This window comes from Salvia miltiorrhiza, chromosome 2 (genome assembly GCF_028751815.1).
Source record: "Salvia miltiorrhiza cultivar Shanhuang (shh) chromosome 2, IMPLAD_Smil_shh, whole genome shotgun sequence".
Taxonomy (NCBI): Eukaryota; Viridiplantae; Streptophyta; class Magnoliopsida; order Lamiales; family Lamiaceae; genus Salvia; species Salvia miltiorrhiza.
In genome coordinates, this window is record NC_080388.1 from 65,068,635 (window position 1) to 65,140,723 (window position 72,089).

Genomic DNA, 72,089 nt, shown 5'->3' on the forward strand with positions numbered 1-72,089 from the left:
ATATATATATATATATATATAGGGGAGAGTTTAATGGAGACCACTCCCCTATATAGAGAATGAAGACCAAATCTGGTTCCTTGATCTAACTTAATCTAATGGTGGTAATTTAATTGATTAATTTTATTAATTTTCATTTATTTTATAATCAAAAGGTTAAGCATGTCATTTTCTATTTAACCCTAATCTCACTCTCTCTCTCTCTCATTCACGCTCTCTCTCTATCTCTCTCTCTCAATCTCTGCTGCTCCGCCGCCTCCCCATCTCTGCTGCTCCGCCGCCTCCCCTGCTCCGCCGCCTCCCCATCTCTACTGCTCCGCCGCCTCCATCTCTGCTGATCCGCCGCCTCCCCATCTCTGCTGCTCCGCCGCCTCCCCATCTCTCCTACTGCTCAGCGGCGGCAGCAACGACCGCAAATCCGCCCAGCCGCCGCCTCCCTTTTTCAGATCTTACATCGTCGTCGCCGCCCTTGCTCCTCCGGTGAGGACGCCGCCTATCGCCCTTGTTCATCGATTTTTTCCATGTGTTCATCGATATTTTTGTACTGTGTTCGTAGAAAAATATAATGAACATGATAATGTTCATTGTCATGTTTGTAGTGTGTTTGTAGAAAAAAATAAATGTTCATCGATTTTTTTGTATTGTGTTCGTTGAAAAATAAATGAACATGATAATGTTCGTAGAAAAACAAATGAACATACTAATGTTCATCAATATGTTCATAGGAAAACAAATGAACATACTAATGTTCACCTATTATGTTCGTTGACGGATCAGGTCCCAGAATTGGAAGAGAGTAATTTTCGGGATTTGTTCAACCAGATGCCATAATTCGTGGATTTGAGTGGACGTTTTTGCCCTTTTTGGATTAAATAAATGTAATTAACCATTATTTAATTACATGAAAAATCAAATCAGGAAATAATCTGGATCATTGATTGGATTGAGATGAATGGCCTTGATTTGGTCTTCATTCTCTATATAAGAAATGATCTCCATTGAATGCGACCCTATATATATATATATATATATTAAAAGAAAAAACGAAATTAAAACTCTTCTAATTGAAAAAAACTCCTAATTGGGTCGTCTGGAGATGTAGAAACGTGAGCAAATTCAAAGACAAAGGATGGGACATACACAAAGTGGTTATGGAGATTAAGGTGAGGATGTGGAGCTGGCGTAAGATTTTCGGGTTTCTTGACTTAGATTCGAACTTAGAGGGATGGTTAGCAGGTGCTTCATCTTTTGTGACTCTGTAATGAACTCTTGGTACTGCTGGTACCCATGGTTTTGTTTATAAATTCCTTTTTTCTGATAAAAAAAAAATTGAAAAAAACTCCTGGTCGAAACCTTTGGGTGCACTGCTGTCCTTTGAATTAGTGTCGCCTCGCGCCACCACACTGGTCCACCAGTTGTCGCTCGCACCACCACAGCCGGGCTGCCGGCCGCTGCTCCCGTCTCGCGCCATCACTGGTTAGTTTCTTTGAAAGTGTGAATTTGTGATGGGTATTGCAAATTTGGCAGACTGATATTGCAAATTGTAAAATGAAATGGGTGGAGAATTGGGCATTGTGAAATGGGTATTATGAATGGGTGAAATTGGTTGCGAATGGCAAATGTGATTCTTGGTGGAGAATTGAGTTTTTTAATTCAAAATTGGGATGTGTTTCTTGCCTTTTTATTTTGTCAAAAATGATTTGTAAAATCGTATGCAGGACGAGTGGATGAATGACAGTTTGATGAGTTCAAAATTTTTGTAGGCCACTAACTTAGAGTGTTTTGCAAAATTAGGCCACAAATTTTTCGGGTTTGCAAATTTGAGACATTTATTATTAATTTCGGCGTAAGTAAGCCACATTTGGGCCCGATCGGGCTATTTATTCTTAAGTTATTACTATTATATTTGTATTTTAGTAAAAAAAATATCTAAAATGTATTGAATAGCCTAAAAGAAAATTCTACCGCCTCGAACCCTTATAGAAGTTCAGCCCACTCCTAAAAAAAATTCCTGGCTCCGCCACTGATAGAGCGGAACATCAAAGTTGGGACGGAATAAAGAATTCCAAGTGCATTTTTAAAGGGTTAATTATAGTTTTTCAGTTTGAACTTTCAACATCTTTTAGTTTATAGTTGTAATTATGCCTTAATTTTTTTATTTAATATAAACTTTGAGATATCGTTTAATTATAACTTGATTAAATGTTTTTTATTCCAAAATTTTGATGAGGACCATAAACAAAAAGCGAATTTTAAAAATATTCAAATTCAAATAATAAAAATAAAAAATTTCAAATAACAACATTTCCTATTTTATATCGCAATTTACAGCTCGCAATTACTCTTGAATGTGAATACACATTTTTATGCAATAATTTACAACTCAAAATCCTCTTGATTGTGATTTAACTTTTTATTTAAATTGAAATTTTTTATATTATATTTAAGATTCGAAATAATTTTAATGTTATTAGAAAAGAACAATTGTGCACTACTACGGTACACTCTAGTCTAGTAGGCTTATTTACAGTAACAAATAGTATATGTGTATGTAGATCCAATTAATACCTTGGTTAACTAAATTTTTTTCAAAGTATGACACACCTGACACACCAAAGATTCCATGCAAGTGAGGTATATCCCATGTTTGAATTACTATAATAAATAAGTGAAAAAGTTGAACCTACAAAGAGTGTAATCAATCTGTTTGCTTAGTGGTGGAGCTCTTGCTCCACAGCACCTGAGCATCGATGACACTAAGCTTCTTATCGTCGAGACGTTTCCAAGTCTTGATAGCCTTAAGTGTTCCCCACGATCCTTTCTGTGTTTTCTCAAGGGAAGCTAACACTACTCTCGCCCTGCGAGACCATCCAGCCTTCCCATACGCATGATATCCGAACCCCCCCGCGTAGCACAGATGTATGCCCCTCAACTCGCCGCAGAAGTCGTTGAGGTGATCGTGCCCTGTAAAAACTGCCTTCACGTCCCCTGCTGCCACCATCGTCGTGAAAAATCCAGAGTTCACCGTCGCAGAGCTGATGCCTTCCTGCTTCACACCGCTCGAGTTTGTCGAGTCGAAGCTTGCATACTCGGGCAACGGAATATGGAAGTAGGCAAGCCCAGGGGCAGCACCCTTTTGTGCCTCTGGCTTGCTGCTGTATATTTTCTGTATCGGAACCAAATTTTCAAATTACGTCTACTTTGAATAGATGATATAGGATTTGAAGAATCAGATAACTCATAATTAATCTATGCATCAAATTAAATCGTAAATCAACTTATAGTATCATCTATCTATTCGCGCGCTCAAAATAAATGTTATCTTATAGGAAGGGTTTACTAGGTGTGATAGCATATATAGCCTATAGGATTCGAAGTATTAAATGATAATAGAAAAACTTGTGTGCAGTGAATCCACCCATAAATTCTATCACTTCAATCCTATCACAAACCAGAGCTTTGGTACCTGCAGTCTCGAAGAAGTGTGCTGAAACCAAAGCTGCTGAGAGGGCTTGATCCAGCCATAGCCAGGAATGGAGGGGACGGTAGAGTAATCGCCGCTGTCGAGGAAGTAGAGATTCAGAAGCGATTTGTTCTCTATTCTAGAACCTTCTACTCCACGAACCTCCAGATTGTAGTTCCCGAATCCATCCACGACGTGAGGTCCGGCGGGGTTCAGCTGCGACAGCGTGTTTTTCATCCCCACAATATGCGTCATCACGCCTTCCCTCGACAGAGTCGACTCCTGGTCATGATTCCCCAGCACCGCCGCCCACGGGATGCCGGCCGACACCGCAGGCCCAAACGCACTGTTCATCGACTTCACCGCGTCGCTCGCGTCGAATCCGTATATATTATCCCCTGCAACCAACACCTAATTTTACTTCAATTTCAGCAAATTTCGCGGGAAAATAAAAAAGCAGCAAGAGTTAACTGACCGGTGAAGACGATGAAATTCGGCCTCTCGGCGAGGATCATGCGGCGGATGAAGGCGGTGGTGTTGAGATCGGAGCAGCTGGCGACCTGGCGGGGGAGCACGTCCTCGCAGGGGGTACTCTTGCCGTCGCCGAAGTGCATATCCGCCACCTGGAGAATCTTGAACTCGCCTCGCTTGCCGCCGAACCTCAGCTGCCGCCCGACTGCTGCGGCGCCGCTGCTCATAAAAGCCACCACCACCAGTAACAACAGCGCTAGGGCTCTCATTCTATTCGGCTGCGCCACTACAATGAAGGAGGGAAGGGAATAAGAGCGAGAATTTGTGGAAGAAGTTGTAATTTGTGGAAGAAGTAGTGAGTATATATACGAGGGTAGGCACGCAATTGATGTTTCCCAACTGCCCAGTTGCCCGTGACATTATTGTGCATGACTTTGTGAAATTGTAGTAGTTTTCACAGAATTTGTCGCCTTTTTATTTATTTCTGAATATTTACCCCATGATAAGGAAGGGATGATTGGTGGGGTCCATTTATCTTATCAACCTTTATCGAAGGCTACGTCATAAATATAGACTTATATTATTTTATTTAAATAATTATGCTAAAAATATAGATCAGGCAAAGTGAGGGAAAATATATAGATTGAATGAAAATTTAAAAGGATCAAAATTTAAAATACCCACCTTCATAACTTATCTATCAAAAATACCCACTTTCACAAAACACATATCAACCATACCCAACTCATTATTAATGCCAAAACTACCCCTCAACAAATCCTCTACCAATCCATCATTAAACCATTTCATGTTCAAATTATCATAATTAAAACATAATCAGGCCCAACATGCTTCCGTACAACTTCGAAATAATTCAAATCATAAATCAACAGTATACCTTTTGTCGACGGGTCACCTTCCGGAGCTTTAATCGCGTTTTACGGACTTCTTGCCTCCTCGGCCTTCGTCCAACCACACACTCGCAAGTGATGGTTGCAACCTTCTCCCTTCACTGTGTTCCGGCTTTCGCCGAATGGTCACCTTCAGGAATCAGTTTCCCTCCTTCACTGTGTCTCGACACCAAATATATTTGTTGAAAAATGAAAAGAAAATATTTTTACTAAACCGGAATAGTTGGACAAAACTAAGTGTTTATAGAGGAATTATATAATAATTAATTTTATTTCATAAAAACTCCCCAAGGGAGGAGACTAACTTGTTTTAGCTACTCATAGTAGCCAATACTTGTGTACATAAAAATAAAAAGGAACTAAAACTAAAACGAAAAAACTTTGAAAACTAAAATTTTAAAAATACAAAGATAATTCTAGAGAGAGGAAGTGGTGTGTGAAAATGTTGTGATTTTCGAATGATCTTCTTCTCTCCAGCACTTGGGTTTATATAGAGGTTTGATCCCCTCTATAATTGCTTGGTTGTTGGCCTCGGATTCCATCCTCGTGGCCAGCTTGCTTGAATATGACATCCACCTTCTTTTGTCGGCCTTGATTGCCGACACTTGTTAGTGGCATCACATGGTGCTGGACCCTTGCTTTATCGTCTTGTGATAATGCTGGTAGGGGCCGGCTGCTTTTCTCTCCACTTACTTTTGTCCTGGAACGTTTGGTGAGTGGTCCTCCTGTTCTTCGACCCACTTTTGTCGTTTCTTTTGTGGGTGCGATCCTTGCTGTGAATCACATGATTCACTTAGCTTTGTCGGCCACCTTCCTTTTTTGGTGCCCGAGGTGTCCTTCCCTTTGGAGTCTGATGCTTATCATGTTCATCAGACCGGAACCTCCTTTTATCCGGCTTTGGAAAGAATCCTTTGCCGAATTCTGGCTCCTTCTGCGATGAGCATTGATCGCAGACTTTCTCGATCCAATGGCCCAGATGAGCCATATTGCAAAACTTGCGACGAGTCTCCTGGCTCCCCGCAATCTTGTTCTCCCACAACATTAGCCGTTTCTTCTCGAAAGATTGTTCGGCAAAAGGAGTTGTTGTTCCTGTCATGGTATTGACTAGGAACGTTCCCAGATCCGAGCTTTGGTAGAACTTGAATCTGGACTTCATTTTGTCCATCTCTGTGAGACAGACCCATAGACCCCATGCTCGTCTAGTGGAGATTTGATCCTCTGTGAATGTTGAGACGATTGCGGCCTGGAAGTCGGGAACTTTGATCCGGTTAAGGGCTCCCGTATCAGGTCTCCGAAGCTTGATGAAGTGAAAAGCTTCACGGATTCCTTTTCCGACTGGCTCTGGCGCTGCACTGAAACAGTACAATTCCAGAACATCTCCCCTTTTGAGGGACTCGTTGTTCTCCCATGTGTCGAACACCGTTTTCTGGATCCATTTTGGTAGACCCTTGATTTCGGTGAAGGCTGGGGCGGTGGTATAAACTGAGGCCAAAGCCCCAAACTCATACCATTCCTTGACATTGTTTGGATTGGCTCCTGGAGTCGTCCAAACCCTTGGATATTTTCCGGCAACATCAACCCGGCAATTTCCCGGATTAATACCCTTCCTTGTGAGAAGCTTCTCCCACCTGTCCTGGTACATCTGCCAAGAAGGAGAAATTTCAATAAAGTCAGTGTCAATCTTAACTTGGCCTGTCATGGGCCTAAGATTGATCTCTTCCTCTTTTACCCCAGAGGTGGAGGGTTGACATGTTGATTCAGGGTGTGACCCCTTAACAACATCTTTTCCTCGAGAGTCTGGCTGTGAAACCATTGTCTCAGGACTTGTGCTAGGGGTACTTGAATCCCCTGCTACAGGTAGTCCGCCCTATACGGAAAGCATTGCTTTAGCCCGATTTTCACGGACAGCGCGCAAGAGCGGCTTGTTGGTTGCTTCCTGAAGATTGAACATCTTCATGAAGCAGACATCGATTTGGCTAGATACTTTGGCTTCGTCAGCCGCTTGTATCTTTCCTGCCTGTTTGGTATGCAGCACACACTTGTGCCACTCTTGTTGTAGCAGCTCTAAACTTTCAAAGAGCTGCCCCTGTATTGCCTCGATGGCCTCCACTTCAGGGAGCTCCATCCCTTGTAAGGAAATCTGCAAGAACATTCTGATCAGATTTCAAAACGACAATATCATAATCATAATATTGGCATTCTGCTTGCCATCTAATCAATCTAGCCTTTTCAGGTTTAGATTCAATCTTTTTAGTTAAGAAAGCTTTAACGTTAGTGTTATCTACTTTCAAAACAAATTTTTTAGCAAGTAAGAATAGCGGCCATTTTTTGAACGCCTTCCTGACTGCAAAAAACTCTTTCTCGTTTATGTGCCATCGTACAGCCTCGTCGTTGGAGAAAAGACCGCTACAGTATCTGCAAGGTTCTTCTCCATAAGGGGTGATCTTTGTGAGCACAGCTGCCCACCATGAATCACTCGCGTCGGTGTAGAGGACCAAGTCATCCTCGTCTTGTGGTATTGAAAGTTTTGGGAGATTTTTGCAAATCTCTTTCAACTTCTTCATACCCTCTCGATGTTCCTCCTTCCATATGAATGGAACATCTTTCTTCAGTAAAGGACTGAAGATTTTCCGGTGCTCTGCAAGATTTTTGATAAACATTCCTGCAAAGTTAACAACTCCGAGAAAGCTTTGGAGCTGCTTCTTTTCTTTAAGATCCTCTGGGAATCCCTGGACTTTTTCCACAATATGATCTTGCAGAATTATCCCAGATTCATCGATCTCGATCCCCAGAAACTCCATCTTCTGGGTAGCTATGACTGCCTTCTTTTCTGACAGCACTAGTCCTTCTTGTTGACAAACATCCGCAAAGATCTCCAGATGCTTGACATGTTCATGAATGTTTTTTGATGCAATAAGGATGTCATCAATGTAAACAAACATAAACGAAGAATAATCTTTGAAGAGATTATCCATCTTCCTTTGGAATATCTGAGGCGCGTTGGCTAACCCCATTGGCATGACATTCCAGACATAATGTCCCTGTGGAGTTGAGAAGGCTGTGAACTTCTTACTCCCTTCCTCCATGCGAATCTGGTAGAATCCTGATTTGCAATCAAATTTTGAGAATACCCTTGCACTTCTGATGCAGTTGATAAGGTGTTCTCTGCTTGGGATGAAATATCCGTCAAACTCAAGAATATCATTAATTCCTTTGTAATTAATGACCAATCTTGGTTTTCCTCGCTTGATCTCCCCATGATTTCTCACCAGAAATCCAGGACTGCTGTAGGGTGATCTTCCTTCTTCGATCAACTTTAAATCAAGGTGTTCCTTGATTATACTCATCATATCCTGTTGATCTTGAGGGTTCATCAGGATAGGTCTGAACCTTACGAACTCATGCTCCTTTCCAGTTTTAACTTTCAAGGTTGCTCTAAGCTGGTTCTTGTCCCACCATGCCAAAGGATCCTCGTGGTAATACTTCTGGATTCTCCTTTTGACGTCAGCAATGGACACCTGTTCTTCTTCCTTGATATCTTTGTGTGATATCAATGATACTTTGAGGATTTGAGTTTCTTCCTCAGAGAGATCTGGGAATCCCTCAGTTATGCATTTAAGCAAAACCTCACCGAATCTCCTTTGATCCTTCATTTGGGGTCTCCGGAGTCTGCCATCATCACCACGCTTGCTGCGAAATTTGATTGGCATCAAACAATGAAAGGCTCCATTGAGCCTTTGCACAATGATTTTGTGATCACAATTGGTTGTGAACACTAGCCTCCTGGCTTCATTGTCTTGTATGTACCGCTTGAAGCTTTGCAGAAAATTATTTCCGAATAATATATCTGCTCCGGTATCATGGAAATAAATTGGTGGAGTCTTGACCTTGTACCAAGGTGTCTGTCCTGCTCCGCCGATCAATATTTCCGTTTGTTTCACTCCCTTTGATAGAAGCAAAATCGTTTTGGAGAAATCCCTTCCTGCAATTCGAGGTAGATCTTCTTCCACTTCTACTGGAAAGACTCCTCGTTTAGCTGTACATATTCCTGCTCCTGAATCCACATAAGCAGCAAAATATTCTGCTTTGAATTCTTCATATAACATCCCTACAGAGATGTATATCGAGAATGGACTGGTCATTGGATCAATACTCTTTGGCGTCCAATGGTGATCTCCATTCCTCCTGATTTCCATGACCATGGTTTATATTTGTCAAGGAAATCTCGTCCTAGGATCAGGACATCTGCTTCTTGTCCGGCTTGGCCTTCGGTTTGGATTTCAAAACCTCCAACCTCCAGAGTTCCGATGTATCGGTTGTCTCCTGTATTTGCCAAATAATACAACGAACTACAAGGAAACTTGTTTTCCCTGCTTGTTGTATCAAATCTTGTGGAAACTTGCCTCCATCCTTCGGGACATTTGAGCTTGATTCTCATGTCCTGGACTGGTGTTTCCTAGATCGTTCTTCTCTCATAGGATTGAGAGAAACTCCTTGTTATAGGCCCTGAAGTTAGCCTATTTCCTTGGAATGATAGCCTTGGTGCTCCTATTCTGAGACTCTGAGTATGGCTAAGCACCGGCTTGTCTCCAATGTCGATGTCGATTTCTCTGATCTGAGGAATCTCCACTTGGTTTTGATTGACCGCCTTGGCAACCTCCTTGAATATTTCTGGAATTTCAATATATTCCTTTCCCAGAAATAATTCCGTATGATGGGAATTTGATAGGGCATACGAGACTTGATAAGTCAGTGAGTATGGCCTATTTCCATCCGTCATATATTCCTTCTTCTTGTAGTCCTGATAAAGAGTCAGGGCTCGGCTGAAGGATGAATCTTGCAGATTATAGGCGATTTGTGGATAGAATTCGGCTATAATCTTTTTGGCATAGAGATTGCCTGAAAAAGCTCCAAGAATTGAATTTCGGGCATCTCTGACCCTTTTGTCGCAAAGTGCAACGTCAATCGGTTGGTCTGTCCCTGGGAAGAGGGAGGATTTGATTACCAACTGAATTGCTCCAATATGAATCCATTTCATCGTACTTGCGACTTCTGGCTTCATTTTCTTAAGATCCTGCTTAATATCTTCGGCAGGAACCAGCTGGATTTCCACCTGATTACTTGTGATCTCAATTGGAAGCGCCATTTCTTGGCTTGTGACGCCAAAATAGACATGATGCTTCCTTTTGGTTGGAATCAAGCTATGAAGAACTCGATTCAATCTTCCATTGGAAAACCCTTGGTACGCTTGCACCTCTTCGGTTTCCTTCTTGAGCTTTTTCACGAGCTTCTTTACCACTTCTTCCTGTGGAATCAGAAAATGGCTAGTGAATCCCTTCTGATCCTCCTTCTGGATGTGGTGGACCTCGTGTTCTTCTTTAGTCTGACTCGTCTCCGGTTGATCCATCTGTTATCTCCGAATCTTCAGAACTAAAGACTTCTTCTTGCTCATATATGCTCTCATCAGAGGATATATCTTCAAACTGATACACGGGTATCAGATTCTGAAAAAAGATAGCATCTTCGATATCCTGTGTGGACTCGAATCTTTTTATCCCTTTCTTCTCGTTGTCGGGGCAATTGGTAGAGATATGCCCTCTTGCACCGCATGACCAGCAGTTGCAGTCCTTAAAACTTTCATTTGCTTTGGCCTGAGTACGCCTGAAAGTTTTTCTCGCGGGGATTCTCTTTTGATTCGAGAATCGGTTTCTCGATGGTCCGCTCCGTTGGCCTGATTTGTAGGAGCGTGCCTTCTGTCTGGTCCACATAGTTCTTGGCTTCCAAGAACTCCTTCTGGACTTTCTTTCATAGGGTTGATACCTATGTTTCTTTCGGCTCCTCCTCTGATATAGCAGCTCAGCACCAATCTCTGTTGGAAGATCAATGTTGTCGCACATCAATGGGGATTTCTTGTTGAGTCTTCTCAATCTCTTGAGATTCCTCTGGTCCGCCGCCTTCTGGCACCATTCAGACAGCTTCTTGTGAACATAAGACATCCTTCTTGAAGCACTGTCAAGTGGATATCCTCCTGGTGAAACATACTCCTTGATGAGCATTTCCCTCCATGGACTTGGAAACTTTGGAAAGAAGAGGTCCATGGCCTTCTGATCTTCCACCTCCCCCATATGGACATATAGGGTGTACAGACGCAGAAATTCATCGAGAGCTTTTGGCTCTAGCACCATCAACCTTAGATTGTAAAGTGCCTGTTGATATTTCTTGCGTTTCTCCTCTGCGGATCCTTCGAAAAAACCCATTCCCAAGAAATGGATTTTAATCTGTTTAGTAGTTTCTTTAATAGCGTCATATAAAGACGTGCTACTAAACATTTCTTCCCTTGCTGGAATCTCAATTTTGTCCCAGTACTGTTTTGCCATGCCTGCCAAACTGGCTTCGAAGACTCTGGCAAATTCCTTTTTGTCGTAATCAATTGTGGCAATCACGACTTTTAATGATGAAGCCCATTCGTCGATGAGACCCTCCCATTCTTTGAAACTGGCTTCGTCGAGGTTGAGAATCAATCCATATGGATGGACTGGTTCCAGTGTGACCTTTCCTACAGGAGTATCCTGCATCTGAGGCCTCCGTCGTCGGGTTCGTTGGAACTGGCTCGCATCGTCTTGAGCTGACCCCTTTTTCGACGGTTCTTCTTCTTGAGGCTCAGTTTTGGGAACCTCATCTCCTTGGTTCATCTTTAGATCAACCATGTTGAGGTTAGCAAAAGATTCTGCTAACTCTTGTAGATCCTCTAATCCGATTCTGTCAAGGCTATTCATGATATTTGCCTCTCATGATTCGGATTATGTCCTTCGGCTGCAACTCTTTAGGTGTTGCATCAAATAGAGATGTAGACGTCGGGTCTTTGGACCATTGATTCCGAATTTTTCCGGAACATGGTTTTCGCCTTTCAATCTCCTCCATTCTTTTCTGGATATCACGCAAGAGGGTTAATATTTCCTCTTGTTTGAGTGATATTCTGCTTAGCTCCAATGGTAGATCGTATAGCTTGACGCCATAATATTCCACCGTCTTTTGGATCTCCCGCAAGTTGACGTTGTCGGAAGAGCTTGGCTCGATCTTTTGGTAGCTTGGATAAGCTACTCCCGCCTTGTTTTTTGGTTCCATCAATCGTGGGACTGATGGGCCTCCTCCATGGTTCGTTCTATCGCCGTTCTGGTTGCGGCGAGTCCCATGAGGTTCTCATGGTAGAATTGTATACTCGTGATAATATCACGAATAATCTCAACATCTTCTCCTCGTCGTAGGTTGGTAGAGGGCTCGATTGTTCCATTTGACATCGCCTATCAGGCGACTGGTTTCTATCTCCAGATTTTGGAGAGAGTTCCTGTAGTGTACACATCTCGGACACTCGTCCGGATCCATAAACTTAAATGGAGTCTCCTCCCACATGGGTTAATCATAAAATAAATTAAAAATAATATAATTCCTCTATAAAAACCCGCTCTGATACCATTTTGAGAAGCGCGGGATCAATTTGAACAATTACCAATTTTAATCATTTTTTGCTTAACAGTACGTGGCGTTGTCTCACAGTCCAGACCCAGATTACAAAGTAACCTATCGGGCACGAGGAAAGTTTCCAGCCGATATACTCGTCAAGCTTAATTAGGCAAAAGATGGGAGATAAAGAGAAATTAAGTATAAGGGTAGAAATGGTATTTCACTATGAAGTGGGTATTTTTCATAGATGTTTTATATAGGTGGGTAGATTTGATAGATGTATTATAAAAGTGGGTATTAAAAACCATTTGCCCAATTTAAAATGCCCCTATTATTATTAAGTCTATATAAATTATGAAACACACTCACTTTTATAAATATAAATATTTTATGTGCAGATTAATTAAGTTATTTTTATTTCTTAATGTCTCAATCGTAATTGTATTTGAGAAACAACACGTTAATTACATATTAATATTATGATATGTTTAAAAAGACGACGATTTAATAGTTATCAGTCAAAACTCAAAAGTCCATTTAATTGTTGGCCATATCATTTGGCATATTTATGATCCTACTTATGTAAGAAATGTAAGATTGTTTTACAGTAAATCAAGCAAAGTCACCAATATTTAAGAGTATTTAAGTTCCTTCTTGAATATAGAATATTTATATGTATAAAAAAAATATTTTTCATATACAGTTCAAAAATCATGGCATTTTTGCGTGTTGACACATATATTTATTTGATGAAATAAACTATGAGATGGGTGGGATATTGATTGTGTTGTATTTATTGTTGATTTGGAAGGGGTACATTTGATGAAATAAACAATGTGATGGGTGGGATATTCAGTGTGTTGTATTTATCGTTGATTAGCAAAAACATGCAATTAATTATCTGGATTTTCCGACTATCAAAGTGAAGATTATCTTATGGCACGTACGTCGTTTTTTAACTGGTGTGATGTGCCAGCGTACTTACCTTAAATACTTTATTAACTTATCGCCGTTTGAGAATTTAGCACACTATCCGGTATATTCCGAATGATCGACTATCGTCGTATGTTTTGCCAGCACTAATAAAATATGCGAGTTTCAAAATAAATTGCTCCATAATTTATAATACCTTACATTGAATTTATAAAGTAAATATATTAAACTAGATTTGTCCATTGTGCGATGGACGATAATAGTTATAATAGTGGGTTAATGCCAATAGATGTTTTAATTAAATATTGTTGGCAATTTTTTAAATACCAATTTTACCCTCGTTAATTAAATTTATTTACAAAATCGTCATTAAAATCAATTTGAAATTAATTTAAAATTGAAAGTTACTTTTTTAATATAGTATAAATTACTTTAAAGGTTAAGTGCAATAATTTATAAATTGTGTCAAATAGTTTTTACCGTTATCAAAAAAGGGAGTTTTTATTTGAATAATTCAAATGAGTCCCGAGAAAATACACTATGAATTTCAAAATTTACTATAAAATATATTATAAATTCACTGTTAAAATTATGAATTAAAAAAAATTAATTTTTGCTACCTATAGGATTCGATGATTGAACTATAAATTTATTCATCAAAAGTTTAATTTTTGCACTTTTGCGTTTATCTACACTTTAATATTACATTATGTATTTTTGTCGCGGTGAACTCCGGCACAAGGAAGGCGTCCGACGAGATCGATCAAGGCCGCACGCCTTCACGCACAGATCGGTCTCGAGATTTCCGGACATCACCACCACCTCAGTCGTCGTTCCTGTAGTTCTCCAACACACACCTTCGCGAACGAGCAAAGCTGCGCACAGATCCGCACCGGTCGTTGTCACCCCTCGACCAAGGTTCCGACCTCCTCCGTGAGCAGCGTGACCAGCGGAGCAGTTGCAGCAGCCGGCGTGAGCAGATCCGTTGCAGCAGAACAGCAGCAGCAGTCGGCGTCCTCCGTCCAGATCTGCTCCGGTCGTTGACCTTCATCGACGCCTGCATCTGCGCCGGAGGAGCAGCGACAGCCGCTGAGACGCGCTGCCGCCTGTCTCGGAGCTCGCTGCGCGACTTCCGTCTCTCGCCGACACACACCTGCGCGACTGCACCGCGGCTCCCAGGTCGACTCTCTCACGGCCACCGCACCCAGCAACGGCGAAGCCGTCACCTGCCCACCGCAAAGGAAAACCGCCGTCCGTTTCGCACAGCGCCGCCCCACCCTTCCGGCTCACCCTTCCGGTGGATGGCCACCAGTTCGCCGATCAGCGGTCGAGATAAGGGGGGTCTTAACCTTCCCCCGGTTTCTTCCAACTTTGATGTTCGAACTAAACCTGATCTCTCCCATGGTATGCGTCTGCCTCCCAGGGGGTCGGGTACTGATTCCGACGCGGTTGCCGTCGGAATGCGATCTACTGGTAATTCATCAAATCTTACAGATAAGCAACCCACCCAGATTCTCACTTATTCCGACATCGTTAGCATCTCCCCTAAGAATGACGATAGAGTTTCTTATGCGAAGGCTACTGGCAAGAAGCCGGTGAAAATACAGGATTTGGCTGCTCACATTTTTCATGATCTGCGGCCTACTAAGGAGGGCGATCAGTTCTCCCTCAAAATACCGAAGGATCTATATCTTAACGAGATTAAGGCCTTTGAATTTGCTTTGACAGGACGTTTGTTTCTTCAGAAAGGAGACAAACCGAGATCAACTATGGAACTAAAGTGGGAACTCCAGAGATTATGGAGTTTAGCCTCTGATTGGCAACTAATTCCTTTGGGAAAAGGTTATTTCACTCTCCGATTTACTACGGCTGAAGATAAGGCTACAGCAAAGGGAAAGGCAGTTTGGGAGCTCTCAAAAGGGCTCCTCCGACTCCGTGAATGGACTCGAAATTTTGATCCTTTCAAAGAGAATTCCCCTTTGGCGGACGTTTGGGTTCGCATACACTATCTGCCGATAGAATACTGGAACCCACAGGTTATTTCTGGAATTGGCAGATATTTGGGTCACCCCTTAAAGATCGATGGAGCGTCGGCACGACGTGACTTCGGACAATTCGCTAGAATCCTTGTGGAAATCGATATGTCGCAAAATCTACCTTCTACTCTTTTAATTGATGGTGAGGATACATCATTCCATGTTGAATTTGTCTTTGAAAATTTGCCTCTTTACTGTCGTCGTTGCAAAATAACTGGGTATTCTCAAGAAACATGTCGAAAAAAACGACGTGTGGAGCCGGTTGCTATTCAGGAAAATCTGACGGCTGCTCCTAACAATCAGTCTGGTGTGGTGACTTATAAACAATGGCACATTGTGGAGCAGGGCAAGAAGGTTGTTGTCCCAATCACGGGGGAACAGCAGAACACTTCTATTTTTGGCCATTTGGCGACGGGGGTGCAGCAGCATGATTTCCAGAATAAAGGCCATGAGATGGCTGGCAGTAATACAGTTCTGGATTCCAAGAGGGTTGACGATCATGACTCTGAGGAGAGAGCGTTAGACGAGCCGGAGGCAGCGGTGTTGGTTTCGGTTGATCAGGAGCTTCATAAGACGACTGGTAGTGAGGACGAGGTGGACGAGGAAATTGAGATGGAGACGCCGGCTGGGGATCCGACTGAGATTGTTACGGCTGCTGCTGATTTGGATGAAGCTCGCAATTCTGAGCAAGCTGGAGAGTTGGTTGGTCAGCAGGCTAAAAAACTGGATGGTGATTTGGATGGGCAAAGCAAAGACTCGCACACTACTGCTCCAGAAGATATTGATAGTCGTATCAGTCGGTTAGAGGCGCAGGTTAGCCAAGGAATGCAAATGCTTGTTGAGCAAGCACCGCCTAAGCGACGGGGACGTCCTCCAAAAGGTATGGAACGTCCGCGCGTTCCACAGAATCAGGAAGATAGCATAAAAAGCCGCCTCAGAAATGCGGAGGAAATGGGTCAGAAGCCGAGGGACTTCGTCATTGATCATAGCGGAAATGCTAGTTTGCGTGTTATGAATAATATCGCCACGGGCCGTTGGTCGGACGAAATGGAGGTGGACGATTTTTTGAATGGTTTTTAAATAGCTTATTGCTTTATTTCCTGTTTGACGAGCTCCTTTCCGAGTCTCGTGCCTCTAGTCTGCATTACTGTGCTTTCAAAGGCTTTTTTCTTTTTCTTTTTATAAAAAACCTCAATTTAATAATAATAATTACATTATGTATTTTTGTGTTTAAGATTAAGTGCAAAAAATATGTACATATTTGGACTTCACGATGGGTGGAGGAGACGTCGGGGTTTTGATTTACCTCCTTGAACGCCGCGCAGAGGGCGATCGCCTTCTTCTCGCGCGCGGCCGCCCTCCCAAGTCGCACATCGCGACCTCTTCTTCGCGACCTTGGACCTGTGGGCTATGATGCACGGATTCTTCAAAAATCAGCATGTACGGCGAATCGGATTCTTTTAGGGTGCGATTCTCTCAGATTCTCGTCGGATTCGCACCCGATTCGCCACGTGGCGTATCTTTTAAAACAATTTATAAAAATAAACCGGATTCACAAATTCCATGGGCGAAATATTCACGTATCTCGTGCACGAAAGGCCTACACAAGGTTATTTTGATAATTTTATTTTCAGTTATGACTTATATATTGGACTAATAATATTTGAATCGTTATATTGTTGCTCAATTAACTTATATAATTGAAAATGCTTAACTTTGGGTAAAATAAAATGTAAATTACATAGAATTAATTTAAGAAAATTTAAATTGTATATAGTTTATAAGCATTATATATCATAAAATTTTAATAATTAGATGTATCCTTGCCGAATCGCACCCTATAATTTTTAAAAATCCGTATCCCCGTACTCGTATCGTATCGCCCCCGCATCCGCACCCCCGTACCTATGCAACATAGCCTGTGGGTTGTGGGGGATGATAATGGTGGCGGTTGACAGCAGCGGAAATCGCCTGATGAAGTCGCGACGACGTGGAGGTTAATCCTCCTTCGATTTGGCGTTACACTGGCACGGGCTTGGAAGCCAGAGCAACCGGTGAACGCTAGAATGGCAACAACCTCCGGAACGGCTTCAAGCCGCGACGACCGACGATGGATTCAGGGTGGTGGCAGATGGGTTGGAGGTGGTGGTCGAGGGGGGATGGAGGGGTTCATGGTGTTTGGAGTAGGGGTAGGTGATTTTTAATTTTTTATGTAAATTAATTTATTAATAAATAAGATTATTAAAAAATAAAATAATGACATGCCATAGCTGATTGGCATGTAATTGACATGTCATAGGTGTTTGTCATGTAATGTCGCCAAATTTTTTAATTTTGGGAGCATCAAGAAAAAATTGTCCGTTTATGGATTCCTACGTCAAATTGAAAGGTCGTGAGAAAGTGGCGAAAAATTTGAAATCTTTTGAATTTACATGTAATTAATCCTATTTTTTATTATTACTTTCAATAAGGAGTATGCTGGTCTTTCATTCTTGTTAAATAACTAAAAGATGATGATATAAGTCTGCGGCCCAATTAACAACCTCTACTGAGTGCAATAAAAGTCAGCGAAATAGACAATGGGTCTTTCTAAAAGCCCATCTTCTTATTCGTCCTCCCTTTTTCTTTGCTGTGAGTGTGCACCAAAACAAGTTTTTGCATTCTCGTCTGAGTTTGTATTCTCCATTTGTTGGAACCTATCTAGTTTCTTGTTAGACTACATTTTGTTTGGAATGTTTGATTTCATATTCAATGACTTTCGTGCAGGAATCTTGAGATCTTGACAAATCATCAGCAGAAGCATTTGGTTCTATTTTTGTGTATGGATAATTTCACATGTCATTATATTCATCATGCAAAATTTGTTTGGAATATTTAATTCAAAATTCAATGAGTTACGTTGAGATGTTGACAAAAACTGAGCATAGAATATGGGCATCGATTTCAGTATGTATCTATACAAAAAATATGTACAATTTGTGTCAAAATTGGGTCTAGCCATGGAAGGCCTAATAGCTGAGAAGATTAAGAAGTGAAACTCTAGTTTTGACAAGAGATTCTGAATATAATTAATTATGCAATTCGAACGCGGACGAGATCTCACCACCACTCAAACAAATGAGAGTGTTTGAGTGCTTTAGCTTTGCTACTAGAGCAAGGCCTCATTGGCTTCTGCACTAGTTTGCAAAATTCACTTTATCTATCTGTAATCTAAAAATAAATTTCAATTTATAATCAATTTAAAAATTGAATGACAATTTTGTAATTATAGTAAAATTGAAGGTTTATTTTTAAATATTTTTTTCTTTTTATTTCCTTCTTCTTTATCTTCTTATTTATTTTGTTTTATTTCTTTCTATTTCACGACTAATTATAAAATACTTAATATGCATATCTAATAAGAGCTTTAATTTGATACTCCATCCGCATGAAATGAGTGTCCATATTATTTTTTTGGTCCATCTATCAAATGAGTATCTATTTTTTTTTGGTAAGTGTACCCTATACAACTCACTCACAGTAAAAGGGGGCCCCTTATTCCATACACACACTTAATCAATTTCTTCAAGCTCGTGTCATCCCCAAATGGATACTCATTTCGTGGACGGAGATAGTATATTTTATGTAAAATATTAGATTTAAAATGTAAAAGTTACATTTATTTAAAGATTTAAATTTAAAAAAATAATCTCTCTCCTCTCTCATATTTTTTGAATAACTCTAATTTTCAATCCTTTTTTTTACTCTTATTTTTTTATCCTTTTTTGTCTTTTCATAATATCAATTTTTTATTTTATTTTTTTAATTTTTCTCAACATTCAATTCAAATATATTTAGTTAAAATTAATTTTTTATTATATTTATAAATATGATAATTGAGTTGGTATCAATTTTATAAAAATATGAAAATATTTTTCGTGGATATGTAAGGGCATGTAAATGCTAGTTATATGCCTATTTTGTATTTAATTTCATATATTTGTGTTTAAAAATTTCATTCAGATCATTTTTTCTTATTCAATTGTAATATTTATATAAATATCATCAAAGTATGGATAAAAAATATCATAATTAATTTTGCTAGTAATTTTACGTCAAATTCATAGTAATATATGCTATTATGGCTAAAAAAATTGTTTAAATTTTGTTAAAATTTAAATATTCAAATATAGGTTTTAGCAGTTATGGTATAGTAAATAGTATAAACAACAAAAGACTGAAAATTATCTATACTAATTATTATTATTAATGTTTACTTTGTAATGTTGGACTTTGATTTAGATGAATAATCAACTATTGTCTACATATATTTAGAAAATTTAAAGGGATTAAGGTAATTAATTGAGCTTGAAACATGTATGATTGTATGAGTATGTACTTCTAGAGAGATTTCAGGTGACTGAACTCTGGCTCATAACTTTGGGTTATCTTCGTAGTCTGCCTCGACAAATGAGTGTGTGTGAGTGAAGCAATTGAGAGATAACTGGCCTCTATCCAAATCTAAAGTTGTTTTAATTTTTTTACTTAGCGCCTTGTATTTAAATGGGCATCTCCCGTTGCTTTGTTGTCAATCTCAAGTTGAATATTACAAATTTTTATAAACAATCCATAAACAAATTATTAAATTAATCACAAGTTTCTGTGTTGTTTATCAAATAAATTTAGCACGATCCACAATTAAAGCTACTTTTGTTGGAAGACAAGGAAAATATTTTTGATCCTCATCGTCTGACAATCAAGGAAGGAACTAATAAAATATTCGCACGATTGGATTTCGATTTTTTTGCATTTGATTACTATGAAAATAATTATTCAGTGAACGTGCAACCTTTTGTTTATAAAGGCGTTGTCTGGAGATGCCAAACCTCCAGCCTAATTCAAATTATCTCTCATCACTCATGGCCATGGGAGACATTAACGAGTCATCATCCCTATTAACATCCATAGCTGTCAAGATTCCACATGCTTTACTATAAGCAATAACCGATATATGAATTATCAGAGTTCATAATTCAGCTGTCCAAAATGCAGGGACATGCAACTCGTGGACCAACATATTTTATGTACATTCAACTAGCATCAAAAGTTCAATTTCAATAAACAAAAAGATGGCTAACTTCCACTCGCGATCAAACAGTTTTCCATCTCAATCTAACCCTCTAATGGAGGATGTCCAAGATCAACTTTGTCGGTTGAAGTCATCGCTCAACACATCCACATCACCCAATTCAGTATGTGCAAACTTGGCCAGCCTCACAGATTTGCACGAACGCATCAACAATCTGATCCAGATGCCTTCAGCCCAACAAGCACTCTCCAAAACTGGGATGGATGAGTCCATTAGGCTTATGGATCTTTGTGGATTCTCAAGAGATGTTGTGTGAGTCTGTTCAAGAGCTCGAATCTTCCATTAGGAGGAGTCGAGGGGAAACATCCATCAATGCTTACACGGCCTCCAGAAAGAAGATGAACAAGATGGTCAATAAATCTATCAAGAGTTTGAAGAGCCCTGCACCCACAGATGGCGATCTTAAGGCCGTTGACGCCATCCTCAAACAAACAGCATCCCTTGATTTCTCTGTTTTAAAATCCGTATTGGCACTCTTTTCAGCGGAAAAGGAAAGATCAAGTCTAAGAAGTTGGTCGTTTCTTTCCAAGATCGCTCAAACTCATCGCATACACTCTGAGTTGTGCTCCTTCAACATCCACAAGTCGCAAAAAAGCATCGACATGTTGAAGCAGTTGAACTCAACAGAAATGATCATCCAAGAACTCGAGGACGGACTCGAATCCTTGTTTAGGAGTCTTGTCAAAACTAGAGTTTCACTTCTTAATCTTCTCAGCCATTAGCCCTTCCATGGATAGACCCAATTTTTGTACATATTTTTTGTATAGATACATACTCAAATCGACGTCCATATTCAATGCTCAATTTTTGTCAACATCTCAACGTTACTCATTGAATTTTGAATTAAATATTCCAAACAAATTTTGCACGATAAATGTAATGACATGTGAAATTATCCATACTCATAATATTCAATTAATTAACCAAATGCTTCCATGCTCATGTTTTGTCAAGAGAACTACGTTAAAATCTGGTAATGTTTCATTTTAAGAGGTGGAGGAATAAAAAGATCCATGTTTACATAGGTGATGGGTTTTTAGAAAGGCCCATTGTCCATTTTGCTGACTTTTATTGCACTTGGTATAATTGGGCCGTGAAACTTGGGTGTCAATGGACAGGTTTTACCCGAACTGATCCGAAACTGTTCATTACACATTGAGCTAGCTATAAAATAATGGTTACGATTTCAGTTCTAAATTCGACTCACTCAGACTCAGAACTTGATCGGTCCAGACCCAATCCAACCCGCTTGTTTCGGGTCTAGATAGATCTGGCCTGCAATTTTTTTTTTCGAGTTCGGTCCGACCCGATTTGTAATTTTTTTTATTATTAATTTCAAGTCCTGTCCGACGCACAATTCATTATTTTTTCAATTCCAAATTTCATTAAGAAATTTGTGGCGTTTTCTAGGAAATTGCCACCGAATTTAACTCCCAAAATGGGAGATTATAAATAAATTATGGAGTACATTTTTCTTAATTCATGTACTCAAAAATTTTGGGACAATCTATACTAATAGAAAAAGAGCCTAAGTCAGTTTAAGGCACAACTTTTCTATTGCCTATTTTACCCTTATTATATATTTATTATTATATTTATAAAATATAAATATATTTTGATATACATTTATTTGTCACCCAAATTTATAAATAATACTTTATGTCTATAGCTATTGATAAGGCTTATAAATTAATATATCCATCCACTAAATTATCCAATAAAAATAATAAATTAATAAATTTTTTAAATAATAAATTATTAATTAAAATAATATTAATTACACGTACAACGTACGTTTTTTGTGCTAGCTGCTTAATGAAAAAGAAGGAATAAGATTAATCCACAAGATATGGTCAATTTTTCTTGACCAAATACAGGATATGGTCACATCTTCAATAATTAAAATACTTTTGAACCTCTAGTTTAATAGGTTTCATTCCGCCAAGGCGCCAACCAACTTAGAAAAATAAATAAACAATAGAGTCAAAAAGTCCTTCAATTTATACAAATAACTAAACATTTTTCATCTAAAATTAGTCGGAAGAAGCAGCCATGCATGAACGCAATTTCGAGAAACCCCATAATTCGTTTCAACAGAATGAACAAGGACTACAGCTACAACGGCGGAGCAAGAAGCGGCGACGGTTGGAGGATTTTCTCGATGCAGTGGAGCTGCCATAATCTGATGACTTCATGGAGCTACCGCCACGATAGGGCAAGAAAGAGGTAGACTTTTCTGCAGGCTTACAACTTGAGCTTACTCGCACCCAGGGCCGGTCCTGACAAATGCACAATTTACAAATTAAAAATGGAACCCTAAATATTACTCCCTCCATCCCACTAGACTTGGCACACTTGCCTTTTTTGTTTGTCCCACTAGAATTGGCACTTTCCTAAAATAGTATGTGGTCCCTACTTTCTCTACTCACATAAAATAAGTGGACCCTACCTACTTTACACTCTTAACCCTTTATTCTTAATCTCCGTGCCCAACTCAAAAGTGCCAAGTCTAGTGGGAGGGAGGGAGTATCATACTACCACTATAAAAAAAATGCACAATTTGCGGTCAAAATTACCGGCGGCCCACCAACGATGGGGGTGACCCGTGTTTTTCAAAATAGCGGCGGAAATACCAGCGGCAAGGATACCACCGATGATCACCAGCGATGGCGCCGCCGGTATTGTTAATATTAATTAATTTATATAGTTAAATATATTACCGGCGGCGAGGTGCAACTAGCATTTGCATTTTAAATTGAACTTTAACCTTTTAATGCAACTAGCATTTGCATCCCGTGCAATGCACGGGAAATATTATTGTTTTTACTATTTATATAAAATTAATACTAATTCAATTATTATACTTATAAATACAATACAAAAATTATTTTTAATTGAATATATTTGAATTGAATATTGAAAAAATAAAAAAGAATTCACAATTATAAAATTTGATATTTTGAAAAACAAAAACAAAAAAATAAGTTAAAAAAATTAAAAATAAAATACTAATTTAAAAGAATTAAAAATATGTTTATCCAAAAAGATGAGAGAGGAGAGAGAAATTTATAAAACTTTAATATTTAAACAAATTTAAATTTTACATTTTAAATCAATATTTTCATAAAATATATCATATTAAAGATCTTATTGTGATCTTTAGTTGGATAGGCATATTAAATATTTTATAATTAATCGAATTTTATAATTTTGGAAAGAAATGTAACAACAAATAAGAAGTTAAAGAAAATGAAAATTAAAATATAAAGTTTAAACATATACCTTCAATTTTATTATAACTACAAAATTGTCACTTAATTTTGAAATTAATTTGAAATTGATTTCAAATTGAAAACTCTCTTTTTAATATACTGCAGATATAAATTTGACAATAAATTATGTTGGGCCCAAAAACAATAGATGAAATATTTTGTTAGTATATATACATAAAATCTATAATTAATAGGATATATTAAAAATTTTGGGCCCTCAAATTTTTGGGGCCCTGGGCCGTCGCTCATGCCCGCCCACCCTCAGGGCGTACCCTGCTCGGACCATTTCATTTTGTCACTTAGTGGTTTAGATCTGCTAGATCCAATAACTAAAGAATAGGTTCTACATCCGCAATCGAAACAATTTTAATGGTTCCAATTCGAGTAAAATTCGCCCCTTGACACCCCTAGTAAGACTTAGAGCACTCCCAGCAGAAATCCGAAAATTATGCTCCTATATTCCTCCCTAAAGCTTCCCTATTTAATTTTAGGATCTCAATTTTATAAATGCATACACCAGATCTCCTATTTTCTACATAAAAACAATAATTATGTGTGGGCCCTACTAATTATAAGCTTAAAATAAATTTAGGGTGGGTGTAAATTTAAGATTGAATTTAGGTAGGTGTAAATTTTTTTGTGGGCCCCATCCAATTTAGGGGATCTGCTGGATGCATTTTTTTGTCTCATTTTCAATTGTTTTAGCCTAAATTTAGAGTTAGTGATGCATTTAGGTGATCTGCTAGGAGTGCTCTTATATCATAATCTTTTAGTTATTTAACAAGAATGAAATACCATTATACCCCTATTGAAAATAATAATAAAAATAATTATAAATTTACTATTTAACCCTATAACTCATAGCTTAAAATTAAATATCAAATTAATATTTTATTATTCTAATTTTATTTTAAAATGATTTAATCATGAAGTCCAAATACATTAATACTCACTCCGTCCATAGAAAATAGTCTACTCTTGCTATTTTGGGATGTCCACACAAAGTAGTCTCTTTTTTTTTTTTTTGACAATATCCTACAAATTATTATCTTCAATACATCTACGGCATTAGTTAAGACAGACGCATGCTCTCTCTCTCGTGAGTCAAAGTGGGTGGCCGCCCACCAGCTTTGATATTTCCGTTTCGCGCCGCTGACCGGCGCTGCACACCCGCGCGCAGTCGGATCCCAGCCACCAGACCTTGACGCCTCTCTTCACGGTCTGCCGCCACCGAAGGAAGATCCGGCGCGACTTGCAGATCGGCAGCAGCGGCGAACGACAGAACGAGCAGCAGCGGCGACCGGCAGCGCGGCGACTTGCAGATCCAGCAGCAGCGGCGACCGGCGATCCAGCAGCAGCAGCGACTTGCAGAGCGGCGACCAGCAGTCCAGCCGCAGCGGCGACTTGCAGCGCGGCGACAGGCAGATCCAGCAGCAGCGGCGACTTGCAGAGCGGCGACCGGTGCAGAGCAGCAGCGCGGCGACCGGTGCTCCAGCAGCAGCAGCGCGGCGAAGGCCCGACGTTGACTACGCCACCACCCCGACGCTGCTCGCCGCACGCCGGAACCGGTCTCTCCAAATCAGCTCCGCCTCCGGAAGGCCTTCTGCGTCGGAGATCAGCCATGGTTCTTTCGCCGACGCCGCTCTCCGGCGCCGCTAAGAGAACTGCTTCCTCTCTGTCGCCGACTGCTTCAGGAGCCCGTGGTTTTCCTGAGAAACCTGATAGCCTTCGCCTGCCACAAATCTCAAACAACTTTTATCAACAGCCGAGGGATTTGGAGCATGGGAATTTGAAACTTGTTGAGGTTTGTTTATCGGATAATCCATCAGGATCTAGAACTACCTCTACAATTCCGTCTAAAGGAACAGCTTCGGTGCCTAACTTCACAAAACAGCCGCCACCAGAGGGTAGGGTTTCATACGCCTCGATCATGCAACAACGGGTTGATCGACCTCCAGATTTACCAGCACATAAATTCTCAGCTCTTAAGGCTGAGAAACTCGCCGATGGGTTCTCTTTCACCATTCCGAAACAGATGTATCAAAAACGTATTGCTGAATTCGAATTCTCTGTTATTGGAAGGGTATTACTACGGAAAGGAAGCAAGCCACAGGCGACACATCAGTTGAAGCTTGAACTCAACAATTTGTGGGGTATCCAATCAGAGTGGAAGCTTCTCACTCTGGGTAAGGGTTTTTTCACCATGAAATTCTCTAATCTTGAAGATAAAAAACTTGCGAAAGCTAAAATTGTTTGGGATTTGGCTGCGGGTTCCATTCGCCTCCGCGATTGGGTTCCATGTTTCAATCCCTACAAGGAAGTCTCTTCTATTTGTCAAGTTTGGGTTCGGATTTATTACCTTCCGAATGAGTTTTGGGATCCTGAGGTAATAACAACAATTGCTAGAATTATTGGTTTTCCAATAAAAATTGATGGTGTATCAGCTCATGGAGAGGTCGGCCATTTCATTCGTGTGCTAATTGAAGTGGATCTCGCTCAGCCATTGCAGGAATCGATGCTTATAGATTGTGAACATCCTTTCTATGTCGAGTTTAGCTATGAACAATTGCCTTTCTTTTGCTCGAATTGCCGCATCACTGGACATCAGGTGGAAAAGTGTACAAAGCTTAAGCGGAAGGACATCCAGGACAGTAAAGAAGCTCTGATCGAGTCTGCTACTGATTATGAAAACAAGAGCAAGAAGGTTAAGCCTAAAGCTCAACTAGCTGATAAACCTGCTGCGGCTTGGTCAAAGGTTACCGAACAGGCGGTAAAAAAACAGATTGTTGTTCAGGTTCTTCAGAAAGAGGCTGTTGAGACGCGGAACGCATTTCAGGCTCTTGACTTGGAGAATAATGCGGAGACTGTTTTGGATATGGGCGTTGATCCTATTTCTGGAACGTCTTTCGGGGTTCATTTATCTGGCCCGGATTTGTTGGATAAAATCCTGGTTCCGGTTCAGGGGGTTAAAGATGTGATTATTAAAGATAGTGACTTAGTCATTAACGAGGAGGACTCGGATGTGGAGGAAACTTTGGAGATGGAGGCTCCGAATGGCGCGGGTTTGAACAGCCCGATTATGGACGACACAGTTGTTGATCTCGAACGTGACCCAACTTTGGACAAAAGAGGGGGTGTTTCGCATGAAGGTAACAAGGATTTGTCCGCTCTTGGCCCGGACAATATTGCTAGTCGCATTAGTCGGTTAGAAGAGCAGGTTAATCAGGGGATGCAAATGCTCTCGGACAAGACGACCAAGCGGGGACGTGGCCGCCCAAAGGGCACAGGAAAGGGCATGGGAAAGGAGCCGATGCAAGCGGTTCCGGAAGGTAGCATAAAAGGTCGTCTCAGGAATGCGGGTGAAATGAGCTACAAGCCGAGGGACTTTGTAGTTGATTGTAGCAATAGTGATAGCATGAGGGCAATGAATAATATAGTAAATAGATGTTGGTCAGATGAGATGGACGACTATCCTGAGTTATGGGATTGCTAGTGTCTTCAGGATTCTCAGCTTAACGATCTCTTTTCGAGTTTCGTGCCCTTAGTCTGCGTTTTGTGCTCTCAAGGGTTTTTTTTTCTTTTTCTTTTATAATAAACCTCAATTTAATAAAATTATCTTCAATACATCTACTTATTTACATTTTTAACCATATGGGTCAACGACTCACAATATAATTAATTATCATTATTAACACTAGTTATTGAGTGAGATCCTTTCTACATTTACAAGACACTCAATCATTTTTATTAAAACATGTATTATCCCCTTTTATGAATATTTTTTGTGGACAATGAGAGTAATTTTTTACTTAATATTAAACACAAAAATGCACAATACTAAGCATAAAAGTGCATAATAGTAAAAAAAAAAATGGCATATATATATATATATATATATATATATATATATATATATATATATATATATATATATATATATAGGCCAAGGTTCAATGAAGAAGGCCTAAATGTAAGAAAGAAGAGAGAAGTAATCTCATCCGTTGATCTTATCTAATCTAACGGACATGATTTGTTCACGCCATGTTCAATGGATTTTTTCGTTGAACACATGGGGGTTCGAAACCCAGAAACCCCAAAAATATTGTATATATTCACGAATGTTCAACGAAAAAATCCGTTGAACATGTCGTGAATAAATCATGTCCGTTAGATTAGATTAGATCAACGGATGAGATTACTTCTCTATTCTTTCTTACATTTAGGCCTTTTTCATTGAACCTAACCCTATATATATATATATATATATATGTATATATATATATATATATATTATATATAGGGGGCCGCTCCAATGAGACCCCCTAATTTTAGTGAGATCTAGGGCACGATCTGGTGCGTTTATTTTATCAATCCTATGGCTGATATTGCATCTGGAGGGTGATTTTTTTTCGCAGGGTTCGAATCCTGGATGGAGCAGAATATTTTAAATTTTGTTATTCATCAGTATATACTGCATTGTTCATCAGTATATACGGCCCTGTTCATCAGTATATATGTATTATTCATTACAAATTTTTTAAATTTTATTTTTCATCAGTATATACATCTTGTTCATTAGATATACGTTTTGTTCATTTGTATTATATGTCTTATTCATTGTACTCATGTTACACGAAAAATAGGGGGTCTCACTGGAGCGCGCCCCTATATATATATATATATATAAGATTAGGATCTAGTGAGATTCATATTTTTCGTGCGATTTGAGATTAATGAATAAATCAGTATATAATGATGAATAAAGCAATATACAGTGTTAAATAACGATATTGAAAAAATTAGTAAACTTTTCGTTCTCTATAGGATTTGAATCCAAGTAAAAGAATTTATCCTCCAGATAAATATTAGCCATAAAATATATTAAATCAACACCTATAAATCAATATAATCTCATTGAAACCATTTTTCACGACGCATGTAATGCGTGTAAAGCAAACTGCCTGAATTATTGATTGAAGGGAAATGACGCGTGCTTTTAAGACACTGAGAGACCTATATATATGTTTGAAGAGAAACCGCAAAAACTGAAACACAGAAAAACTAATAATCATAAATATGTCTACCACTAGCTTGCGTACACCCATCCTTAGCATGCCGGAAATTCATCTCCACAAGTTGGAGAGGAGAGCTTCAAAGGCGTGTGGTGTCTGTTGTACTGCTCGCCTCCAGGTTTCCTGCTCCTCGCCACTACAAGCTCATCCAATCCGACGATCTGGAAACTACAAGCCTTCCCTTTGGGATTTCACTCACATTCAATCTCTCAACACTCACTATAAGGTACCATCATCCTCCTTTCTAAATATATATATGCATATGCTTCTTCACTTGCAACTAATTCCATCTGTCCAGGAAGAGAGCCACTTGAATCGGGAGGCAGAGCTGATTCTGCAAGTGAAGATGTTGCTGCAGGACAAAATGGAGGCTGTTGAGCAGTTGGAGTTGATTCACGACTTCAAATACCTGAGACTCTCCTATTTTTTCCAACAAGAGATTAAGCAGATATTAAACCTTATATATATTACGCACACATGTTTCCACGATAATAAAACAGAAGAAAAGGATTTGTATTTCACAGCTCTCGGATTCAGAATCCTCAGACAACATGGTTTTAATGTTTCGCAAGGTGCTAATTAAACGTGTGATAATTGTGCTTTCAGTATATTTTTTTTAATTCTTTGAGTATTAAATAAAAATCCAATCTTCTATATTAATCTCGCAGAGGTATTTGATTGTTTCAAGAACGAGAGGGGTAGTGATTTCAAGGAAAGCCTTGCTCAAGATACAAAAGGAATGCTACAACTTTATGAAGCATCTTTCCTTTTGAGAGAAGGTGAAGAGACACTTGAGCTTGCAAGACAATTTTCCACAAAATGTCTGCAAAGGAAGCTTGAGGAAGGTGGTGATGAGATTGACATTAATCTAATATCGTGGATTCGCCATTCGTTGGAGATCCCGCTTCATTGGAGGACACAAAATCTAGAGGCAAGATGGTTTTTAGATGCCTACGCGAGGAGACCCGACATGAATCCAATCGTTTTTGAGCTCGCCAAACTAGATTTCAACATTGTTCAAGCTACACAACAACAGGAACTGAAAGATATCTCAAGGTGAGCTAGAATATTAATTTTTCTTTTAGGCTTAATTTGTTCATGAAAGGAGGACTTGTTTATTCTAGTTGGAACATATATTATGATGATGACGTAGGTGGTGGAATAATTCATGCCTGGCTGAGAAACTCCCATTTGTGAGGGATAGGCTGGTGGAAAGCTACTTTTGGGCAATTGCACTATTTGAGTCTCATGAAAATGGTTATCATAGAAAAACTGCTGCCAAGATTATTACTCTAATTACAGCTCTAGATGATGTTTACGATATCTACGGTACACTAGATGAACTTGAACTGTTCACAGACGCAATTCGAAGGTTTGCATCAACATATATATGTATATATATATAAATATATCTAATCTTGATCTATATGAACTGATTGATTGTTGGAATTAAATTTCAGATGGGATACTGAATCAATGAACCAACTTCCTTATTACATGCAACTGTTTTATTTCGTAATCTACAACCTTGTTTCCGAGATGGCATATGACATTCTTAAAGAACAAGGTTTCATCAGTATCCCATATCTACAGAAATCGGTAATTATATATATACCACTTCAAAATTAGATAATTATAGAAAAGAATGGGAGTCTGAATCTACATTTGAATGAATGGCAGTGGGTGAATTTGGTTGAAGCATATTTACAGGAGGCAAAGTGGTACTACAGTGGATATATACCAAGCATGGAAGAATATCTCAACAACTCCATGATTTCGATAGGGGCTCCTACAGTAATATCCCAAGTTTTTTTTACATTAGGTACCTCCAAAGGGAAACCTGTGGTGGAGAGCTTCTTCAAATACAACCACATATTTCGCCTTTCAGGAATGCTTGTACGCCTTCCTGATGATCTGGGAACATCACGGGTACGTATTTTCAAAGTCATTCTGTTTGATCACTCTTAATTATTAATTAATTTCTTGAATTTAGTTTGAGATGAAGAGGGGTGACGTGGCAAAATCAATCCAGTGCTACATGAAGGAGCGGAATGGTAGCGAGAAAGAGGCGGAAGAGCACGTGAGATTTATGATCCGGGAGGTGTGGAAGGAGATGAACACGGCCACAGCCACAGCCGCGGCGCCGCATGATTTGGTCGAGACTGCTGCTAATCTTGGAAGAGCGGCGCAGTTTATGTATCTGGACGGAGATGGTAACCACTCAAAACTACATCAACGGATTGCCAGCCTGCTCTTTCACCCATATCTCCTCTGATGTTTTCATTACAGGATATGCATAGAAATCTATCATTGTTTGTATATTACACTTTTAATTAAGTCGCGGGGGAAGGGATGCTACGAATTAAACCCTACCTTTCTGTGTAACACAGGATTTTCACCACTCTATCTGTACTTTGTAGGTTATATTACATTTCAGTCTCATATTATATATAATCACACGTGTGTCATATTATCTTATTATTATTATAAATATGTATTTGGAGAAATTCACCCATCTTACGAAACACATATAACTTAATGCCTATGGAGAAGTGTAAAGAGACAAGTAACTATATATATTATATTCATCACAATGATCCTTAATATTGAACCTACTCAATTTGCGAAGGAGTCGGGAGGATGTGGACCACTTATATATTTAATTGAAATACTTGTAAATATTATATTAAATATTTTAATAAAATATTTATAAGTATTCTATTAGAATATATATAATATTAGTGGTACGCTTCGTACAAACATTCACACATGAGAATGCGTGATTTGCTTTTTGATGCTATTTTTACTATTCTCTCGCTTCGTCCCTTAAGAGTATGCATCTCTTTTGATTATACGAATTTTAATAAATGTTAAGTAAGTGTGTTGTGAATTGAGAAAGAGACCCACATTACTATAGTGTTATGTGGTGGAGTAATGTCTAAAAATGAAAAATATATGCGCTCTTGCGAGACATATCAAAATGATAAAAAGTGCATTATTGTGAGATGATCAGGAAGTATCAAAATGACGAAATGTATCCATTTGTCATTTTCGTCCGTTCTCATAAAATGTATCCAGTCTATTTTTGATAAGTTTTCCACTCACAATAAAGTGAGACCATTACTTAACTCACAACACATTTAACTATTTTATTAAAACTTGCGTTATTTAAAAATTAATGGATATTTTTTAGAAGGAGGGAGAGAGTATATATGTCTTTTTCCACCTTATCTACTCACATTCACTTCCTTGTGAATACATATATCAGTTTATTTACATGCGATTCGGACCTTTCTCCCCTTGCAAAAGCTATTCATCAATTTGTCTGAAAGTATTGAAATTGCCAATTAAAGTAGAAGATTTTGTCTTCAAAAGAGATATATATTCTTATCATGAATGTTTGAAAAATGCATAAAGATTCAAATTATGATTCAATTGTTGACTGATTGACTTGATTTATTTGACTATCAAAGTATACTAAGTTTTAAGATTCACTGTGCATATTCCTTTATATGTAAGAAACAATTAGGTTGTATATTAGACTCAGTTTTGGTTATCTAGAGTTGTTGAATACTTCTCTTTGTGCGTAAATTTAATGCCTTAATTATTGTGAGTAGAACCACCCGTAAGTCCATAACATACTTTCAAAGTAAAACCAATTAATTTCCATCAACATGTAACATGATTTCCTATACCTAGTTGTATATTAGGCATATATATAACGTACAAATGTACAACTTGACATTTTATAATAATAAGAAAAAGTTCACACTTTTAAAATAGTGTTAATAGGGGAATCTACCCACATCTATAATATGTCTTGCAAAATTACCCACTTTGAAAGTCAAAGACCGAAAAGCAAGTTTGATGGTGATGGGTTGCTTGGTTTTTTGTGTAAAAGTTGATGATGATGGAAATTGTGTAAGAGTTGTGTAAGAAAACAGTTAAAATTGGTACAAAATGTGAGAAAATGTCAACTCACGTCACTTTCATGCATTATAAGATTAAATAGATTTGCAAATTTATAATAAATTAGCGGACGTTTGTATGTTACAAACATTGATAAGAAGGCCAAAAAAATCACAAATATGTCAATTCTTAAGAATTTTTTTTTTCTGAAACCAGTGAACCATGTATCCGCCAGTAATTCGTAGCCGGCCGCAGTAGCCGCTGAAGTTTGTTACTGACGGCTACTATTCAGCGGCTACTATTTACTGGCGGATACTTGTGTTATTCGCTGCAAAAAAATATTTTTTTTCATAATTAACATGATTGTGAATTTTTATCCTTCGTGATCTTTTATTGTTACATATGCACCGTTATTTTTAAATTTTTATTTAATTTTACAAGGGGAAATATGAGAGATAGTGAAATATTTACAGTACAAGAAGTACACATGGATGAGAAATATGAGAGATAGTGAATCTGCCAAAATTTGAATTATAGTGGGGGTAATAACACTCACTTTATGCATGATTTGACTACACATAAAATAATAGACTTGCACATAAAATAATAAGAAATTATATACCAATTATTTTGAAATTCATATATTCGGAAATGAAATAATAGTCTATAGCCAAAAAGTAAAGTATCCGCCATTAAATTATTTTCTTTATCAGTAGCCGCTAATAAAACATATATGGCGGCTACTGGGTCTTTTGTACGATTTTCTGGCGGATACTGGGTCTGTGAGGAAGAAAATATTATTTTATGTCAAAATATGTATAATTGTTAATTTTTCAGCTTGTTATGAATGTTTAAATATAACATACGCATTACTCTTTTGTATTTGTTGCTTTTTTTTTGTTAATTTTATAGTAAAAAATTAAAAGTACATACTGAGAAGGTGACTCTGCAAAAATTTTGGTTGTAGTGGGGCATTAATGCTAATTTTATGCATGTGTGAGGTGACATGCAATAATAGATTGAAGCCGTATTGAATGAACACTACACTTCACGTGAAACGTTTGTAAGGAATCAAGTTTAGTCCTTATAAGGCTGCATTTGTGAATGACCAAAACACAAATTGAAATACTCACCTTGAATTTCAGAAATTCAGGCATACTCTAAAGATTTGAGTGGTTTTGTGCGAGAGCAGGCAATTTGTGTTGAATTTCAGCCCGAAAAGGTGATTCTCCTGTATTGTTTGTATAAATTATAGTTTGCATGTTTAATCGTATGTTGTTTTTAACGTTGAGAGCATGTTTTACATTATTTTAATGAATTTCTTTATTATCTGACATTTAAAAGCTTTTTAGAGAAATATTAAACCTGTTTCTAATATAATTGAATGTTTTGAACAAAAAAACTAAACTATCCGCCAGAATTTCATTAGCCGCCGACAATAGCCGCCGACCCCACAAGGTCAGCGGCTACTGGTGACGGATAACAATATTCTGGCGGATACTTTATTTTTCGAGCTTATTGTGATGTTTTAAACTTTTTAAGCGTATTTTAATACTATATTTTATGTGGTTTTATAGATGGAATTCGTGAGATACATATATGTGAGATACAACGGAGTCGTCGATGGTATACACTATGTTGGCGGGGCTACAGAGGTCCTTCCCCTCTTAAATGAAACAGTTGCGAGCCTGATATACAGCATCAACAATGTGCTGACAACGCATTCGTTGAGCCCGAACTATCAATTGTATTATTTGGCGACCAATCGATTTGGAAGGGAGACGAAATGCGTAATAAGTGACGACGATGATGTGCAAGGCTTGTTGAAAACTGCAGAATATCCCATGGTGTACGTTGAGCACAACAACAACCCGGTCGAAGAAGCGTACATCCCTACTTTTGATTTTGGCCAGGCTTCGGGATACGGATATGATGAAGCACAATCTAGTCAGTATGAGACGTCGTATCATGCTCGCGAGAGCGCGCCTCCAACACAGTACTTTTCATGGGATGGGCAACCGTTGGACGAATCCGCATGGAATCTCAAAACGTCATTTGCATAATTATCATTTAAATGTACAAATACATAAGCTATTTCGATGCGGGGATGCAAAACTCGTAGATGCTACTGCCTATCTTGCGCCTATAGTCGGCGGCGTGCCCATTGCCCCACGCAAGGCTCGGCGAGCCTGATATCAGACGCTCCACATACATGCACGCAAAAACACCGGAGCTGCATTGATCTGGCTGCTGAAACTGCTCATTCTCGTCGGCATATTGGATTTTCAACCTTCGCCATTGGAGGTTTTCCAACGGGTTGTTGACAATCGTGGTCCTTTCGAACCACTGGGACACTTCAAGCATCTTACCCAACAGGCACTGCAGCGGATATAGAGCGGCGATCACATCGAAGCGCGGCTGCGCCAGGGTCTTGAACAACTGCGAATCGAAGATGTCGCAAACTCCACTCAGCAAATCCACTCGGCATGTAATGTAACGTCCACACACATGTATAGGCAAAATGAGCTGCACACGCAAATGCAATTGGTGAAGAGGAAATAAAAAATGAACTACTCCAACATATTTATACTGTAGATATATATGTGTACCGTTGTGGCATTCATCCAAGAGCCATGAGTCGAAGATACCCCCTGCCCATGCACCATATACATCTTCTTGGAATGCGGTTGCCACGTAGCAAAAACTCCGTCGGAAAATATAAACCGCCCTTTTGCCTTCGCGGGAAACATTTCCCGCCACGCTGACATCAACTGCGTGAATTCATCATCGAAATATTTCTGCAGCAATTAAACATTATATTAAAAGCATATTTGATTATAATTCTGTATCCACTAATAATATTTAATTAAATGCTTACGAATAATTCTGTATCCAATACGATAGTGGTCCTCGCATCAACACCGTCTATCAAGTCATCACCCCTCATCAACCTCGATCTCATCGTCATCATGTAGCAATCAACAGCCTGCACGTACTTAAATGTTAGTAACAAGTGACCAGACTTACATGATAACAACTGATTCATAAATTAACCAACATTGGACGAGAGGTCAGTCCTCGTCTCCAACATAGTGGTCCGAAAGCTAAACGGGAGAGGGTGTTCGCTCTCTGCCATCGGCATCGTCCGGTAGTTGCCACGGTTGCCAGCTTTCATCATACGCTCAAACCCGTCAACATACTGTGAGTCGACGGGTCTCGGCACGGCGCTGTGCACGTACGGTGATCGAAGTGCAGCCGACGGGTTCTGTTCTCGGCGGCTTCTACGTGGAACCTCTGGTGCACAAATACTGAGGGGAACAGCAGCTATTGCCTCAGAAACTGCCTCAGAAACTCCCTATAATTCACTTAAAACAACGCAAGTTAAACAATGTTGACATAATTTAAATTAAATGACTTGTAAATTTAATGCAACGACAACATACCCCACTAAACTGCTTCCAATACTCGTGCATCTCATCTTGAGTCATGATCGGAGCCGAAGAACGGGCCGGCTCAAAAGGGTATGCTGAACTCGTGCCCGGCTCAGCCCACGAGTAGCGTGGCCCACCATAAGAACTGGACGCCTCGAATGTGGGCATTTGCCTCGTACCCATGTGCGGAGTCTGCAAATGCCCAAAACTAGTCGGGCCACCAAACGGATCATGCTGCCACTGCGGGGTGTGCATGGCATCACCAGTAGTCTGTCCCACCTCTCGTGCAGGAGACTCATGTGCAGGGGATCGGTGATGCGATGGGGCCTCTGAGGATGTAGGCTGCGCCGGATCGGAGTCGGGCTCGGGCTGGGGCTCGTGTCTCCTGTCAGAGTGAGATCGTGGAGCAGGTCTGGGCACGTGAACATCAGTGCTATGCGAGCATCGGCAACGCATAGCATCCAACTTGTCCTCGAACCAATTCTTAATCTTCCTGAACAGGCTGTCCTCCACGTTCCTCGCTACCCGTTCCTCACTCTCGCGCATCATGTGCTGCATGCGCTGCCAATCCTCCTCGCTCCACTGTGACCGTGCAGGAGCATCCTCGTGCCTAGGCCTCGGGGCTCTGTGACTGTGAGACCTTCGACCAGAATCAACGGGGTGATCGCCCCCAATGCTCTGATCGTGATGGCTGCTGCTCGATGAGGTGTCCACTATTTGTCCCCTCGGGCGCTTGCCAGTATCCTGTCTCATACTGCGACGCCGAGGTTGATGATCAGGAGCATCCTCGTTGTGGTCCCCACCAGTATAGCGCTGCCAAGGCTGCCTATGACCAAAGATTGCCGGCTCTGGTACTCGAACCCCTATCCCGGCATTGACGCCTGCCACCGATAGCCAGTAAGATGTCTTGGCCTCGTACTCATCGGGGACCATCTCCCATATCCCGTTCTCCTAGAAACAAAAAAAATGTAGTCAAACATTAATATTCATAAAATAAAATAATATTAACAAATAAACAACTAAATTATTACCGGAGACTCAAAAAAACTCTGTAACCCATCCAACTTGGTCTTCACGAACGTCCACCTCCGAAATCTAGGGTAAACCCCCGCATTGCATATGGCTATGGCTGGGCCCAAATAGGGAATTTTCTTAAGACCCCAAATGAATAGGGCCCAAGAAGGACCGTAGAAGTGATACTTTTTACAATCCTGTTTGATTGTGCTGTGCTTCAACCTGTAGTTCAAGCTTCTATACGCGCACGATCCCCAAGGAAATCTGGAAAAGGCCGGCAAATCATCCACCAGCTTCCAAGTCCAGGACTGCACGGGTCGTCGCACGTCCACTCCTAATACAAATGCGTGTAGCACCAACAAGTGGGCCACACGGAGGTACAACCCGCCGTCGGGGTCTTTTACTGGATTGTCGGTGTCGAAATATTTATCGGCCAGGTCTCGCACTGACACCGGCTTAGAGCGGCAAAATTTTCTAAATGTCTGAGCGTCGCTCAGATCGTGCTCAGCCTCGGGGTCAAAAGGATCATCCCCAAAGGACAATCCTGTCACGAGAGCGAAATCTCTCGGAGTAAACTCAACCTTCCTCCCGTTGATGTGGAAGGAGATCTCATCATCCTCATTGAAGGCCGTGATCTGAAGATGACGAGAGACAATATGGTGCAATGCAGCATTGCACTTCTGGCCCGGCTGCCAATCCAACATAAATCCAAAGCACCCCTGCCTGAACGTATTCTCCAGTGCAAAACCGCCAACTTCTTTTAGTCTCTGGACTACTGTCGATAGGTAATTAATATTGTTGTACGAACTGATCTCAACTGTTGGACGATTGATTTGCTCGGGCCTCGAATAACGGACCTATTCAATACAAAAAATAACTCAATTTACAAAACATAATGAATTAACAAACATCAACTAATAATAACGCATAATTAACTATTAAATTACTGGAAACATAAATAAAAAAATATAAAACCACAATAAACAAGTATCCGCCAGTAATTAATTTTTTTAAGAAGTAGCCGCTGGGTTTTTTCAAACCCGGCGGCTACTTCTTAAAAAAATTAATTACTGGCGGATATTAGGTAATTATGGTTCTATATGTTTTTATTAGTATGTTATCAATTTTTAAATTCCGAATAACCCAAAAAACGTTATTATTTTATGCGTAATACAGTAAAATTACCCTAATGATCTAAATAGACGATTAAATATATCTAAATATGCTTCAACTAAATAAAAATTCTAACAACACTGAAACTATACTCAAACTTGTAACAACACTCAACTACACTATATAAATACTATATATCTAAATCAAAATTCAATACTATACAAATACAAAACAAATAAATTCAACAAGTGTATCTAACACATACAAAACATATATAACTAACATATATAGCTAACATTTTCTTACAAGTACAAAACAAAATTCAATACTATAAACATAATGAATAACTCAATTTACAAAACATAATGAATTAACAAACATCAACTAATAATAATGAATAATTAACTATTAAATTGCTACAAACATAAATAAAAAAATATATCACCACTATTAAGTAATATCCGCCAGTAAATAATAATTTTAGGAAGTAGCCGCTGGGTTTGAAAAAACCCGGCGGCTACTTCTTAAAAAACTTGATTACTGGCGGATATTACTTTATTATGGTTCTATATGTTTTAATTAATATGTTATAAATTTTTAAATTCTGAATAACCTAAAAAACGTTATTATTTTATGCATAATACAGTAAACCGTGAATTTTAAAAACGTGATTATTTTAAAAATGTAGTATACTTACTTGGTTTGAAGAAGAAGCCATGGCGTGAATGGATTTGAAGAAAGACCGAATGAACTCCTCGTTTGAAAAAATGAAACAGCGGCTGCTTCTCACTCTCCGAAGAAAAAATTCAGTATCCGCTAGAATGTGGTGATGGTGCGGCTGCTTCTCAAAAATTCTACCCTAATTTAACATAAAAAGTTACCCTAATGGGCCCTACCCAAGATTTCGACCTTATCAAATCTTCAATGTGGTCAAAGAAACCCACAAAAGCCGTGCCAAAAGTATTCCAATACCCGTGAATTACACTTTTCTGCAAAGCCTATAGATTCCCATACTAGAGTTGCCGGTTCAATTGTCCAATCACAATTGAATTAGCTTTAGCTCTTCAAAATTGAAAAAAATACAACAACCATTAATATGAACTCTAATAAATAAAATTTATATATATTGTGATATAAAAACCAGTTATAAATGACATGGTACTATTATCCGCCAGTAAAAAGTATCCGCTAGTAGTAGCCGCTTAGGGTTTCTTTCACGCGGCTAATTCTAGCGGATACGAATTACTGGCGGATACGTATTTTGTAGGCTCTCTAATATTTTACTGCTTCATAATATATGATTATATATGTTTTTTATCCAACATTTTCTATTATTTTATGTGTTAGGCTACATTAATTCATGTTAAATAAAATAAAATCAAAAATTCGAGACTTATTACACCACTATGATCCAAATTTGTCTAAATACAAGCCTATTATGTATTTCTACTTCATAGAATATATTTTAAAAAAAGAATACAAAATTAAGGTAAGTTTGTGTATAATAAAAACGTAATAGGAGGATGTAAAAAATTGTACTTTAAGTATATTTGGAAACAAAAATTTTTTTTGAACCTAATGTATACATTATCCGCCAGTAAACAGTAGACTCTAGCAATAGCCGCCAGTATAAAAAACCCGGCGGCTATTTCTAGCGGCTATTTTTTACTGGCGGATAATGTATACATTAGGTTTAGATTTTTTTTTTGTTTCCAAATATACTTAAAGTACAATTTTTTACATCATCGTATTACTGTTTTATTATACACAAACTTACCTTCATTATTTTCAAACTTAGGGCATTATACGTCAATCATCTTACAATAATTGCACATTTATCTGGTTTTGTGCATTTTTAACTACCTATCTTACACATTTTCTTACACAATTGTACTTGTGTAAGAAAAGTGTAAGAACTTTTACAAAAAACCAAGCAATCCATCACCATCAAGTGTACTTTTCGGTTTTGACTTTCAAAGTGGGTAGTTTTGTAAGATGTTTTATTGAAGTGGGTAGATTTAATTCCAACCCTTTAAAATATATAAATCTCCATCAACATGTAACATGATTTCCTATACCTAGTTGTACGTTAGGCATATAATATATATATATGAAAAAGTTATACTACTAAGAATACTATCTTTCGTGAGAAATGAGAATGATCGAATAAGTCAGCATATAGTGTTGCATAAGCTGCTTGTAATGACTGAATAACGAAATTGAATTAATTAGATAGAATTTTTGCTCCCTCCAGGATTCGAACCCAGATAAAAATATTATTCAGTCATTACAAGCAGTTTATGCAACACTATATACTGACTTATTCAATTATTCTCATTTCTCATGAAATATAGCATTCTTAGTATAACTCATCCATATATATATATATATATATATATATATATAGGGAGAGGTTCAAGAAAGAACTATAAATAAAAAAGAACGGAGAACCATTTTCAGCCATTCGATTATCAAGATCTACGGTGGATATGTATCATCTTGTTGGATGAATGCAGATCCTGGGTTCGCATCCTGAGAGGAGCAATTTTTTTTTATATTTTTTTTAGTGCATTAATTTTTACAGTGAATGCATTAGATTTGATGGTTCTCACGTTATCACAAATAATGTAGTTTTCTCTAGTGAGATCTAGGGCACAATCTGTAGCGTTTATTTTATCAATCCTATGGCTGATATTGTATTTGGAGTGAGATTTTTTTTCACAGAGTTCGAATCTTGGAGGGAGCAGAATATTTTAAATTTTGTTATTCATCAGTATATACTGCCTTGTTCATCAGTATATATGTCTTATTCATTACCAATTTTTTAAATTTTGTTTTTCATCAGTATATACATCTTGATCGTTAGATATACGTTTTGTTCATTAGTATTATATGTCTTATTCATTGTCCTCATGTTACACGAAAAATAGGGGGTCTCACTGGAGCGCGCCCCTATATATATATATATATATATATATATATATATATATATATATATATAGGGGGCCGCTCCAATGAGACCCCCTAATTTTAGTGAGATCTAGGGCACGATCTGGTGCGTTTATTTTATCAATCCTATGGCTGATATTGTATCTGGAGGGTGATTTTTTTTCGCAGGGTTCGAATCCTGGAGGGAGCAGAATATTTTAAATTTTGTTATTCATTAGTATATACTGCATTGTTCATTAGTATATACGGCCTTGTTCATCAGTATATATGTCTTATTCATTACGAATTTTTTAAATTTTATTTTTCATCAGTATATACATCTTGTTTATTAGATATACATTTTGTTCATTAGTATTATATGTCTTATTCATTGTACTCATGTTACACGAAAAATAGGGGGTCTCACTGGAGCGCGCCCCTATATATATATAGGGTTGAGTTCAACAGAGAATTATCTTTTTATTCATCATGAACAAATCTATATATTTTACGAACAGATCAACATAACTAATGAACAGACGTATTTAATAAAAATATAGAAAAACTCGCCACCAGCAGGATTCGAACCCGGGGCAAATTGTTGTTCATGCGGTACATTAATCTGTTCATTAAAATTATAGATCTGTTCGTTTTTATTTTACGAATTCTCTATTCTCCACAATATTTAGCTTCTCTGTTGAACCATTCTCTCTCTCTCTATATATATATATATAGGGGTGGGCTACCGTGAGAGCACATCTTAAAATAAGAAATAAGTGCAATTTTTAATGTATGAATTTTATGTAGAACACATATGAATTCGCTGTATAACGGTATGGATTGTGAAAAATAAAATTTTGCTACCTTTGAGATTCGAGCTCAGTACCATAAATCCATCAAACAGGATTACGAATCAACCGTAAATCTTGATGATCTAAGGACTGAAAATGATTATTATTTTATATCTTAATAAATGCTCTTATTTTAGCCCTCCTCTATATACACACACGTACAAATGTATAACTTGTCGTTTTATAATAATAAGAAAATGTTCATACTTCAAAATATATAAAACCAATCAGCATCAACATGTAACACGATTTCCTATACTAGTTGTATATAACGTACAAATGTACAACTTGTAAGAAAATGTTCACACTTTTAAAATATACAAATCTTCATCAACATGTAACATGATTTCCTATACCTAGTTGTACATTAGGCATATATACGTACAAATGTACAACTTGACATTTTATATATAATAAGAAAATGTTCATATACTTCCAAAATATATAAAACCAATATTCTCCATCAACATGTAACATGATTTCCTATACCTGGTTGTACATTAGGCATACATACAAATATTGTACAACTTGACATTTTATATATAATAAGAAAATATTCTATTGATCTACATTTCCAAATCTCCTTCATTTACAATTCTTCTCATTATTATAAAATTTTAAATTATACTCCATCTGTCCATAATATTATTTCCACGACCTTTGCTATTTTGATCTGTCCATAATATCATTTTCACTTTCATTTATAGCAGTATGGTCCACAAATTTCCATTCACTCAAACTCGACTCACAACAATTAATATCACTATTATCAACTGCTATCTACTACTTTCTTAAAATTTGTATCGTCCACAAAGTGAAAATGATATCGTGGATGGAGGGAATATATTTTATTTTTTATTTGTATTGAATTCAATAATGCATTCAAAGCGCAACTTTAATTTAGAAACAATGGTGTCAAATGGCCACATTGAACATGCAAACACAATATTTGACCACTAATTGAAAAAACACAAATTATGGCCATTAATTAGGCAATATGCCTAATATACCCCTAATTGGGCGGACTGGGTAGGGTCAGGAGCGCGGATCGTGTGCCGGGTAGGATCAGGCACGCGGGTCGGGTTAGGCACTTATGGCACTATTAGTGCCATAAGTGCCAACGAAATTTTTTTTTACTCCCCCTGCCCTGTCTACCCCCCCAGACCCCCAACCCCACCCATCCCCAAGCCAAAAGGAACTTTTTAAACACTTCCCCTAGGATTTAGATATTCCATTTAGGGTTTAGATTATCCATTTAGGGTTTAAATGTTCCATTTAGGGTTTAGATGATGCTGTTGTTTCTATATTTGTTCTGCATGTTTGGCACTTATGGCACTAATAGTGCCATAAGTGCTAAAAAGACCATTTTACTTTATTTTATTTTGGATTTTCGTTGGCATTTATGGCACTATTAGTGCCATAAAATAAAATAACAAAAGTAAAATATGATTTATTTTTATCTAGGGGAAGTAATTTTTTTTTTGTTTTTGGCTTGGGGGTGGGTGGGGTCGGGGGTCTGGGGGGGTAGACAGGGCAAGGGGAGTAAAAAAAAAATTCGTTGGCACTTATGGCACTAATAGTGCCATAAGTGCCTAACCCGACCCGCGTGCCTGATCCTACCCGGCACGCGACCCGCGCTCCTGACCCTACCCAGTCCGCCCAATTAAGGGCAAAAACGTCCCAAAGCTATAAAAATGGCCAAAATTTATGTTTTTTCAATGAGTGGCCATAATTTGTGTTTTATGATCCATTTTGGCTATTCCAAAATTTTACTCTTTAATTTATGTGTTTATGTGGCATCATCTTCATTCTTCATTTTTATTTATCTTAAATCCTTATTATATACATTCTTAATTTATATATTAAAGTTTTTATTTATTTAATTAAGAGTAATTTCCTTAATAATTTTAATTTTTCTATTTTTTCTAAAGCTTTCTATTGAATTCAATAATTATTCTACATGACCGAATATAAGATTGATCACATTTTCTCTTGAATACTTTGTTAGCTTTAAGCTAAAATAATTTCAACATTGCAATTGCAACTACTTTATTCCTTATAGGGAAAATCGGCGAAAATATATTTGGTATAGAAAAGTTTAAATTTCATCATCGATCGGCATAATAAAAATCAGTTATATATTAAACTTTAATCATTATGAATCACTAAACTCAAATTATAAATTATTAAATTCTAGTAATTATTAATTAAATTGTTAGAGTTCTATTAGCTAGACGATTGACGATTGAATATAATAACTAAATTAAGCTTTTTATAAAACTTCATCAAACAAAAACTTAATTATATAAAAATGTATTTCTATTACCCCAATTAAAAATTAAAATTTAATTAAAGAAAGTAGTTGAGATTAATATCATTTAAAATGTACTCTCAATTAAAATTGATCAAATTAGATTAATTAGGGGGAAAAATATATAAAAACTATTATACTATATATTATGATCATAAAAATAATAATATAAACTATTTTTTCATTAAATTTCGAGAGATTACAGACTATATAGTATTCTTAAATGACGACAAAAGTTGATGTTTTTCTAGCTTTATCCATCTGTTAATTAGCACAACTTTTTTTCTTTTCTTTTTTGAATTGAATTAGCACAACTTGTTAAGGACCGCAGAATTGGCACGAGTTCCTGCTGGTAATATGGATTAAAAAAAAAGAGCAATATGGAATTCCGCATGTTTTTAGCAAGTTAAGCTGTAAAGCAAAGTAAATAAAGACCACAGAATTGTCACGTGTTGCTTTTGGTGGTAATATGGATATCGACATGGCATTCCGTAGGTTTTAGCATTATGTGAATATTATGCATTTATGCTGCACCTGGTATGAGAAGAAAGGTTGTCCACTTGTTTGAATATCATTGGAAAATAGAAAATAGTATGTGATCACGTGACGAGTCAGGATTTTGGGTCAGGGGTCCGATTAATTGTAGTAATATAGAAATAAAAACTAGAGCTAATGATTTCGGTATTTTCCAATATTGCTCTGAATTTACATTTTTTTGGAAAAAATTTGATTTATGCCCCCCACCTTACAGAATCTGCCAACGAAAGAATTTGTCGCATATCCAGAATTTTTATTATTCAATATCAAATTTTACGAAAAATCTAAACTCTAAGAATCCGACGACAATGACATCATTGTATGACTGGATTATGAAAAAAGGTATATAAATTAGTCAAACTTTTTTCAAAGTTAAAGATTTTTAACGTGAAAACATTTTTTAAGAAACGCTCGAAATTTCAGTAGCCTGATAGATGGGATCCCCTATCCTGTGAACTGCTAAAATCTGCTATGGGTGTTTATATTGCATGTATTTTGTTTTTGAAGAGTGATTTGAGAGCGTGATTCAATTTCCAAGTGAGACTTTATCCTCACCAGGTCCGGAAAATAAATTGTGCCGAATAAAAAATTGTATTGATGCAGGCTCATTGACTATATGTGCTTATTTCGTTTAATTTATATGGACTAATCAGTAATCATGATTTAATCCCTAATTAATTTTATATGAAATTAATGATTGAAAAGTTTTTTAGGTGAATGTATAATTTATAAGAAATGCATAGCTATAATTGAAAAAGTATAAAAAATAAATGCAAAGATAATACTCCCTCCGTCCACGATCAATATTCCCCATCTTACTCGGTACGAGTTTTTAAAAAAATTAGAGGAGTCTGTTAAAAATGTGTGATGGGAGAACAGAGTTTGGATCTAATATTAATTAATTGTATTGTGGGGTTGTGTTTAAAAATAGAAAGGGAATATATTTTGTGAACGTACACTGTGGAAGGAGAGAGTATATAAAGAATACTTTTTTAAATTTGGGTATGTGAACCGTAGTTTGGATTGGACCATGAGATGAAATAACTTTATATATTTAATTTTGTATTAAGAATGAAAATTGTTCAAGTCAATTTGTAAGGAAAAGAAACACGCACTCATTTATTAAATATATAAAAACATACGCTTTCATTGAACATGATAGATTAAAAAGTATACTTTCAAAGATAATAGTATTAATTAGAAAATCATGGCTCAAATGGATTATATCTAGCTATACGATGCATAATTGATAGTACTCATTAATTATCTTTTTACCCTTGCTTTTGATTTTTTATGAATTTATATATTTATACTCATTATCAATAAGATACTAGTATTACTATCACGTGTGACGCAGGGAAATCGTTATAGTTATAGTAACAATAATAATTAAAATTAAATTATATATTATTAATTAATTAATTATTATCGATTCACTTGTGAGTTGTAAATAAAAAAATTTAAGTAGTTAAACCATTTACTTGCAATTCATCAAGTAAGACAATATGTTTGATGCATCATAAAAAATATATTTATGCCATATTCTATAATTAAAAAGAATAGAATAAAAAGATAAAATGCGAAAATAATAAAAGGCAGTATTAAGAAAATAATTTTGTTTAAAACTTCTAATTGCTATAACTTCTTAATTTTAAATTATCTTTTATATATTATATACCAAATTATAGTTATTACCGTAATCTTTAATTTAATATATATTTAAGTATTAGCCAAATTATATTATATTTGAAAAAAATGGAAAAAAGTAGGATCGAATGGAACAAAAACTGAATTTGCATGCTTGCCAAAAAATAGGTAGCTTTGGTTCTCTTTATTTTTTCTCTTTGCTTGTTTTGGGGTGGTTGCTGGGTTCAGTCCGTGCTCTCCTTTTCTGTTTTCTGCTTTCTTGTTCCTCTTCTTTTCTTTGTGGTACCTCTGGTGCCATTTTGATTTAATGCAACTTCTTTTTTCCGATCAAAAAAAAAAAGGGTAGCAGTTAGAAAAATGATTTATATAGATTTTGGCCATAATAAATGTGAAAAAGAGGTAATTTGGGGTAGAGCATATCTGCAAGAGGCAAAGTGGTAAAATAGTGGATGTAAAGCAAGGCTGGAAGAATATGAAAGCAACGCCAAGACTTGAGTAGCCTCTCTGCAATAATATCTCACATGACATACTTTATTCATCATGCATGAATGATTTTAAGGCTTGCTGACGATCTTGAGACAGCTCAAAGTAGTAGATTTGATTACTCGCACGAGCTGAAGAGAGCTTATATATATACGATACATATGTAAATGAATAAATAGTTTCATGTCTAAAATGTAGTTATAGGAATACTCTGCTCATGTGTGAAAAAATTATCCGGATCAACTATGGACTTCACTCGAACCAACCTCTTGAAATTATTCTTGAAATAGCTAATCCCCCAAACACTAGCTTCGTCATAGCCTTCAATGTTGTTGACTCCCAAATCCAGATCCCTATAATTCAAATAAGCATGGAAACAAAGGGTGTCACATATTCATAAACTCTTCTAACCCAATCAATGTATCTCCCACTCTCATAATTTCCCTCTTCATCCCAATAGTAGTTTAAAAAACCTTACTAGGCCACAGACAGAACAAGATTCGGGGAAGAAACTTTAGAGGGTGTTTGGCTAAGCTTATTTTAAAGAGCTTATAAGCTCTTAGAACTTATAAAATATTTCAAGAGCTTATAAGTTGTCAAAGTGTTTGGATAATTGAGCTTATAAGCTAGAGAGAGAATTTTTTTGCTAGATAGAGAAAATCGAAAAAAAAAATGAACTTGAATGATATATGATGAAAATAATAAATTATAGTTGAAAAATATTTGTAAAATGATTGTTGCATATGGGATTATAAAAAAATAAGTTGGGGTAGATGAACTTATTTTTTGGGGAGCTTATTTTTGAAGCTTATAAGCTGTTTAAGAGCTTATTTTGCCAAACACTTTGAAGGAGCTTATAAGCTCCTAAACAGTATAAACTCCTAAACAGCTTATAAGGTGTTTTGAGGAGCTTATAACCTCAGCCAAACACCCTCCACAACAGTTATGGCCTAAAAAATAAAAAGCACCGAGCGATCGGACGGTTTACACTGAAGCATAAAACAATCTATATATGCTCGAAACGTGTACATTAAAGAGCCAAAATTTAATCACTCATAGGTTTCGTAGGTAGCATGGGAAAAATAGGAAAATTGTGAATCGGCGGTATTCAAAGGAAGTAGATCGGACCCAAGTGGTTAAAATTTATTAATCAAGTATCGCTATGTCAACAACGATAGTGTGTAGATTTAGCTCCTAATTTGGGAGGATAATCTAAAGTTACTTGCGCCGAATTCATTAATTGCTCCTAATTTGTTCCTTTCAGATTTAGCTCTAGGGCTGAGGGTATCCGTTAACCGTTATAATCTAAAAATCGTGATACATCCAACTATATATCGATTATCGACTAACAATAAAATACTCAATATTTCTATCAAATTTAAAAGAAGTTAATTGCCTTTAAATTCATAAAGTTTTCTCGAAATTAATTTTTGCTCTAAATTTGAAAATTCGACTTCTAAATTCATCATTTTTTATTATTGTGTCAAATTTATTCGGTGATCGATCAATTGCCTATGCAGACGTCGAAAATGACATAGTGGCGTCGTAAATGATATTTAATTTTTTTTGACATATGAAATAAAAAAAAATACAATCCACCTCCAAGAATCTGCTGCTTCACGGCCTCTCCATCTCCGTCGACAGCATTGGCGACAGAGACACCCAATCCACCTGCAAAATCGAACTGAAGCCCTGATAATTCTGGCGGAAGCACAGCTCCAAACGCTTTGCCGTCAACGACAAGGCGGTCGACGTCTTCTGGGACCTCAAAATGCCCATCAATCCGAATCTCCATCTCTAGCTCCACGCCTCCGCCGCCGCCACCTCTATTTTTACACTCAATGGATATCTCATGCAAGCTTCCCAAAAATGTGCTCTTTCCTCGAAATCAAAATCGAATCGATCAAAGAGGGTAGGGCCTGCAGCCGGTCTTCCTAAACGCCTTCTTCCTCAAATTTTCGAGCAGCAAAACAACTTCGCCGTAAAAAACGACGGCGACGTAGTAATTCGAAATTAGCTCAGTTGCGCCGTTGAATATGGCGATTTTGAGTTCCCAAAAGACTTCTTTAGCTTGATGAGGGAGGGCAAACAGGGGCACGGGGCGGCGGGCGGCGGCGTGTAGTGGCGGCAGGCGGCGACACCAGCTGGTGTGGGGAGGGAAAATTAGGGATTGGGAGTGGGGGAGGTTAGGGAAGATGATGATGTGGATTTTCTTTACTTTTTTAAAAAAAAAATTCCCACATGTCATAAATGTGTTACTGTGTCAATTCCGGCTGCAGCCGTGACATTTCCAGCGCAGGCGTAAGAAAAAATGGGTCACTGGACTAATTTGAGACAAAAAAGAAACGTTAAACGTTATGGATTTACTGGCAATTACCCCAATTTAAAATTTATATTTTATAATTACGATTACGGATTTAAAAAATAATATTTCTTTTTTTTGAAGAACAAAAATAATATTTTCAGTTTATGTCTATTTATATTTTTCCATTTTTAAAAAAAAGTTTTTAATAATATTTTGTATATCTAATATATTGTTATTAGTATAAACTCAACTTTTAATACTACAAGAAATTGCGGTCTTAACGATCGAAATTTCGATCGTTGACGATCAAATTAATGACCATTTTCGGTGATCGCCGTTTGCATCATCGTTCCGGGAACCAACGACCGATTTTTTCGATCGTTAAGCTTAACGACCAATTTTCGATCTTTAAAAATAAATAAAAAATAATATTTTTTTTTTCGATAACAATAATTTTTAATTTTTTTTATCAATCTAGCTTTGTACTTGATGCTCTCAATTAAGCACGATTAACCTTGAAGTTCTTTTCGAATAATCATCAGTATAGAACATGCGTATTATTGATATAACTAGAACCTATTAATTAATTTAAACTCTATTTCAATATACAATATCATTCATTCATAACCTCATCATATGTCGAGATAATATATAAGACTTGTGGTGCCGACGAAAGAGTGACGGTAAATATATGATCGAATTAAAAATAATAAAAACTAATATTATCGTTAATTTTTATTTTAAAAAAGAAAATGTCATTGTTGAAAAATAACAATCAATTTTAAACAATTCTCAATAATTTAAAAATAAGAATAAAATAGAAAATTAGTTAAAAAATTACAAAAAAATAATTTTAAAATAATTAAAATAATACTAACGACCGAAATAATGACCGATTGTAAAAATATCAAAAAAATTAATATTAACGACCAAATTAACGGCTAATTTTAAGAAATATTAAAGAAATTGATAATAACGACCGAATTTTCGGTCGTTTAATATATATATATATATATATATATATATATACATAAACAAAAATGATAAAAATAATAAAAAATTAAAATATTATCGACTGACTTTCTGATCGTTAAAAAAATAAAAAAATAATATTAACGATCGAAATTCGATGGTTAAAACAAATTTAAAATTTAAAAATAAAATAAAATAAAAAATTAAAATAAATATTAACAACCGAATTTTCGATCGTTGCAAAATAAATAAAAAATTAAAAAATATTAATGATTGAAATTATGGTCGTTAAAAAAATAAATAATCAAAAAAATAAAAAATTAATTAACATCGAAATTTCGGAATCGGTCGTTAGGGCCGCTGAATTAACGACCAAAATTTTCGATCGTTAATTTTGGTCATTAGAAGCATTTTTTTAGTAGTGCAATTAACTGTATATCGTTGCAGATTCTCTTGTTTTCTGTATAATTAACCAATTAAAATTTATTTCTAAATTGTGTGCGCATAAATTATTGTTTGGTTCACGCTATATATGTAATATAATTTGTAAAGTCTTTTGATGTGGGTGGAAGAACCGTGTATATATAAAGAGATAATGATCACAAAAGCTCCATAATTTCTGTCATATTTTTTTTATAAAAATATATTATTGCAATTGAATTGATTAAAAGTTAGTACTCCCTCCGTCCCAAACGAAATGTCATGTTTTTCTTTTTGGGCTGTCCCAAACGAAATGTCCTATTTCCTTTTTTGGCAATACACTCTCTCTCTATACTTAATAGTATTTAAATAATTTCCACCAACCCACTTTATTTACTTTATACACATTTCTTAATTTATGTGCCGAAAAGAAATACTCCCTCTGTCCCTAAAATAACTTCCTCTTTTTCCATTTTGGGACGTCCCTAAAATAACTTCCTCTTTCTTTCTTTCTATTTTTGGACACCTACCCCACCACTAATAATACTTTATTTATTCTTACTTTTCACTTTTCACCACTCTCAATACTAATTATAACATTTTTCACAACTTCCAATAATAAGTATATCATTTTTTCTCCACTATCAATACATTTTATAACTTTTCATTAAAACCCGTGCCGTCCCCAAAGAGTGTCACAGCCCGCAATCCCTAAGGATGGTTTAACCGGGGTTATGACTCGGGAAGGGGATTAAGAAGCGGGGAAAGAAAGGGGCATTTACTTAACAATCAAACATTTTACGAAAAGAGACATTTATTATATAACACTAGGATCATAACTGATCACTTGGGCAAATACAAGACGTTTGTTCGGGAAGGCCCGTCGAAGTGGATTACCCAACAAAAGAGTATCATACTTAAAATAAAACATTAGCATAATCAGACTATCTTGCAGCGGAAATACGTGTGAGTTATACATATGAAGATGTATACTCAAGGTTACATTACTGTTCTACGTCTCAAGGGTACATCCGCTCAACTCCACTCCATTCCATCACCCGCTCAACCTGCACATTAGGGAAAACAACATGCAGGGCTGAGTAAAAATACTCAGTGAACATATGCCGGAAATATAACATTTTATATCATTTATTGTACTGCCAACAGTAACACACAGGGTTTTACTTGAAGGACCTGTGCTTACTAAACATTTTCTTTCATTTCATAAAGTTGGATGCGCATCCCATTTTCGGTCTATATGATCCATATCTGTTCCTTTTACGCGCCGGGAAGGAGGCCTCCTTCCACGGACGCCAAGACCGGTCGCAAGCGACACACAGTCTCCATGGGTGTACACGTTAACCCTTACTAGCAAACCTTCGTCTAGCGTAGGGTCCGAATTCGATTTTCTTTATAGTTGGCGAACCAACACAGATAGGATACATACATAAAACATAAATATTTTTGGCAGACAATCATTCATAAACATTTCTTTTCATTTCATAAGAACCATTTATCATTTAATCATTTCCATAAACATTTCATTTCATAATAATCATTTATCATTTGAAATATCACAGTTATACTATGTCATTCATTTCATTTCGTACAAGAGGCCTGTATCCAGGGGATCTCTATATACGTGTTTTAAGAAAGCCCACCTCATTCCGTTCCCACTAGGGGCGTAGAGTTACCTCCTTCTTTAGCTTTCACTTCCCGTCTGGACCTTTATTGACGAAGAGTCGATAAGTTCGAGAAGAAAGTCGTGTAAGAAAGGAAGATAGGTCTCTAAACTAAACTATCTCCTTTAATGATTTTAGGGTTCTAGCATCCATATTAATCTTGTTTCGTCTCGTTCAAAACCTTAAACTCAAAACATTTATCACATAACTAACATTTAGGTTCGAACTATTTATTCGAACATCAACATGCGCATTAATCATAACTCGTTCTATTTATGTCATCAAGTCAAATATTCTGTCATCTTAAAAACAAATCCTATAATATCACATAGATAAATTATATCATCATAGATCATGCTTTCTCATATTTAAAATCATTTAATCATTTTGAAATAATCCATATTAATAAGTCATTTGAAAAGAATTAATTTAAATAAGAGTTTAACTCAAAATATTTTATTTTAAAATCCATTTATAAATACTTGAAATAAAGAACTCCATTTAAATAATTAATTTAAAGGTCAATATATAATTAAATTAATCAAGCTCAATTTAAATTAATAATTAAGAGCTCAAATAATTTAAATAGATATAAGCCCAAATTAATTAGATAAATTAAGTCTATCATGTTTTTCTTTGAATAAGGCCCAAACAATTAAATTAAAGAAGCCCAAATCCTATAAATAAAAGAAGCCCATCAGATTTTATTTGTAAAGGGCCGAGCCCAAACATTTAAATCGAAGCCCATCTGTTAATTAAATAAGGGCCCACACACTTATTAAAATCGGCCCAAGTCTCGGCCCAACAGATTTAATAATTAAAAGCCCAGCTGAAACAAAAATAATAAAATCTCGGCCCAAATACTCAGCCCAATTCGAAATTTCAAGCAAGGAAAATCGGCCCAACATCGTAAGCCCACTGACTCGGCCCACAATTCAAATCCACCCTCAAGCCCAAACCTAAAGCCCAACATCCCACCCCCTTTTCTTCCCTACTCTCTCTCTCGGTCACACTCACAACACAAACGCAGCACCACTCTCTTTCTCAGCCATAAGTTCCGCCGCCGCCGCCGTTCAACGACGCCATCGCCGCCGACGAGCGGCGCTCTGCTCTCCCTCGGCATCTCTCCTCTTCCTCTCGGTTCTCTCCCTCTCTCTCAGTTCTCACTTACTCACACACACACGCACGCAGACACGGCGTAAGCCGCGCCGCCGCGTCGTCTTCTTCCCCGGCGAGGACAGCACCGGTCAGCCATCTCCCTTTCTCCCTCGTTCTCACCTTCTCTCTAACTCTCTCCCTCTCCCGTCTCAATTCTTTCCCTGAAAACAGACGCACGGACACAGCCCCCGCTGTGCCGCCGCTTCCTCTCCTTTGCCGGTGGGCTCACAGCCAGGAGCCATTGACCGCGGACAGCCAGGTAAACCCTATCTCCCTATTTTCCTTTCCTTTTTCTTTTCCTCATCTTTTCTCTTTTCTAGATTAAAAATCTGAAATCCCTCTCTCTCTTCTTTTTCCCTTTGGCAGAACGGAACCACGGCTCCGCCGCCTTCCGTCGACCATCGGCAGCCACCGCGGCTGCCGTCTCTCTCGGATCTCACACAATACAGGGGCTCACCCCAGATTTCATTCAAACACTTAGCATAGGGTTTTTGTGCAAAAACATATACTGCAAAGTCATACACTGTAAATATGAAATTATAAATATCATGTACTGTAATGCTTATAAAATCTGAAATTCTTTTCTTGCAATAAAACACTCAGTGTAGAAATTTCAGTTCATATGTACATATGTAAACTTGTTGTGAAACATCAAACAGGCGTGTATGAATTGGTGATTCCCTGTAAAAGTGAAATAGGGAAAACCTTGGATTGGTGGTGAATGTTGCTTGTCTCTGCAGATTTGGTATATCACATAAGTTAGAATTGTTGTGAAGAAGAATTGAATGGGATGAATTATCTTGCTCTATTACCTTGTAATTTGTTGGGGTGAAACTTGCTGCAGAGGTGGGAATGGGTGAGGTGAGATAGTGGAATAGGTTTTAAAGAAGCAAAATTCTATTTGGAGATTGACTGCAGAGGTGAAGAAAATTGTGTAGTAGGTGAAGAAAATTGTGAACGTGTAGTAGGTGAAGAAAATTGTGAACGTATTGGTGATTGGTTTAATAGAAGAATGAGAGGGATGTGGATGAATGAGAACCATATGTGCTTAATCTCATATAAACACATTAAGATATATAAGCCTAATTCTCATTGAAGCATAAAATTCACTTGAGCTTGCCTCTAACATAAATTAAATAACTCATGGGCTCAAGTAAAACAATCGATAAAAGATTCATATTTAACACTTCAGTGTTAAATCCTCCACAATAAATTAATGGACTCAAAATATATTTTGAGTGTCACTCATTGAAAATAAAATAAAAATAAATCATCACGTATATAAATCATCAAATTCATATAAATTCGTATTTTATTAATGGATGCTGAACCCTAATTACCATAATAAATCCTTAAATCAGTAATTAGAAGATTTTAAATCTTCAATTAAAAGTCGGGTCATTACATACTATCCCCCTTAAAAGAAATTTCGTCCCGAAATTTGTACCTCAGAAAACAACTCTGGGTACTTCTCTTTCCTGTTAGACCGTAGTCTATTCTTGACCATGATATATTCATAGGTCCCTTACTATCGGTATCGACTTAGTCCTTAGTACCTGAACTTTCCGATCTAAGATAGATTTGGATCTTCCTTCGTAACTCAAATATTGACTAATAACAATATTGTTCTTATGGATCATATGCTTTGAATCGTAAACATTTTTCTCTAATTGCGACACATGGGATACATTACTGTCACGACCGCACTTGCTAAGGATAGCAAATTCGGGGAAACCGCGACTAAGGGAGGGAATTTAGGAGCGGGAGTAAGAAAGGGGCATATTCGGTTTCTTGATGACTCGACTTGTATAAGGAAATCAATCGAAATATCTAGATATCAATGAAGGCCACAAGGGGACCGTACATAATATTATCCCAAAACGGGGTACTCAATAGTTTTAGTACATTATTAAATAATACATATTGTTTGACATAATATCTTAACATAATCAGTGTTCGCAGCGGAATAACAATTTGAGTATATTACATAGATAAATTATATCATCATAGATCATGCTTTCTTATATTTAAAATCATTTAATCATTTTCAAATAATCCATATTAATAAGTCATTTGAAAAGAATCAATTTAAATGAGAGTTTAACTCAAAATATTTTATTTTATAATCCATTTATAAATACTTGAAATAAAGAACTCCATTTAAATAATTAATTTAAAGGTCAATATATAATTAAATTAATCAAGCTCAATTTAAATTAATAATTAAGAGCTCAAATAATTTAAATAGATATAAGCCCAAATTAATTAGATAAATTAAGTCTATCATATTTTTCTTTGAATAAGGCCCAAGATAATAAAATCATGAAGCCCAATAAGTGAGCCCATCATCACCCTTAAAATAATTAGTAAATTTTAATATTAATCACTAATTAAAATAATTAGGATTAATACAGAAGCCTAAAATAATAATTCTTATTGGGTTAAATAAATAAATAAATTTCATTGGACTTAATCAATTAAATCGTAGGAGCCCAAGTAATATAAATTCGAGACCCATTATTAATAAATAATAGGAATCCAAGTAATAATTAATGTGGACTGGAAAGAATTAATCTTAGTCCAATAGACACTTTAATCGGCCCAAATGACGAATTAACAGCTGGGTTGAACTAAACAAATCTGAAACAGGCCCAATAGAATTAAATAAATTCCAGCCCAAGAACATTAAATAAATTCGGCCCAGTTAGAAATAAAAAGATGGCCCAATGAATTAATCCCCGACCCAATAAATAAAATGAATTAGGCCCAATAAAAGAGTCCAAAAATTCTCCCCATAAATCTTCACTCTCGGTTCTCTCACTACCGACAATTCTCCTCTCTCTCTCTAAATTATCGGTTCTCTCCCTTTTTTTTTTTAAAAGCAGAACACACTCTCTCTCTCTCTCAATTATCGGTTCTCCTTTTTTTCTTTTATTAAAGTAGAACTCTCTCTCTCTCTCAATTAACAAAACTAACACTCTCTCTAAATTCTCTCTCTCTCAGCTCGATCATCTCTCTCTCACTGCTCATCATCTCTCTCTCACTGCTCATCATCTCTCTCTCTCGCTCGATCAGCCGTCGCCGCCCCGCGTCCTGGCCGTTCCGGTCGCCAGCGAGGCCGGCGTGAGGCAGGTGCGACCACGCCGCCTGCTCCCTCTTCTCCTCTCCCTCGATTTTTTTTTCTCCCCCCAACCTCTCGCCATTCTCTCTCTCTTGAAAGATCCGCCCACCTCACTCTTCTTCCTTGGGCGAAATCCGCCCGCCCCATCTCGAAATCCACCGGAGGAGCAGCGGCGACAAGCCGCGCCACCCTCGGCTCTCCCTTCACTCACCGAACCCGACGCCTGCTCCCTTCGGTTCTCTCTCGATCTGTATCCAGCCGAGGAATCCACCGCCGCTGCAACTGGATTCCGGCGAGCACCGTCGACTGGGAGCCGCTGGAGTGAGCCGCTGGAGTCCGCCGCCGACTGCAACTGGATTCCATCGACCGGCAGCCTAAGGTAAGTCCTAATTTCTTCCTTTTCTATTTTCCCTCTTTTTTCCATTTTCTAAATTAAAAACTGAAACTCCTCTTTCCCTTTCTTGGCAGATCGGAGACAACGGCAGGTTCACCGCCGCCGCTCCGTCGCCGGCGACGAGCCACCGCGGCTGCCGCCTCCCTCTGATTTCGACTCACACACACAGTAGGTTCAAGCCACAATTTAGTTCACAAAATAGCATAGGATTTTGAGCAGAAATCAAATACTGTAAATGCTTATTGAAAATCTGAAATTCTTTTCTTGAAACTGAACTAGTCTGTAAATTTCAGTTCATATGTGCATATGTAATCATGTTGTGAAATATCAGAACAGCCGTATGAATTGGTATGAATTGGTGGTTCCCTGAGGGTGATGATACCTTGAGTAGGTGGATAATAGTCTCTGCAGATATTGTATATCACAAAAATTAGAAATCAATTTGGGAAGAGAATGGAAAGATGCAGAAATTTCTTTGTTGCATTACCTTAAAATTGGCTGTGAAATTGGGCTGCAGTAGTTGAAAATGGTGGTGTGAGAATGGTGAAAATGGCTGTGGTTTTAAAGAAAAATGGGGTGGTTTGGATGGATGAGGATTGTGGAATTTTTTTCAACTTACAGGTATGAACTCTTCAGCTGGCATGTAAGACTGAAAAATTTCCTTCAGCATGCGTAGTAAGAATTTCTTCAGCATGCTTAGGATTCAGCATGCTTAGGATTATTCAACTTTAATCATAAAAAAAAAATCTAAGAGATTAATATATTAATTATATGGTTCCAAACTCATTTAAATACATTAAGACATATAAGCCTAATTCTTATTGAAGCATAAAATTCATTTGAGCTTGCTTCTAACATAAATTAAATTACTCATGGGCTTAAGTAAAAATCGATAAAAGATTCATATTTAACACTTCAGTGTTAAATTCTCCACAATAAATTAATGGACTCAAAATATATTTTGAGTGCATCATCTATTGAAAATAAAAAAAAATAAATCATCACATATATAAATTATCAAATTCATATAAGTTCGTATTTTATTAATGGATGCTGAACTCTAATTACCATAATCAATCCTTAAATCAGTAATTAAAAGTATATAATCCTTAATAAAAAGTCGGGTCGTTACATACTATCCCCCTTAAAAGAAATTTCGTCCCGAAATTTGCATACCTATGTGAAAAGTTCTGGGTATTTTTCTTTCATCTGGTCCTCAAGTTCCCACGTTGCTTCTTCCGGTCCATGGTGTCTCCACAGTATTTTGACTGACGCGATCGATTTATTCCTCAACTCTTGCACCTTTCGGTCCAAAATGGCTTCAGGTTTTTCTTCGTACGTCAAATCTGGGTTAAGAATCATTTCATCTTGGTGAATCACGTGTTTGGGGTCAAACACGTACCGTCTCAGCTGTGACACGTGGAACACATTGTGGACGTTTCCAAAGCTAGGTGGCAGTGCCAACCTATACGCTACGGGACCTATTCTTTCTAGGATCTCATAAGGTCCTACAAAACGGGGTCTCAACTTACCCTTAACACCGAATCTAATGATCCCTTTCGAGGGTGATATTTTAAGGAAAACCTTGTCTCCAATCTGAAATTGTAGTTCAGTTCGTCGGGTATCAGCATAAGACTTCTGTCTGTCCTGGGCCTCTTTAATTCTTGCTCTAATCTGGCGGATGGTCTCGATCATCTCGCTTACTGCATCTGGCCCAAGGATTTTTCTTTCACCTACCTCATCCCAGTAAAGTGGTGATCTACACTTCCTTCCATACAGCGCCTCATAAGGTGCCATATCAATGGTTGCCTGGTAACTATTGTTGTAGGCGAATTCGATTAACGGCAGCACTGATTCCCAACTTCCTCCTCGGTCTAGCACCACTGTCCTCAACATATCTTCAAGGGTCTGAATTGTCCTTTCTGATTGTCCATCTGTTTGAGGGTGAAAGGCGGTGCTAAAGTTTAATCTCGTTCCCAACTCTTTCTGTAAACTGATCCAAAATCTAGAAGTAAATTTTGAATCTCTATCTGAAGTAATGGATATTGGTATTCCATGTAGCCGTACAATCTCACGAACGTACAGTTGGGCTAGTTTCTCCGATCCATGGGTAATTGGAATCGGTATAAAATGAGCGCTCTTTGTGAGACGGTCTACTATTACCCAAATAGATGTGTTGCCCCTATTTGTCTTGGGTAGACCCGTCACGAAATCCATCGCTATGTGCTCCCACTTCCATTCTGGGATTTCCAATGGCTGTAATTTCCCATATGGTCGTTGATGTAAAGCTTTCACTTGCTGGCATGCAAGGCAACGCTCTACAAACGAGGCTATATCTCGTTTCATCCCGTCCCACCAAAATTTCTGTTTTAGATCTTGGTACATTTTGGTACTTCCGGGATGAGCGGTATAGGGCGTGTCATGAGCTTCACTCATGATCTCGTTTCTGAGTTCCTCGTTATGGGGAACACACAATCTTCCTTCAAAAAGAACTGCATTATCCTTTGCCTCTTGGTAGCCTCCTGGCGTGCCTGTTCGGATTTTGAGACGAACTTTTTCCAAGCTCTCATCCGCTCTCTGGGCACTGACGATCCTTTCTCTGAGGTCTGGGACGGCTACTAGAGTTGCAATAATTGCTCTTGTCGTTGCCGGTGGCTGAACCACTTCTATCTTCAATTTGTCAAAATCCCTTATAAGCGTGTCCTCTTGAGTGAGAAGAAGTCCTAACTCGGATTGAGTTTTACGACTTAAAGCATCAGCTACTACATTAGCTTTTCCTGGGTGGTAGTTGATACCGCAGTCGTAATCCTTCACGAGCTCGAGCCATCTCCTCTGTCTCATATTCAAGTCTTTCTGCTCGAAAAAATACTTAAGGCTTTTGTGATCAGTGAAGATTTCACATCTAACTCCGTATAGATGGTGTCTCCAAATTTTCAAAGCATGCACAATTGCTGCTAGTTCCAGATCATGAGTGGGGTAGTTCAATTCATGTGGCCTTAGTTGTCGCGAGGCGTAGGCAATGACCTTTCCTTCTTGCATCAACACACAACCTAGCCCATTTTTGGATGCGTCCGTGAAGATCACGTATTCTTTATCGGCTGCTGGAACTGCTAGCACTGGTGCAGTTGTCAATTTCTTCTTCAGCTCTTGGAAACTGGCTTCACACACTTCGTCCCATTTGTACTTGATTCCTTTACGAAGTAATTGCGTCATTGGTCTCGCTATTTTAGAGAATCCTTCGATGAATCTCCGGTAGTATCCCGCCAAACCTAAGAAACTCCGGATTTCATTAGGTGTGGTTGGTGATTTCCACTCGCGCACTGCTTGCACCTTGGCGGGGTCCACCTTGATTCCATCTGCTGATACGATGTGCCCTAGAAACATTACTTCTTTCAACCAAAATTCGCACTTGCTGAATTTGGCGAACAATTTCTCCGTCTTTAATGTCTCCAGGATGATTCTCAAATGATTTTCATGCTCTTGGTCATTCTTAGAATAGATGAGGATATCATCTATAAACACTAAGACAAATTTGTCTAAGTATGGATGGAAAACTCGATTCATGAGGTCCATGAATACTGCCGGTGCATTGGTTAGACCAAATGGCATGACAACGAATTCATAGTGACCATATCTTGTGCGGAAAGCGGTCTTAGATATATCCTCTGGTCTGATCTTCAGTTGATGATACCCAGACCTTAAATCTATTTTTGAGAATACACTGGCTCCTTTGAGTTGATCGAACAAATCATCTATCCTTGGAAGAGGATATTTGTTTTTAAGCGTCAGTTTGTTCAACTCTCGATAATCAATGCACATTCTCATGGTTCCATCTTTCTTCTTGACAAAGAGTACAGGCGCTCCCCAAGGCGAGACACTGGGTCTGATGAAACCCAAGTCCAAGAGTTCCTGTAGTTGCACCTTTAATTCTTGTAGTTCCTTTGGGGCCATCCTGTACGGTGCCTTTGATACTGGGGCAGATCCAGGTTCTAGATCAATGGTGAAATCTAGTTGCCTGTCTGGAGGTAGTCCTGGCAATATTTCAGGAAAAACTTCTGGAAAATCTCGTACTATTGCCACATCTTCCACTTTCTTGTCTTCACTAGCTTCCCCGTTTAGGTAGACGAGATAAGCTGTGCTTCCTTCCTTCATCATCTCTTTTCTGGCTTGTAATGCGGATATCACTGGTACTCTTTTCTTCATACCTATGCCGTGAAATTCCGTCGGTTCCTTTCCAGGTGGTCGAATAGAAATTTTTCGTTCACTACAAAGGATGGTGGCGTGATTCTCAGCTAGCCAGTCCATTCCTAAGATCATATCTACGTCCCACATGAGCAGAATATTAAGATTGTTCGCTACCATCTTAAGTTCTCCTATTTCAAATTCTACGTTCGAGCAAACATGTGTGGTGGTAGATCTTCCTCCTGAGGGTGTAGTGATTCTTAAGGCACACTTAGCTCGTTCTGATTCAATTTCTAAGGTATCTACGCAAGGGGCAGATATAAAAGAATGCGAGGCACCAGTATCGAACAGAATCATTATGGAAAAACCTTTAAGCTTGCCCATACCTGCCAGGTTTCCCTAGTTTTTCTCGGGCTGGTTTTGGGTGAGAGCAAAGGCTCTTGCCTGCTGCGGCAATGGTTGCTGCCGCCTCTGTTGCTGTTGGCGCTGTTGGTGCTTGTGTTGGTATTGCTGCTGGTATGGCTGTTGTTGGCGGGGCTGGTATTGGTATTGCTGCTGGTATGGCTGTTGTTGGCGGGGCTGGTGTTGCCCTTGAACTGCTTGCAGGGGCTGGGCATAAGTGGCCCTGATTGCCGCGCCCTGCTGTTTGTTGGGGCATTGTGAGGAGTAGTGGCCCTTCTGGCCACACGTGTAGCAACTGTCAGTTCCAGCCTTACAGACACCACGATGTGGTTTATGGCATTTTGGACAAAGGGGAACTTCATTTTGTCTTTGGCTGCCTCCAGCCGGGGCAGGACCCTGTTGCTTCCCTTGTCCTTGTTGCTGATATTGTCCAAACGGCGCATTTCCTTGCCATGGCCTCTTGTTAGTCTGGTTTTCATTTCCTCTATGGTCGTTCCAGTTGCGCTTCCCTTTAAAGTTCTGAGGGCGTGCAGGTGGGTTGGCTGGCGCTGAGGTCTGTGGCGGAGCCAACCTTTCTACTGGCATCGCAGCTTCGATGTCCAGTGCCCTGTTCAAAGACTCAGTGTATGAGAGTCCACCATGACTAGCTAGAGTCATCCGAATCTCGTGCCTCAGACCGGCACAAAATTTCTCCGCCATTTTCTCATCAGTATCCACCTGTTGTGGAGCATAACGCGATAGATCGCAGAACTCTCTGTCATACTCTGTCACCGTCTTCTTCCCTTGTTTCAGGCTATAGAACTCAGCCTCCTTCTTCTTTCTGTAGCTTTTGGGAATATACTTATCATATAATCCCGTCTTAAAGTCTTCCCAAGTGTATGCTGCCCATTGTTCGGGAGTCAGAGTCTTTCGGCGGGCTTCCCACCAAAAGTCAGCCGATCCGGCTAGTTGGAAAGACATACACGAGAGTCGCTCTTCTTCTGTGCAGTGTAGGAAGGTGAAGATACGCTCCAAGGCGCGTATCCAAGCTTCGGCCTCGGCTGGGTCGCCTGTCCCAGTGAATGTGGGCGGATTCTGTCGAAGAAACAGTTCTTCAGTCCTTCTAGCAGGGGGTGGAGGGGGTGGGGTAGGTTCCCTATCGTTTCGCCGCCCTTCAGGTATTTCATCGCGATTTCCATCATTGTTAACGTTTCTCCTAGGGGGGCGACCTCGTTTAGGCGGCATTCTGCAAATTACAAACACCCTTTTTAATACATTCTATACCGGAATCTCTAAGGCAATTAATAAAGAACTGTTTGTTAAATTTAACTTATCATAACTCCAAAACTAAGATATTAACAGGAACCGTTGCATACACAAGTCACATTATTCAAAGTTACTACATTCTTAACTAACTTGTGAAGAATAAAACCCGTAGAGAAACATAAAACATACACGAGATCATCGCAGAAAGCCTATGCTAGGGTCATTTATATCTCATGGAAAATTTTCTCATTGAGGGCTTTTACATTGTCAACCCAAAAATGTAAGTAAAGTCTATCTAGTACTCCCTATGATGTATCGGCTTACTAGTTAAGCAATCACAAAAGGGTTTTTATTCACGGAACGTCCTAGAGACCAACATTTCCGTACTAATGCTAGCTAGAAACAACATAAATAAAATCATAGTCATTGGAACGAATCATCGTTTCCGGAGTACATCCACAAGCTAAAACTATCAAATTTGTGAACTCTGAGTCGCGGTACGACTGTTCCTTGGTGACGCCAGGGGGTCCTCTTCTGGATCCTCCTCGGGGTCCTCCTCCTCATCCTCCTCGGGGTCCTCCTCCTCATCCTTGCCCGGCTCCCAGCTGGGCAACGGAGTCTCTCCCTGGCCCTCGCCTGTCTCCCGCATGATCTGGGCTGAGCGGAAGATGTCGTCCACCATCTCACGGATCGGATCATCTCTGGTACTGATCCTGACCGTGGTGCGAGGCTTGATCGGAGCTGGAGGTGGCACGGGCTCGGGATGAGTACTCCTCATCGTACCATACGGTACTGTACCATCATCCTCCTGCATAGGGGCTTTGCCCCTATCTATGAACTCCCTCAGGTTGGACATGACCCTGTCAGCGTTGGCCATGGCAGTCGAAAGCCTTGCTTCTGCCGTAGGTATCATTGGTGGTGGAGGAGTAGTAGCTCGGATCGCTGAGTCAGGAGGCGATGGGAAATCCCTGCGAGCCCGTGGACGAGAAGGGCCTGCCTCGTCATCGTGCCTACCACGGCGCCCTAGAACTGAGGCTCGTGGTGGAGGATCTCGGGGCAAGGCCATCGAGGGCTCGGGAGCAGTAGTGGGTGCTTCCGCTGGCAAAGGCGTCCCCACCTGTACGTAGTCTCCCGGAAGGATGTAGGGCCCTAGAGGGGCGCGGCCCCACAAAGTGAAACAGATCTGAAGCTCCGCAATAAAGCTAGGGAAGTCTCCCATGAGGTCGTGGTAATCTTCTCGGCGAAAGATGTAGTGGGCAGAAATCTGCCTAGCCCATCCCTGCCAATCGGAAGGTAACAGTAAGATCAACCTCTGTATACCGTCATACCCTGATACTCCATGTGCACTCGCCTCGACCCAGTGTCTGTGAAAACCTGCGAGGAACTGTCCGAGGTTATCCCCGTGACATGGAGCATAGGTGCGGTAGGACCGTTCGACCTCCTCTGGACTAGCCCATGGGGGCAGTGGTCGTCGTCGGGTGAAAACAGTTCTCGCCATCTAACAAAGGAAATTCTATCGTCAAAAGTAGCATACGACAAGTAACTTAAGGCGATAAGGTTCTAAATATCTAAAATCGGAAAACAAGTTTGGTTCAATAACCATAACGTGCAAAAACACCTCATCATCTAAATCTAGCATTTACACAAGCCATACAGGTTCTTAATACTTAATCACAGATTACCAATTCGACTATCATATAGTTCTAGTGTCGTTGTTTCCCAAACTTAGGGCTTGTTATGTGATGATGATATTTTCTTAAATCTAGCAACGAGCACTAAAAGTTTCAACAAAATAAGTTCAAAAGGCCAAGCTATTTCGAGATCTCATCGTAGAAAAACACTCGAATTTTTAAGTTATGCCTATGCCATCAACGTACTATTGGCGTTCGTTACGCTGCTCAATCTTCATGCTCGTGGTTTCATCATGCGACCCCTCGTGTGATTCTTCTTTCTCTATTTCGACCGTCATTGTCGATGTCATCGTAACATGAAGAAAAAGTTAAGGCATCTCCCTAAGTTCTCTTTTATGTTCCGTCGTGAGAGTGAGCATATATAACTTAACAGTTCTAAGTTCTTGTGATTCATACCATAGTCATACTTATTCATGCTTCATACATTTCAAGAAATTAACTTAATTAAAACTTGAAAGTACTTACCATAACCTCCGTTGAGCGTGACGAGATGTAGTGCCAAGCTTTTGTCAACTAGTTCAAAAGTGTATTAACTTACTTAATCTAGACTCAACTTAGAAGGAATGATTAGTACTCAGAGCAAAAGAAATGCTCTGATACCATTTTGTCACGACCGCACTTGCTAAGGATAGCAAATTCGGGGAAACCGCGACTAAGGGAGGGAATTTAGGAGCGGGAGTAAGAAAGGGGCATATTCGGTTTCTTGATGACTCGACTTGTATAAGGAAATCAATCGAAATATCTAGATATCAATGAAGGCCACAAGGGGACCGTACATAATATTATCCCAAAACGGGGTACTCAATAGTTTTAGTACATTATTAAATAATACATATTGTTTGACATAATATCTTAACATAATCAGTGTTCGCAGCGGAATAACAATTTGAGTATATGTATGAAGACATATACTCTACTCTGAGGTAATCATCCTAGTTTGACAAAGCTCCGCTTGCACACTACATCCTCGATCACCGCTCAACCTGCACATTTAAAAATACATGCAGGGCTAAGTACAAAAGTACTTAGTGGACACTTGCCGAAATTTACATACATGCATAATATTTTATTGTCAAGCCTTTCAACAGTAGTAAGATACGAGGGTTTTCCTTTAAAGACTCGTATTTACCAAACATAATATCATTTCTTTCATCAATAACCCGCGCAGGTATTTTATATCATTTATCACCATATCAGTAACTCGTGCCGAGAGGGAGGCCTCCCTCTACGGACACTATGATCGGCCAACCCGCTAGATGACTCACGATCACAAAGTGTACACTAATTCCGAAGGGATTTGCGGTCCCATCCAGAATCCGAATTCGATTAACATCAGATAGGCAATTAATAATAAAACATAAAGCATTTAGGCATTGACAATATCATTTAAATTCATAAGCATAAAGTCTTAACAATTCTAATATATAATTTTAGTTTATACGTAGAAAGCCTACCTGAATAGCAGACTCACGGTTTAGCTCTAACTCTGGTGTTTGACCTTTAATTCGAGAAAATAAAATAAGATTCTAATTCTCGAAAAATCTCAATAAATGGGAATGCGTGAAATGATTATGCATGACTCATATTCCTTTAATTAAATTATGAGATGCTAATCCTATTTAAGGAATTAAAGCTCGTCTTATGAGGTCGGATTATTAATCTTATCTCGTCAAAACCTTGAACTCAAAACATTATCACATAACTATCATTTAGGTTCGAAACTATTTATTCGAACATCAACATGCACATTAATCATAACTCATTCTATTTATGTCATCAAGTCAAATATTCCGTCATCTAAAAACAAATCCTATAATATTACATAGATAAATTATATCATCATAGATCATGCTTTCTTATATTTAAAATCATTTAATCATTTTCAAATAATCCATATTAATAAGTCATTTGAAAAGAATCAATTTAAATGAGAGTTTAACTCAAAATATTTTATTTTATAATCCATTTATAAATACTTGAAATAAAGAACTCCATTTAAATAATTAATTTAAAGGTCAATATATAATTAAATTAATCAAGCTCAATTTAAATTAATAATTAAGAGCTCAAATAATTTAAATAGATATAAGCCCAAATTAATTAGATAAATTAAGTCTATCATATTTTTCTTTGAATAAGGCCCAAACATATTGAGGCCCAAGATAATAAAATCATGAAGCCCAATAAGTGAGCCCATCATCACCCTTAAAATAATTAGTAAATTTTAATATTAATCACTAATTAAAATAATTAGGATTAATACAGAAGCCTAAAATAATAATTCTTATTGGGTTAAATAAATAAATAAATTTCATTGGACTTAATCAATTAAATCGTAGGAGCCCAAGTAATATAAATTCGAGACCCATTATTAATAAATAATAGGAATCCAAGTAATAATTAATGTGGACTGGAAAGAATTAATCTTAGTCCAATAGACACTTTAATCGGCCCAAATGACGAATTAACAGCTGGGTTGAACTAAACAAATCTGAAACAGGCCCAATAGAATTAAATAAATTCCAGCCCAAGAACATTAAATAAATTCGGCCCAGTTAGAAATAAAAAGATGGCCCAATGAATTAATCCCCGACCCAATAAATAAAATGAATTAGGCCCAATAAAAGAGTCCAAAAATTCTCCCCATAAATCTTCACTCTCGGTTCTCTCACTACCGACAATTCTCCTCTCTCTCTCTAAATTATCGGTTCTCTCCCTTTTTTTTTTTAAAAGCAGAACACACTCTCTCTCTCTCTCAATTATCGGTTCTCCTTTTTTTCTTTTATTAAAGTAGAACTCTCTCTCTCTCTCAATTAACAAAACTAACACTCTCTCTAAATTCTCTCTATCTCAGCTCGATCATCTCTCTCTCACTGCTCATCATCTCTCTCTCACTGCTCATCATCTCTCTCTCTCGCTCGATCAGTCGTCGCCGCCCCGCGTCCTGGCCGTTCCGGTCGCCAGCGAGGCCGGCGTGAGGCAGGTGCGACCACGCCGCCTGCTCCCTCTTCTCCTCTCCCTCGATTTTTTTTTCTCCCCCCAACCTCTCGCCATTCTCTCTCTCTTGAAAGATCCGCCCACCTCACTCTTCTTCCTTGGGCGAAATCCGCCCGCCCCATCTCGGAATCCACCGGAGGAGCAGCGGCGACAAGCCGCGCCACCCTCGGCTCTCCCTTCACTCACCGAACCCGACGCCTGCTCCCTTCGGTTCTCTCTCGATCTGTATCCAGCCGAGGAATCCACCGCCGCTGCAACTGGATTCCGGCGAGCACCGTCGACTAGGAGCCGCTGGAGTGAGCCGCTGGAGTCCGCCGCCGACTGCAACTGGATTCCATCGACCGGCAGCCTAAGGTAAGTCCTAATTTCTTCCTTTTCTATTTTCCCTCTTTTTTCCATTTTCTAAATTAAAAACTGAAACTCCTCTTTCCCTTTCTTGGCAGATCGGAGACAACGGCAGGTTCACCGCCGCCGCTCCGTCGCCGGCGACGAGCCACCGCGGCTGCCGCCTCCCTCTGATTTCGACTCACACACACAGTAGGTTCAAGCCACAATTTAGTTCACAAAATAGCATAGGATTTTGAGCAGAAATCAAATACTGTAAATGCTTATTGAAAATCTGAAATTCTTTTCTTGAAACTGAACTAGTCTGTAAATTTCAGTTCATATGTGCATATGTAATCATGTTGTGAAATATCAGAACAGCCGTATGAATTGGTATGAATTGGTGGTTCCCTGAGGGTGATGATACCTTGAGTAGGTGGATAATAGTCTCTGCAGATATTGTATATCACAAAAATTAGAAATCAATTTGGGAAGAGAATGGAAAGATGCAGAAATTTCTTTGTTGCATTACCTTAAAATTGGCTGTGAAATTGGGCTGCAGTAGTTGAAAATGGTGGTGTGAGAATGGTGAAAATGGCTGTGGTTTTAAAGAAAAATGGGGTGGTTTGGATGGATGAGGATTGTGGAATTTTTTTCAACTTACAGGTATGAACTCTTCAGCTGGCATGTAAGACTGAAAAATTTCCTTCAGCATGCGTAGTAAGAATTTCTTCAGCATGCTTAGGATTCAGCATGCTTAGGATTATTCAACTTTAATCATAAAAAAAAAAATCTAAGAGATTAATATATTAATTATATGGTTCCAAACTCATTTAAATACATTAAGACATATAAGCCTAATTCTTATTGAAGCATAAAATTCATTTGAGCTTGCTTCTAACATAAATTAAATTACTCATGGGCTTAAGTAAAAATCGATAAAAGATTCATATTTAACACTTCAGTGTTAAATTCTCCACAATAAATTAATGGACTCAAAATATATTTTGAGTGCATCATCTATTGAAAATAAAAAAAAATAAATCATCACATATATAAATTATCAAATTCATATAAGTTCGTATTTTATTAATGGATGCTGAACTCTAATTACCATAATCAATCCTTAAATCAGTAATTAAAAGTATATAATCCTTAATAAAAAGTCGGGTCGTTACAATTACGCACATTCTCAAAGCTTAGCGCTAACGCCAAACAGTAAGTTTATGGGCTCATCCTTTCTACAATCTCGTATGAGCCTATAAAACGGGGTTTAGGTTTACTCTTCACATTGAGTCCAATGATTTCTCTTGATGGAGAAACTTTTATGGAAATTATTTCTCCACTTTCACATCATAGGTCAATTCGTCATTTGTCAACATATGACTCTGTCAATCATGGCCCCTATTTTATTCACTATCAAAATTTTGACGGATGATTTCAATCATCTAATCATTTCATCCCAACAAAGTGGTGATCTATATTTCCTCAGGTATAACGCCTCATTTGCCAACTTATCGATAGTCGATTGATAACTGGTATTATATGTCTCACAAAGAGTGGCAAAAACATGTTCTCAGCTTTCACCCCGGTTTAGCTTGGTCGTCCTCAACATACCTTATTAGTAATTTCTATGTCGTTTAAGCGGAACTATAACGACTAATATCTCTAAAGCATTCCTAAGGCAACTTTAAATAGTTTGTAAGGAGACCAACCATTTCGAGCATGTAGGCAGTCAGCCTAAAATGCCGTTATAAACTTTTATTCATTCATCGATGGAATCTCGAGTCATGTGGGCATTCACTGCCCCCTTTCGTGACAACCTTTGCTTAAGTTTGATGGATTCGAAAAAAAATCCATCTCGACAACGAAATTCATTGGTTCGTTAAGGGCTCGGTTTGTCCCAAACATGACATTAAGCTTGACTTTATGAGCTCGAAGACTCAAAGTAACGATATGATATGTTGTAAAACCTTCACTTGCTAGCACGCAAGACATATTTCAACAAATGAGGTTACATCTCGTTTAATTTCTCCTAACTAGAATTTTTCTAGATCTTAATATATCTTAGTACTTCCTGGTGACAGTATATGGGTGCCATGGCTTTATCTTATTCTTAAGTTCATTGTCATGGAGATGCATATCTTCCCTTCAAAGAAGATAGCATTATTTGATTCCTCGTGGTAATTCTTGAAACTTCTTATCCTTATTCTTACTCGTAACTTCTCATCCTTCCTTCGTGCTTCTACCACCATTTTCCTCAAGCTGGGTGGTTTAATCACTTCTATCATCATCTTATCTTATCTTATCTTAGACGAGACCTTCAGGCTCACTGCATCATCTACTACATTGGTCTTGTCCATGCGATGGTTAATACCAAAATCATAATCCTTTACGGGTTTAACCCATCCTCTTTGTCTCATCAGCTACTACAAATTCCTTATCTGGTTTTTAGAATCTCTAGCACTACAATTCAAAATCATCAAAACTCTTTATCAGTAAACTATCATTTATACTCGACACCAATTGTTCGAGTGTCAGATACCAACATTTATGTGCGTTAATCATAACTCTCACACTCACTCCATTTAGACACATAATCGATATCAAACTCAAAATAATAAATTATATCTTAACCATTTATCATGCTCATAGTTCTCGATTAAATCTCGGACTTTGTAATTAAATACTAAATTCCAACTATAATTAATTAACATGCTTCTCTAATTTATTTATCTCATTTAAACTAATAAATCTAATCCATGCTAATTTCTCATACTTAGCCATTTTATATGCATTTCTCATGCAATTCAAAAAGCTCAATAACTTACTAATCATGCTCATCTCATAAATACTCAAATAATTCATATAGTCTTACTAACATAGCATTAACTCATATGCATTGCTAGTTCACTTACATGACTTCACATACTCCACATATCTCAACTTAATAAATCATCGAATAGTTTAGAAAATTTGTATTTAATGGAAATAAATTCCAAAAATTTAAATACAAATATTTTTAATTATTCTAAACACATTGGCATGCTCAAAATAATTCAATTAAAATTGAGCATCGCTCGTCTCTGGCCTTATGACTCACGGCCTTCATCAAATTTGAACCTTGGTGTTCAAATTGTTCAAATTAATCTAAGTAAATTATACGTGCAATATTTAATAAATATAAACTCAAATCATTCAATATGTTCCAGAAAATGTCACTTCCTTGAGCAAAACTCACACATACTGATTTGGCATAAATTCGTTCACCCAATAGTACTTGTGTACATGGTCCCTAAATGTTCCTTATGTTCATCTTCATTCTTGAAGTCATTAAGACAAACTTATCCAGGTGAAGGTGGAATACTCTATCAATGATGTCTATGAATATATCTGGTCATTTGTTAGCCTGAATGGCACAACTACAAACTTGTAGTGGTCATATCCCGTTCTAAAAGTTGTCTTGGGTATACTTTCTTGTATGACTTTTAGCTGATGACACTCGATCCTCAAATCGATCTTGGAAAACACATTTGCACCCTTGAGTTGGTCGAACAATTCATCTACCATCGGTAAAGGATATTCATTCTTGAGTATTAGTTTGTTCATCGCTCTATTGTCTGTGCGCCTTTTTCAAAGTGCCATATTTCTTCATAACATACAAATATGCGCTCCCGATGGGAATGCACTAGATATGATCTAACTTAGGTCTAGTAGTTTCTGCAACTGGATCTTTAGGTTCTCCGATTCCTTTGGAGTCATCTTGTTCGATGCTTTTGATACACGTGTCGATCCTGGTACTAGGTCGATGGTAAATTCTACTTGTCTGTTGGGTGGCAGTCTTGGTAAGTTCTCCGGATAATCATAATGGAATTCACGTATAACTTCTATGTCCTCAATTGTCCTTTCGGTTCTAGCTCCTCCGTTTAGGTATACAAGGAAAGCTTGGTAATGTTTCTTATTTATCACTTTCATGGCTTGTATGTATGAAATAACTGGTATCCGCTCCTTATACTAATCTCGTGAAAACTTAAAGCGTCTATTCCTGGAGGTTTGAAGGAGATTTCTCATTCATTGCATAAATCGTAACATATAGTTCTCAGCTAACCAGTCCATTCCTAGGGTTACATCTACGTTCCATATTGGTATAACATCAAGTTATTCGCTACCACCTTAAGTGATCCTACATTCAATTACAGGTTCATATAACTACGCGTTACTATCG

At 37.9% G+C, this 72,089-nt stretch overlaps 2 protein-coding genes and 1 pseudogene across 2 annotated transcripts; 2 read left to right on the plus strand and 1 right to left on the minus strand.

The window, feature by feature from the left end:
* Positions 1–2,548: 2,548 nt before the first annotated feature.
* LOC131013006 (probable inactive purple acid phosphatase 29) lies at positions 2,549–4,378 on the minus strand. Its single transcript, XM_057941008.1, has 3 exons — positions 3,939–4,378; positions 3,467–3,861; positions 2,549–3,166 (listed from the first exon to the last, which is right to left on the minus strand). The coding sequence occupies exons 1-3, from the start codon at positions 4,201–4,203 to the stop codon at positions 2,699–2,701; spliced, it is 1,128 nt and encodes a 375-aa protein (XP_057796991.1). The 5' UTR covers positions 4,204–4,378; the 3' UTR covers positions 2,549–2,698.
* A 15,976-nt stretch (positions 4,379–20,354) lies between these two features.
* On the plus strand, positions 20,355–21,268 carry LOC131013011 (uncharacterized; annotated as a pseudogene).
* A 7,460-nt stretch (positions 21,269–28,728) lies between these two features.
* On the plus strand, positions 28,729–31,189 carry LOC131012988 (linalool synthase Tps-5042L13, chloroplastic-like). The gene is made up of 7 exons (XM_057940981.1): positions 28,729–28,973; positions 29,046–29,319; positions 29,416–29,803; positions 29,901–30,119; positions 30,208–30,346; positions 30,428–30,676; positions 30,741–31,189. The coding sequence occupies exons 1-7, from the start codon at positions 28,752–28,754 to the stop codon at positions 31,020–31,022; spliced, it is 1,773 nt and encodes a 590-aa protein (XP_057796964.1). The 5' UTR covers positions 28,729–28,751; the 3' UTR covers positions 31,023–31,189.
* Positions 31,190–72,089: the final 40,900 nt, after the last annotated feature.

Bases quoted from the DNA above. Each gene is read 5' to 3' on its own strand.
- LOC131013006 (XM_057941008.1), bottom strand. From the start codon at position 4,203: ATGAGAGCCCTAGCGCTGTTGTTACTGGTGGTGGTGGCTTTTATGAGC. The intron at 3,862-3,938 runs GTCAGTTAACTC...TGTTGGTTGCAG, and splicing joins GAATTTCATCGTCTTCACCG to GGGATAATATATACGGATTC. The intron at 3,167-3,466 runs GTACCAAAGCTC...GTTCCGATACAG, and splicing joins ACACTTCTTCGAGACTGCAG to AAAATATACAGCAGCAAGCC.
- LOC131012988 (XM_057940981.1), top strand. From the start codon at position 28,752: ATGTCTACCACTAGCTTGCGTACACCCATCCTTAGCATGCCGGAAATT. The intron at 29,804-29,900 runs GTGAGCTAGAAT...ATGATGACGTAG, and splicing joins GAACTGAAAGATATCTCAAG to GTGGTGGAATAATTCATGCC. The intron at 30,120-30,207 runs GTTTGCATCAAC...ATTAAATTTCAG, and splicing joins TTCACAGACGCAATTCGAAG to ATGGGATACTGAATCAATGA.